At 32.6% G+C, this 60,948-nt stretch overlaps 1 protein-coding gene and 2 long non-coding RNA genes across 3 annotated transcripts; all 3 read left to right on the top strand.

The window, feature by feature from the left end:
• Positions 1–7,272: 7,272 nt before the first annotated feature.
• On the top strand, positions 7,273–8,344 carry LOC120179212. The gene is made up of 3 exons (XR_005521593.1): positions 7,273–7,389; positions 7,627–7,807; positions 8,304–8,344. It is a non-coding gene; the product is annotated as an uncharacterized LOC120179212 (long non-coding RNA).
• A 376-nt stretch (positions 8,345–8,720) lies between these two features.
• LOC120179213 lies at positions 8,721–26,835 on the top strand. The gene is made up of 3 exons (XR_005521594.1): positions 8,721–8,817; positions 13,329–13,335; positions 26,774–26,835. It is a non-coding gene; the product is annotated as an uncharacterized LOC120179213 (long non-coding RNA).
• Positions 26,836–30,548: 3,713 nt separating this feature from the next.
• On the top strand, positions 30,549–34,213 carry LOC120179211 (UDP-xylose transporter 3). Its single transcript, XM_039184866.1, has 7 exons — positions 30,549–30,915; positions 31,793–31,977; positions 32,212–32,279; positions 32,899–33,031; positions 33,189–33,350; positions 33,449–33,724; positions 33,803–34,213. The coding sequence occupies exons 1-7, from the start codon at positions 30,795–30,797 to the stop codon at positions 33,917–33,919; spliced, it is 1,062 nt and encodes a 353-aa protein (XP_039040797.1). The 5' UTR covers positions 30,549–30,794; the 3' UTR covers positions 33,920–34,213.
• The last annotated feature ends 26,735 nt before the right edge of the window (positions 34,214–60,948 follow it).

The raw sequence follows: 60,948 nt of genomic DNA, 5'->3' as shown, positions 1-60,948 counted from the left end.
ACAAGGAAGACAAAAAGATTGCTCTTCCAAATCAGAAATGCCAGCTTGAAATGACATTTTGACCAAGTGAAGGAAGACCAAGTTTTCCACTTTGAAGTAAAAAAATACAATCAACATTCATGCATTATATTTAGGCATTTGCAAAAATAGGGGCATTTTCATTCATTTTATCAATTTGAATATTTGACAGGAATTTCAAAGATTTTAGCAAAGATTTGAATCCATTACTCAATGGATCAACATTTCTGGAAGAGTTCATAATGAGAAGAACTCATCTGAACGAATTCATCACTCGATGGATCAGCATTGCCAGGTAGAGTTCATAATGACAGAACTCCTCTGAAGAAGGAAGAATAAGTTCATAATGAGAAGAACTTGTTCAACCTTTTGCTCGAATTCATTATTCGATAGATCAAAGTTCATAATGAGAAGAACTCATCTGAAGAGGAAGAAGAAGTTCATAATAAGAAGAGCTTGTTCAACCTTTTGCTTGACTCTATCACAGAAGGAGAGAGATCAGCATCAACATTTCCAAAAGTGTTCATAATGAGAAGAACTCATCTGAAGAAGGAGAAGTAGTTCATAATGTGAAGAATTTGTTTAACCTTAATTTGATTCATCACATATTGAAGTTGAATCAATAATACCTCTTTTGAAGGTCAACATTTTAAAAAAAAGTTCATAATGAGAAGAACTCATCTGAAAAAGAAGAAGTTCATAATGAGAAGAATTTGTTCAACTTTTTGCTAGATTATATCACAGAAGGAGATAAATTGTCATCCCCATTGGAAAAGTTCATAATGAGAAGAACTAATTCCAAAAAAGAACTTGTTCAACATTTCCATCCTAATCAATTGAATTCAAATGAAAAAAAAACTTATTGTCTTTTCATCTTTGCCCTATTCTTGTTAACACAAGAATGAGCAAAGAGGAGCAGCTGAAGACACTAGTTTTTTTTTATTTCATTTTATTTATTATTATTATTTTGTTTTAATTTAATTATTTTATTATTATTATTAAATAAATAATTTTAATACATTACATGCCCAAAACCGGACCGGTCCAGTTACAAGAGCCCAACCGGAATCGGCCCATACCAAATAGAAACCCTAAACCCACTTAGTGTTTTTATTAGGGGTTCTAACCCTAGCGCTGTCGTCGCCTCAACTATCTCCAAGCTTGCAGTCGCCACGCCTCTGCCATGTGGTCCAACGCCTACTACCGACACTACATTGCCACGCCACCTGGTCGTCGAAGACTCCAGAATCACCAGCTGCCTAGGGTGAGTCACCACCATGTTTGGTGACTCACCAAAGGTCGCTCCTTTATGATCGGTCCAAGGCGAGCCTCGGTGGTGGCTATAAAGCCACCGAACCTGCAAGAAGAGGGAAAAAAAGGCAAAACAAAACCAATAGAGAGCAAGCCACACAAACAAACCTACAACAACCACCAGAAAAGAAAGAGAGAAGAAATAGAGGAAACTTACCCTTAAAACCTCGCTCATCGTCGGAAATACCAAAAGTCATCGGCCGTTTTTCGAAGGTAAAATCCTAGATCTAGGATTTTGAAGGGATCTTTAGGTAAAAATAGTCTTAGATTCGGGTTGAGGGAAATTTTCGCTTCGATTTGGGTAAATTTGTAAAATCCGGCCACCATCAGCGGTGGCCGACGGCTGTCAGACTTCTCTCCGGTGAGTGAAGCTAGAGAGAAGTCAGAGAGAATTTTTTCTCTCGGTTTTTAGAGAGAGAAGAGGGAAGAAGAAATGAAGGAAATGGCCTTAAGGCCGGTTAGCTTAGGGATTAAATACCCCTCCCCGAACGATGTCGTTTTGGGGAAGGGTCTGTGTTTAATTTTTAAAATATCAAACCCTTTCCGTAGTACTCACAACTTTGTAATTTTATATTTTAATCACCGAAATCAAATCTTGGGACTTTTAATTCGGTTTCTTAATTTTATTTTATTTATTTTAGTCCTTTACATAAAATAATAGATATTTTAGGTAAAATAACAGATTTAGTCCTCTAATTTTAGTAATTAATATTTTAATCTCGAATAGCATGTTTTAATTTAATTTAATTTGATGTCCGAATTTTATATATATTTAATTTAGTCACTAATTTTAATATTTTCATTTATTTTTTAATTACAAGTTTTATTTCTTTTTATATTTTAAATCTATAGTTTTAATTTTATTTATTTTAGTCATTGTTTATTTATATTTATATTTTATATGTTTATATATTTAATTATTATTGTTATTATTATTATGTAGTCATATAAACATATATATAAATAATATTATTTACTTATTTTTTTATATATTAAATAAAATTCTATTTATAAATTTAATTTTATATAAATTACTTAAAAAAAAAATAATCATATTTTAATATTTATTTATTTTTTAATATTAAGAAATGGGCTGTCTAAAAGCACCTAGAAGTTTTTTTCCTGATATTCTTAAATAAATAAATATCCTATTTTTATAAATTATATATTAATTATTTTTAGAGAAATGTTTTATTAATATTTATTTATTTTTTAATATTAAGAAATGGACTATCTTAAAGCACCTAGAAGTCTTTTTTTGATATTTCTAAGTAAATAAATATCTTATTTATATATATATATATATATATATATATATTTCTTAAAATTATACTAATAATTTGAAATAACAGGATTATGAATTAAATATATTTTTTATTATATTTATTTATTTTTTTAATATTAAGAAATGGACTATCTTAAAGCACCTAGAAGTCTTTTTTTGATATTTCTAAGTAAATAAATATCTTATTATATATATATATATATACTATTATATATTTCTTAAATTTAAATTTTTAAATTTCCAATAATAGAGACAATTTATAATTAATGAGTACAAATTTTGGGCGTTAAAGGGGTGATAATCCTTCCCTAAACGTAATCGACCACAAATCCCTTCTTTACTAAAAATATTTTTTGTTATACGCAGATCAGTTTATCTTTTAAATTATGTTTTCTTAAAAACTATTTTAAAAGATTGTAGGTATTTGACCTACCTACCTAAAAAAGCTCAATGGCAACTCCCAAAACATTTTTTTAAATCAAAATAATTTATTCATTTTAGTTTTTCCGCCAAGTAAATATTTCGTGCCCGGGCAAATACCAGTTACGACAGCCACATTACTTTGTCTAATGTTCTATTTGTTCCAAGTTTGACTTGTAATATTCTTTCGATTAGCAAATTATCTACCAATTTGGGTTGTACTTCTCATTTTACTCGTGATTATTGTGAATTTCAAGATTTGACCTCGGGGATAGTGATTGGCAATACTAGGCGTCATGGTGGACTCTACATCCTTGACGCTCCTCCTTATACTTTCGTTCCCAACCACTCACCTGCACCATTTATCTCTTTTTTTTTTGTTTCAGTTTCTCCCACAGATGCAGCTGCCGACATTGTGTTATGGCATTTTAGGTTAGGTTACCCAAGTTTTTATTATGTTACAAAATTGTTTCCCAAATTATTTATTAATAAAAATCCCGCTTCATTTTCTTGGACATTTGCTCTCTTGCAAAAGTTCTTATCCTCATTCTCCCTCTCACGCGCCTAAACTTTTTTCCTTAATTTATAGTGACATTTTGGGGATCTTTCTAGGTTACGGGTTTACATGGAATTCGTTGGTTTATTACTTTTATTGACGACCACTCTTGTACCGCTTGGACCTTTCTTATGAAGGACAAATCTGAGTCTTGTACAATCTTCAAATGATTCCACAAAATGACTGAAACACAATTCCAAAGTTCCATTGGCATCCTTAAATCTGATAATGGTGGGGAATACATCTCTTAGTCATTGGGATCCTTTTTCCAGGAAAATGGAATAGTCTACTTCAATTCATGTGTTGACACTCAACAACTAAATGGGGTCACCGAACGTAAAAACTGTCATCTTCTTGAGGTAACCCGAGCACTCATTTTTCTTATAATGTTCTGAAATACCTTTAGGGTGAGGCTCTCTTAACATCTACTTTTCTAATCAATCATTTACCTAGTAAAATTCTTTCCTTTAAGTGTCCACGGGATATCCTTTCCACTAAATTTCCTCACTTCAAACCTTTTACCTCTTCTAATCCTCTTCGTGTCTTTGGTTGTACTTCTTTTGTCCATGACCACAATTCTCATAAATCTAAACTTGATCTTCGAGCAATTCAGTGTGTCTTTGTTGGTTATTCATCCCATCAGAAAGGTTATCGTTGATACTATCCTTCTAGAAAATGGTTCTTCACATCTATGGATGTCACTTTTCAAGAATATAAATTGTTCATATAAAAAAACGGAAATCCAGGGGGAGAGTGAGTCTGAATTTCATTTTTTACTAATTATTACTGAGTTACCCATCATTCCATCTTTTATTGAAAAAAACTACCACTCTACAACATCCTAACACCACCACATCTGATAACGAAAACTAATCCATTAATCTCATCAACTATCATAAAACTCCTAGACCATCTACGGATATTATCATCTACAAAAGAAGAACCAAACAAACCCTACCTTCCACACCATAACCAATGCATTGTCAAGAGCCCGAATAGGTTTTAAATCCATCGACAGATAAAGGAAATAGTAACCAAAGTAAGTTGGATGTGGTAATTGATACTAGTGAGTTACCAATTGCTCAAAGAAATGGAGTTAGATGATGTACAACTCATCCTATTAGTAAATTTGTTGCTTATGGGAAACTAATGTATGGTTTTAAGACTTTCACAGCTCATGTTGATCATATTCACATTCTAGAGACCAAGGCATTAAAAAGTCCTTCATGGAAGAAGGTAGTTGAAGAAACAACAAAACATGGGTCATTGTTGATCTACCTAAAGACAAGAAACCAGTCGGCTCCAAATGGGTCTTTACTGTGAAATTCAAGGAAGATGGAAAAATTGATAGATATAAGGCTAGACTTGTGGCAAAAGGGCTCACTCAGACTTATGGAGTTGACTATTAGGGGACCTTTGCTCCAGTTGCAAAACTCTAGACTGTTCGAATTCTATTATCCTTGGCAATGAACAAGGATTGGATAATTCACCAACTAAATGTAAAAAATGCCTTTCTCAATGGCAATCTTGAAGAAGAGGTCTATATGCAAGTTCTACCAGGAATTTATTCTGGAAATAACCGAGTATGTAAATTCCTGAAATCCTTATATGGTCTAAAACAATCACCTCGAGCTTGGTTTGATAGATTCGCGAAGGTAATGTTACAAGACAACTACAAAAAGTGTCAATCCGATCAAACTCTGTTTGTAAACACTGCTCATGATAAGAAGAAGTCAATCTTGATTGTCTACATTGATGATATCATTATCACGGGTGATGACTTAGTAAAAATCGAGAAGTTGAAGACATTACTAGCAAAAGAGTTTGAAACCAAAGATTTAGGAACTCTGTGATATTTCCTAGGCATGGAGGTAGCGAGATCACGAGAAGGAATTGTCATAAATTAAAGAAAGTATATTCTAGACCTACTTTCTGAAACTGGAGTAACTAATTGTAAGCCCTCAAAAACTTCTATGGAAGTTAACTTGAAATTGAATAAAGATGGAAACCCGGTAAACAAGGAACATTATCAGAGGCTAGTTGGTAAACTCATTTACCTATCTTTAACTAGACATGACATTGCTTTTCCTGTTAGCATTATTAGTCAATACATGAATGATTCAAGAGAAGAACATCTGGAGGCAGTTAATCGAAAAGTGACACCATGACATGGGTTGATTTTCAAAAAAATATGAAGACATAACAGTTAAAATCTTCTCAGATTCAAGCTGGGCTGGAGAATTAACAGATAGAAGGTCAACCATGGGATACTGCTCATTTTGTGGGGAAACCTAGTGACATGGAGAAGCAAGAAACAATCAGTAGTCCCCATAAGCAGTGCAGAAGCAAAATATAGGGCGATAGCACTTGGAATGTGTGAAGGAATTTGGATACAAAGACTCTTAATTGAACTAGAGATGTGCGAAAATAATTTTGAACTTCAGAGTGACAACAAATCTGAGATAAGCATTGCAAAGAATCCGGTGCACCACGATAGAACAAAACATGTGGAGATCGACAGACACTTTATTGCAGAAAAAGTAAATGGCGGAACTGTGAAACTAAACTACGTCCCTTCACAAAACCAGCTAGCATATGTATTGATCAAGGCACTTCCAAGAATTACCTTTGACGAAATTACATCCAAGTTGGGTCTTCACAATATTTATTCCACAGCTTGAGGGGGAGTGTAAGTAGTGTTTAAGTTAAACTCTGAATCCTAACTTATCTCTAAAACCATCTCCTAATTTGTAGAAAATATGACTCATATCTTATCTAGGTCTCTAATTCATGTATATAAAATCCCATGTATCCTCTTGTGTAATATGCAATTGTTCTTTGAATAAAAATAATTTCAGAATCAAAAACCCTATTTACCAGAACCTGTAAACTCTATTTACTAATATGCAATTGTTCTTTGAATAAAAATAATTTCAGAATCAAAAACCCTATTTACCAGAACCTGTAAACTCTATTTACCATAACCGAAAAACTCTGTTTCTACATATAGTACTTTCAAAGTTCCTCTGGCAAATACATATTTTCGGATTAATCTGAAAGGGGCATATCTTAATTTGAAGAGTTGTTTGTTGACTGAACTTTATATTCACCTCCTCAAGGATGAGCTAAATGAAATTATATATCAGGTTCATGATCAGTCCATTTGATTTCTGAAACAGGAAATTTGATTATATTTTTGTTCAATAGAAAATTGCGATAACAAAAAAATACATGTGTTTTAGGAACTTTGAATTTCAGGCAATAATAAAGCTGAGCCCTTTACATTTATGTTTTAAACAGTCTATGAGTTGCTGGAAAATAATCTCTCCTTAAACATTTCTTTGGCCCCTGTATTTTTCTAGTTTTTGAAACATAGTCATCATTCGTTTAAATCTTTTTTTTTTTTGCCATATGTTTCTTTGGTTTGTTCTTGCATTTTTTGTTGAAATCTAAAGGTGATTAGAATTTTGTTTCCAGGCCAGTATTGGTTCTTGCATTTTTTGTTGAAATCTAAAGGTGATTAGAATTTTGTTTCCAGGCCAGTATTGCCAAGCTAGAAACTTCCGAGGCAATGTACACTGACAAGTTAGAGCTCAAGCTTTATGGATTCAACGATAAACTTCCTGTTCTCCTGGGAAAAATTTTGGCAATCGCAAACTCTTTTTTGCCTACTAATGACCGTATGTACACTGACAAGTTAGAGCTCAAGCTTTATGGATTCAACGATAAACTTCCTGTTCTCCTGGGAAAAATTTTGGCAATCGCAAACTCTTTTTTGCCTACTAATGACCGTTTTAAGGTACACACATTTCCTCAAATTGTGATGTGTTTGATGCATTTAACATAGCTATCGACCTTTGGGGAAAGAACAAGGAAATTGCAGCTGCAGTTTTTATTAAGATTGGTACTTTAAAAATCTAGTATAAAACTTTATCAATTAATTCTAGTATGTGCTTACCTCCAATCAACACAGACCAAGAATGAATTGGTTCTTATGGCTTTCCTTGAGTTTGCAATTTGACACTGCATCTGACAGGTAATTAAGGAGAATATGGAGAGAACTCTAAGAAACTCCAACATGAAGCCTTTGAGCCATTCATCCTTCTTGAGGCTACAGATTTTATGCAAGAGTTTTTATGACGTTGATGAAAAGCTTTGTTTTCTAAATGACATTTCTGTCTGATTTAATGGCCTTTATTCCTGAGCTTCGTTCCCAGGTAACACCAACACATGATGTTTGGGTTGGGCCAAATTCTTCATGTGATTGTTTTCCATCAGTTTAAATTTGCTTTTGATTTGTGTGAACCTTGTAGGGGTTTTTTTCCCCCCTCAAAACCTTGTAGTTGGTCATCACAAGATTGGGGGAAGTATTGTGAACTTCCTTTCAGAATGCATTTTGTGGCTTAGGCTTATAAGTTATATCACTCATGAAACAGGGAAATGGTTGTCCTTGGGAAGAGTTAATTTCCGATTTGAAGCTTGAAATGTTTATTATGAGTGGAACCAAAACATTTCAAAGAAAAATGTACATATAGAATTAGGTCTCCCTCCATCGAAGCATTTATTTTAAAATTAGAATGACAGTTTCCAGAAGCTCGTTTTGGCACTTCTTGATATTTCATTTTACTGTTTATAGGGACGTGAAATGATTAATTGAATTGTTGGTTCATTGCCTGATAGTTTCTCTAAATTCTAACTGCATATGTTGGACAGATGTATATTGAGGGCCTTTTCCATTGCAATTTATTAGAAAAGGAAGTACTTGACTTTTCAAACATCTTCAAAAGCAACTTTTTTGTACAACCGATGCCAGTCACAATGAAGCATAAAGAGCACGTGATATGTTTTCCCTCTGGTGCCAACTTCGTGAGAGATGTCAGTGTAAAGAATAAGTCCGAAACGAACTTAGTTCTTGAGGTACATGATGATCAGATTCTCTACGAATTATTAGTTTATATTTTTTTTCTTATTAATGCTTTATGCTATTATTGATCACATCATTGGCCTTGAATTGAAGCTTTATTTCCAAATTGAGCCAGAAGAAGAGAAGGCAGCAGTAAAATTGAAGGCTTTGATTCATCTTTTTGATGAAATTGTGGAAGAACCACTTTTTAATCAGCTAAGGTAATTTTTTTCAAAGGTTGAAGGTCTAAAAGTGGGTTAATCAATCTTCTCTACTGCTAGCTGTGTAGGGCATTTGAGCACATAAGCACCCAAAAGATGGGAAGTGTCAGAAAACAGATTTTTAAATTATGTAAGATTATGTGAATATTCTTTTAGTAGTTACAATCTCTAATTTTAAGAGATTATATCTTTTCCTAGAATTAGTTACTTTCCTAGTTTAAGATTAGTTACTTTCCTAGTTTAAGAGTTTCCAAAGATTATAGTCTGTGTATAAATATGTAACAAATCCTACGGAATAAAAATAAATTTTACAGTGAATTACTCGACTTTTAACATGATATACGAGTTGTTTTAAGCTTATTTCTGGGTCCTATAAATCTCAGTTTAGCAACCTTTTCTTTTCCCTAAACTCTCCCCTTAAGTGTGGTATTGTTAGCCCAACAAAAACATGGTTGAGGTGGTCGATACTAGCAGTTCTGAGACTGTTCAGGGAGGCACAATGAGTGAAGGAAGTTATTCTAACCCGATGGGTGATTTACAAAATATACAAGCTTCCTATAGGTTGAATGGAAAAAAAAAAAAAAAACTACATTTAAAGGTAGAGGTAAGTTAATCATCTTTTGGAATTGGACTACTAGGGAGAAACAAGATTCATTAGTCATGTGTTGATTATGGAATTCAATGGTGTTGAAAACATTTTGATATTTTGATATACCACTATTTTGTTAATTAGTTTTTATAAATTTTAAGATTATATTCGATTTAATTATTCGAATATATACAATTATTACTCAAAGTTTTAAAACGTCAATTTGTACTCATTACTTAATGAAAAATTGAGATCTATACTGGAAATATTTTTGAAATAATTTTTATTAAGTGTTTCGAACTTTAATCAAGTCAAAGACTCAATTTTAATATGGCAGTATCGATACTACGCCAACAGAATGCCAAAATGGTACTAATACCATGCACGGTATCGATACCAAGCAATATAGTAGTACAGATACTATGGTTGTAGTACTGATACTGCTCATTTGGTTTTGACTCTAATATTTTCCAGAATCTCAAAATGGCATCGATACCATTATCTGGTATCGATACTACTATATAGTAGTATCGATACTTCTTGGACGGTATCGATATCGTTGCTTTTCAACGGTATTGAGTGTGATACCGATACCACGACGCTCCTAGCAGCAATTTGAGTGGAAAACATTACCCCAACGGCTCTATTGACTCCCACAACATCTACAACGTTCAGAATTGATCAAAGGAGTTGCTTTCTAAGAACACTACTTGTGCTTACTTGTATTCATTTCTCAAGTGTTCTTATTTGTTCTTGAATTATGCAAACATTTTTCCTTGTGAGGTTTCTTATAAGTTTGCAAATTTGTAATTTTCTCTTTGAGAGAGTGTCTCAAGAATTTAGGGTATAATTCTTGAGGGAGTTGTACGTTTACGCCTTGTCCTCAAAGGTATATACAAATTAGTGAATTTATAGAAATCCTTAGGTGGATAGCTAAGGTAGTTGACGTAGACTTTGGTTGAGAAAGTCGAACCACTCTAAATCGTTGTGCAATTTATTTTAATTTGTCTTTCAAGCTTCCACAAAATTTTAATTTCCAATTCACCCCCTCTTGGTTATTTAATCATATCAATTGACTCAATAATTGGTATTAGAGCTTGACTCATTAGAAGGTTTAACAACCACGAGATGATCCTAGAAGAATTTTTACCGATTCCCGACACAACCGACAAAGAGATGGCTTCAACCTCCTGTGCCTATTACATTGAAGATTCACAATCCGGTCAACAAGCCACCCTACTTTAATGAAACAAATTATGCCTATTGGAAGAATAGGATGATGCTCGTTATTCAAGCAAATGATCTAAGAGCTTGGAACTCTATCATGAAAGGATACACCATTCCAACCGGTGAGATGGACGATTAGAGTGATGTAGAAAAAAGAAGTTCCAACTCAATGCTAAGGCTATGCACATTCTCTTTTGTGCATTAGGCCCGGATGAATATGGAAGAGTCTCCTCTTGTTCTAATGCCAAGGAAATATGGGATAAGCTCCAAGTCACTCATAAAGAAACCGATGAAGTGAGAGAAACAAAGATAAGTCTTCTCAACCATAGCTACGAGAACTTCAAGATGAAATCCGATAAATACATTAAAGATATGACAGATAGACTTTTCGTGATTGTTCAACGGTCTTAAGGGATTTGGAGAAGTAATCCCTAATGAGAAGCTTGTGAGGAAAATAATCTACTCTCTTCTAAGGTCTTGGAAATCGAAGAAGATGGCGATTATCAAAGATAAAGATCTAAAGTATCTCACTCTAGACGAGCTTATTGGTTCTCTACTCACTCATGAGTTGATGGTGAAGGAAGAGGAAAAAGATGAAGAGAAGCAAAACATGAAAAAAATGGAGGTAGGAGTTACCTTCAAATCCATCAATAAGAGCTATCAAGATTCAAGTGAAGAGGTGGATGAAGATAATGATGAAGAAGAAGAGATGGCCAAGCTCTTCAAAAAGTTCAAGAGATTCATGTATTCCAATGAAGTGAATAATGAATCAACCAAGAAGAAGAGTCCCATGGTATGCTTCAATTGTCAAAGAACAGGGCATGTAGAGTATGAATGTCCCCTCCTAAAGAAGAAGAGATCATCTAAGAAAAAGCCATTTGTGGCAGCTTGGAGTGATGAAGATGACTCTAATGATGAAGTGAAGTATCCAACCTATGCCTCATGGCCATCGAAGAAAATTTCCAAGTATCTTCTAACTCAAGTGAATTAAATTCACATTCTTTTGATGAGTTAGAAGATGCTTATAATGAGATGTATTTAGAATTTGAGACCATGAATTCCAAATATAAGAAATTAATTTCAAAACTTAAAGTTGAAAAAGATTTGATTTTGAAAGCAAAAATTGATTTTAAAAAACAAAATGAAGTTTTGAAAATGATTTAGAGCTTTCAAAAATCAAAATCAATGATTTTGAAAAAGAAAATTTTAATTTAAAAGTTAAACTTGAAAGCTTAACAAAAGAAAAAAAATTAATTTCTAAAAACAACTCATTACGTTTAAAAATAGCAAAAAATGCTCACATTGTCATTTTCACAGTCATTTAGAACAAATTTGTCCAATAAAGAAAAGAAAATCTTTTAAAATTAGACAAGTATGGGTTCCTAAGGGAACAAGGGCATTGAAACTAACATCCAAGGACCCAAAGCAATTTTGATACCAAAATTGAAATGAATGTCTCTTGTAGGTGTGTGGGAGCAATGGTGATGAAAGTGAAGATATTCAAATGCTCTAGCCACACTTGAAAAAGGAATGTGTAACCTCTAAGCTTAATGCTTTTAATTTTCATTATTTGGTTGTTCATTTTAGTTTATGCATGCATGAGTTTTGATTTTGAATGATTATGTATTGTTTTTCATCTCATGTATGTTAAAAAGATGTTATGATGAACATTTTAAAGTTTAAATGATTTTTCACAATTTTTAGTTCATCATAATGAATTTTTGGTCAAAATTGATTTTAAATGCGAAAGATATCTCTCTAACAATTGATATCAAATTTTCAAAATATTTCGATTTTAAAAATTTTTAAGTTTTTGACTAAATTTAAATGCTTATGCATGTGTTTTTAAAAGCAAAATATATCTCTCTAACAATTGATATCAAATTCTTCAAATGCATACCATTTTTCAAAGCTTTATGCACATGTACTTAATTTCAACAATTAGTATTGCATAAAGTATTTTAGACTTGGATATATTGAATTTCATGTGCTACTAATATGTTTGTTAATTTTTGATGAAATTCAATTTTGTTTAAGTGTCAAGATTTTAAAGCTAATTTTTTTTTGGAATGCACTTTTTGAGGGGAAGTTTTGATTTTTCAAATACTTTTAATGTCAAATTTACCACTTACTCTCCAATGTTATTTTTTATCTTTAAAATTGAATTATTTTTTATAATAAAAAGGGGGAGAAGTATGGGTTTGAAAATTTTAATTTCTTAATTAAAAAAGGGGGAGCTGAACATTTTCATATATTTTCCAACTTTTGGTATCTTTTTCATTAAATATTTTATTAAGGGGAAGTTTTGCCAAAAACAATTTTTCAAATGTTTTGTTATATCAAAATGGGGGAGATTGTTTAACTATGTTTTGATATAACAATTTATGGCAAAATTTTTTTCGGACTTGAATTGAATTTATTCAAAGTTTTCAAAAATAATTCAAAGTCCATTTAATTTGGAATCAAAAAGGGTGAGATTGTTGAACTAAGTTTTGATATAACAATTTATGGCAAAATGTTTTTGGACTTGAATTGAATTAATTCAAAGTTTTCAAAAATAATTCAAAGTCCATTTAATTTGGAATTGAGCACAAATATTTTTATGAATAGTAACGTAATGTATAAATAGTACCAATACTGCATGAACAATACCGATGCTAAAAAATTCCAGAATGCAAAATAGGTACCGATACTGCATTAATAGTATAGATACCATGAACAGTAGTATCGATACTATCAAGCCCAACGGTCATAGATTCTAGGTTACCTTGAATTGAGGACTCATATTGAGTTTTGAGATTAATTGTTTGCATACATATGTTGTTTATTTGCAGGAAAAATATTCCGATTTTAGTAACATGTCTAAACGCCCTAGGTCATCTTCTAGTCTTACCAATCAACCTCCAAACCCACCTCCAAATCATCCTCCCAATCCAACCGATATAACTATCCTAAACTCATGTTTCAACAAACCTAGTCGTAAAAACCTCTTATTCTAGGTACGTTAATCACTTTGAGTCTTATTCTAATAGGGATGAGCGTCTTCCTTCGCTTAAAGCGATACAACAAATGAATTTCAAATATCTTCCAATTTTACAAGCTTGGAAAATCGACAACACTTTTAAAGTCAAACCCATTATCTACCAACAACTTGTCCGTATTTTCTACTCTAATGTGGTTTGTGTCCAAAATGAATCTCGTACTCAAACCGAAAGTATAAGTTCCTATCTCTTGGGTGAATACATCACCATTGATTCGGATTCTATAGCCCGTGCTTTTTATTTGGAAAATGTAGGAATAGATAACGAGCGAGATTTTGTGTCTTCACCATATCAAGTAGGAAAAGGTGCTAGTGTGCTAGATTACCATGAGTGATTCCTACACTTAATAATCTCTTGGTGGTTTGAACCATCCGGAGGTAAATACTCCACTTTCTGTAGTATTGATATATGGTGGATACATTGCTTCAAAACAATAAACGAATAAATCTTCCTCAAATTATCTTTGGAGATCTAGTAGAAATCGTCAATAACATACCCTCTAAAAGAATCAAAGCTTTAGTTTATGATTGTCTACTTAGTAATATTTTCATCAAAGCCAGTCTTAAAGTGGACCTAGATGTTATCATCCCTATTAGTACACAAAATAGACTTTACCTCTCATAGAAAATCCTAATGGACTGGGGACAACACAACTTGGACATGATCAACCAAGAAGACTCCTGGTGCAAGTTCTTCACAAGTAGCTCCGACTTCGGCTCCAGCTCCTTAAATTGACAACATTTTACAGGATGTCAATGATCATGTAAATCGTGTTCCGATGACGAACCTACTAGCAGAAGTAGTGCAATGCCTCCTTACTTTCAATCGTTGAATGAGACATTGGATTTAAGGTTCATATCCATGGAATCCTATTTTACTGCTATGTGATCTCAGCTGTTAGAGCTTCAACGAGATACTCGAGCTATATTCAACGCAATAAATGATAGATTCAATTTAGTGGATGATAGGCTTGACACGCTTACTATAGATGTTGCACCATTTAGAGCACATCGATTCGATCCCAATCCACCATCGGATGTTTGAGCTTACTACTCTTTGCTAGTTATTCTTAGGTTTATTTCTTGTAGTGAACTTTAAATGTTATTTGATATTTTGATACTTTGGATTTGGTTGAATATTTATATTTTTGGATTATTGATTTTATTTATAAGACTTTGTATTTCTTATTCATCATTTGCATCTTGAATTTATATTTTGGATTATTGATTTTATTTATAAGACTTTGTATTTCTTATTCATCATTTTGCATCATAGTATATTTATGACCATGCCCAAATACATATTGAATATTATTAATGTTGACTAACCTCTCTTGGCTATATTGATCTTCACAGCAATATTACATATCTTGTTTATACTATATGAGTCTTTTTTATTTAACAAAAAGGGGAGAAAAGGGGGAGTAATTTTTCAAAGTAAATTTTCAAAGAAAACTTAAAATTTCTAAAATGTTTTGTTATATCAAAAAGGGGGAGATTGTTGAAAACATTTTGATATTTTGATTACCAAACAATTTTGTTAATTAATTTTTATAAATTTTAAGATTATATTCGATTCAATTATTCGAATATATACAATTATTACTCAAAGTTTTAAAACGTCAATTTTTACTCATTACTTAATGAAAAATTGAGATTTATACTTGAAATATTTTTGAAATAATTTTTACTAAGTGTTTCGAACTTTAATCGAGTCAAAACTAATTTTAATATGATAGTATCGATATTGCCTCAGCAGTATCGATATTATGCCAACAGAATGCCAAAATGATACCGATACCATGCACGGTAATGATATCAAGCAATATAGTAGTACCGATACTATGGTTGTAGTACCGATACTGCTCCTTTGGTTTTGACTCTAATATTTTCCAGAATCTCAAAATGGTACCGATACCATTTTCTGGTATCGATACTACTATATAGTAATATCGATACTCCTTGGACGGTATTGATACTGTTTCTTTTCAACGATCAAAATATTTGAATTTTATGCAGGTAGTATTGATACCATTAAGTGTGGTACCGATACCATAACACTCCTAGTAGCAATTTGAGTGGAAAACATTACCCCCAGCGGCTCTATTGACTCCCACAACATCTTCAACATTCATAATTGATCAAAGGAGTGTATAAACAAGGTTTCAAGTCATTGGTGATTAAGAAAAAAAAAACAAGAGATACAAAAGAGAAAGCCTTAAACATCAAGTTTGAGCAAAATCAAGCCAACGTTCATCAATATTCATTTTGCTTTCTAAGAACACTACTTGTACTTGTATTCATTTCTTAAGTGTTCTTATTTGTTCTTGAATTGTGCAAACATTTTTCCTTGTGAGGTTTCTTATAAGTTTGCAAATTTAATTTTCACTTTGAGAGAGTGTCTCAAGAATTTGGGGTATAATTCTTGATGGAGTTGTAAGGTTACTCCTTGTCCTCAAAGGTAGATACAAATTAGTGAATTTTTGGAAATCCTTAGTGTGGATAGCTAAGGTAGTGGATGTAGACTTTGGTTGAGAAAGTCGAACCACTCTAAATCGATGTGTAATTTTTTTTAATTTTTCTTTCAAGCTTCCAAAAAAAATTTAATTGCCAATTCACCCCCTCTTGGCTATTTCATCTTATCGATTGACTCATCAAATGGCTCCAGAGATCAGTGATGCTTGCATGTTTCTCAATACTGACCAACATATATGGGAGGTTGTAAAACAAACTTACTTAAAGGTTAAAGATGATGCCCAAATTTATGAAATCAAGAGCAAGATTTCATCTACCAAGCAGGGAAATAGATCAATCATCGATTACTCTTATTGTAAAACCCCCAACTCGTACCTGACCCGGATACGAATCTGAGGTGTCACAATAACTATTCAAAGCCTTTAAATCATATAAAATCATGAAAGTTTTATACTTTCATTAAAATAAGTTAATAAGTTACATAAAACCTTCGACATATTACAAAAACTGATCAGAGCTCATATACTTAACAACTTTGTGTACATATCAATATTTCCATTACACAATTACATACTTTATAAAGTATTTCTGATCTGATCTTCGAGTAAAACTATGTTGCTCTGTAAATCCTAATCTTGATCCTCCTGCTCCTCTGAACCTACGTGTAAAAACGCTTATATGCTAAGTCATAGACTTAGTGAGGCATAAAATTATCATAACACATTTCTTATAAATGTAAACATGCAATGAAACTATTCAACTCAGATCATCCCTATCATGTCATGATTGTCTTACATTACATATGATTAATAATGACCAATATTAAAATGATATCATATAAAAGATATACATACTCTTTATATTGTTAATAAGCCCATGCATATTATGAGAACTTAAGGTATGGGAGTACATTGAGGTTGTGCACTCGTGCTGTCACCACAGCTCGTATAGGGTCCCACTAGGTGCATATGAATTTGTCCCGAATGATCACTTTGAAATGTCCCAAAGGACCTACGTAACCCTTGACTCTTGGCATGCCAACTATACCCTAGCTCTCATATCACATAACATGGGCATTATTGTTATTCTTCACATATTTATATATTCATATCATTTCTCCTGTATTCACATATGTCTTTCCTTTTATCACATAGCACATGTACATATAATTATCGATCACATATCATATAACATGTATATTTGCATCTATTCATATGAATCATGTACCATTATCAAATACTATAAACATATATAACATATACATATATTTATAATAATCATCATGTATGCATGTTCATAAATTACTATGCTATAAGTACTAACATAGGAATAGACTTATCAAAAGTCATAATTCCTTTGAACTATATCTATAGTATGCACTAACCTTGGCCTCACTTAGTTTCCAAAACCACCTCTTTGAATCGAATCCTAATTCGGTGATCGATCCGAAACTTGCTTGTACTCAATATCTACACAGTCACACATTTCCAATTACTATAATTATACCCTTAATTCCTTAAACTAAAAGAAAAGCTACTTCCAGTTCTTATTTAAGGTAGGTATCGGTACACTCTATAGGGTATCGATACATCCCTTAACGTGTGTATCGATACACTACCTATGTATCGGTACACAAATTACATTTGAAGTTTTCATTTTAAGGGGGGTATCGATACACTGGCTATGTACCGGTACCCTTTGAATATCTTTGCTAAACTGTGCCATATTTTAACCCTTTTCATATCCTTAACTTACATACACCTACTTAAACCAATTAATACTCATTCAATACGTCTTTAACTTCAAAATCCAATCCTCCACATATCATTCAAGAATCACACTCAAATTTTAACATGTTCTAAATCTAATTCTAACACTTCATATCCCTTAATTATGTTGATGACAAGTCAAATTTGGTCTGAAAATCTAATTGCTAACTTTCTATCAAAATTTCACTTATTTACTTCCTTTCTTTAATTCTTTCTATACCTTTCATCTTGTGGTTTTAAGACAAATTAAGCTTTCCTTAAGCTTAATTATCATATAATAAACATAAACTGACCTTAAATTCAGCAAGAAATTAACTAACAAGAAATTTCACCTTTGGCTTGGCTCTCACGTATGAAAGGAGATGAAGAAGAGGAGAACTCTGGAACTTTGTGTGTTTTCCTCTTAAATCCACGTGGGTTAATATAAACCCATCCAAAATTTTTTATTATTTCTTATTAAAAGACCATTTTTTTCATTCAATTCCTTCTTCTTTATAATTTGGTCCTACACAACATTCCCATATAAATCCTTACATTATTCAATTATTACACTTTATTCACCAAATTCTAAAATATTTCAATTTAGTCACTAACCCGATATTGAGGATGTTACAAATCTCCCATCCTTTAAGAAAATTTATCCTCAAATTTTCACTGCACTAATAGATTAAGCTATTGTCTACACATTTCCTATTCATATTCACATATACCTCTTCAGTTAATCTCTCGTGTTATCATAACCTGACTTCCATTACCTTTTCTTTTATACATCTATATCGTTTAAACATAACAAACATGTCCTTCACTACCTGAACCGAGAGAAAATATTCCTTCAATTATATTTTAACTACCTTAATACATATAACAAAATCCTTATCAACTCTTCATAATATTTGATGAAAACATAAACTTTTCAAAATCAAACAATCTTTCCACAAAACTATCTACCATGTCTTTACTTCCATATCAAACTTATAATTCATACTTTACACCCTTTTTCATTGAATTTCCTATCTATTTAATCCTTTATAAATCACTATCTCCTTGTCTAATAGATCATATCTTTTTCCTTATGATTCCATAATCCTTTCATATCACTTATATTTATCTTTAAACAACACTCCTCAACGTATTTCCATAACTCTGATTGTTAACACTACTTTGCACAACCTTATTCTTCGTGAAATCTTTATTCAAATCACCACATACTTATCCTTTTTTTATCATATTAATATTTTCTGTTGATCCTTAACTTTCATCAAACATATAAATCCTTTAACTTTAATACATTCACTATCACATTACTTAGTTATTCAACATAATTCTTTCAATCAAAACGTAAACCTTCATTAAACCATCCATATATATTCTTTCCAGTCAAAATAACTCATCATCCATTCCTTTAATACAATTTCCTTGGTTCAAGTTCAAACATTCCATTTATCTTTGTCTTATAAACTGATCACGGATGTACATTTTCTTATACTCTTCCAAAACAATATCCCTCATCACTTAATAATGATAAATATCCTTTAACATAAAAATTTCCAATCCGTCTGAACTAATTAACTTTACCCTTGTCAATCTACAATCAACATTTGTATATTAGCTATATAACTAGTTCATTTCCAATATTACTTCAAATCCCTCAAAGAGTAACTCCATCAAATTAGTAGGGAATTCAATTCCCTGAATCCAAATGGAACTCTCTCAATATATCTTGTTTATATGAGCATTGTGCCTCAATGAATTTGTATCAACAATATTACTACAAATATCTTCTAACTAAAATCTTAAATTTCTCACAAATTTACTACTCATATATGAATATGCAAGCCCAGATCAACCAATATCGTAACACGTTTACTATATAATAGAAAGATACATGCTATAATCTCTGGATCATCACAATCTTCATTAGTTTTGAGATTATATACTCTAGCAGTGGAGCGCATTTCCTGTTGAGTAGAAGATTATGTTTGATTTCTTCCTCTACCTTTACCCCCTCCTTTCTGAAACATCGAAGCAAATCGCTCCGAATATACAAGCTCTCCAACCCTCAACGGACAATCCTTCATGTAATGCCCTATTTCTCCACATCAGAAACAAGCTCCAGTTATCACTCTACACATTCCACTATGGTTTCTTCTACAGATATGACATTGTATAATTTGACTCTACTGTGATCACTTATCACCAGACCCTCCAGATTGAGCTGTCTAACTCTCATTTGATTCAATTCTTTAACGGATGATGCCATCGACTCTGACTGTGCTTGAGATCGAAAACCTAAATCTCTACTTTTTTTGGATAGTGCAGTGCTCGATGAAGCCTCAGTTTCTTTGGAAGATTAAGCTCTTTGTTCCCCAAACCATTCATTCTAAGCTCTTTCAAGAGCTTTCGCACGTTTACTACCTCTTGAAACGAGGACAAATTTAACATCTTTTTTAATATTGGGCGTAGGCCTTCCATAAACCATTCATACGCATCTTTCTCGGTTGGAATCAACTCAGTCGCAAAATGACTTAACTTGTTAAAATCGCACTCGTACTCATACGCAGTGTGATTCATCTGCTTTAGATTTAAAAATTCTTGCTTCATTTTCTTGATGAACCGATCTCCTATATACTGGTGCTTGAATTCTTCTAAAAACAAATACCATTTTACTTGGTCACCGCTCATTCTCATAGTAACATTCGTCCACCAGATTCTCCCTTGCACACGAAGCAAGGAGACTACTCCATCTAACCTTTCCATATCAGAACAATAGAGTCCCTCTAGCATGATCTTCACATCATTGAGCCAAAAGTCTGTAACAACTTGACCTTCTTCGCTTCACCTTTGAATTCAGGAGCTCCTAAACCCTTTAACTCCTTTATTACATTCATCCTCTGCATTAAGGAGGCAAGATGTTGGAAACGCATCAAGATTGCATCCAACGTCATGAAGAAGACATCTTGGTCTTGTACAAGCATTATAGAAGGTGTTTGTCCTTCACCTAAAGAGTTATCTTCCGCTTCACTTTGAGAGTTATCTTCTCTGGACATCTAATAAAGTATAACCAAATAACTCTAATAGAATAACGACATACTTATTACTCATATCAGATCAGAACTTATCTCTACTATGTTGGCATGTACACATCTAAAGATACTCTAGACTTAGCTAAACATTTACTCTGATACCATTAAATGTAACACCCCCAACCCGTCCTGACCCAGATATAAATCTGAGATGTCACAATAACTATTCAAAACCTTTAAATCATATAAAATCATGAAAAGTTTACTTTCATTAAAATAAGTTAATAATTTACAAAAAACCTTCGACATATTACAAAAACTAATTAGAGCTCATATACTTAACAACTTTGTGTACATACCAATATTTCCATTACACAATTACATACTTTATAAAGTATTTCTGATAGGATCTTCGAGTGAAACAATGTTGCTCTGCAAATCCTAATCATGATCCTCTTGCTCCTCTGAACCTACATGTAAAAACGCTTACACGCTAAGTCATAGACTTAGTGAGGCATAAAACTATTATAATACCTTTCTTATAAATGTAAACATGCAATTCAACTATTCAACTTAGATCATCCCTATCATGTCATGATTTTCTTACATAACGTATGATTAATAATGATCAATACGAACATGATATCATATAAAAGATATACATACTCTTTATATTGTTTATAAGCCCATGCATATTCTGAGAACTTAAGGTATACAGGTATATTGAGGTTGTGCACTCGTGCTGTCACCACAGCTCGTATGGGATCCCACTAGGGGCATAAATGACCACTATGAAATGTCCCAAAGGACCTATGTAACCCTCGACTCTTGGCATGCCAACTATACACTAGCTCTCATATCACATAACATGGGCATTGTTGTTATTCTTCACATATTTATATATTCATATCATTTCTCCTGTATTCGCATATGTCTTTCCTTTTATCACATAGCACATATACAATAATTATTAATCATATATCATATAACATGTATATTGTATCTATTCATATGAATCATGTACCATTATCAAATACTATAAACATATATAACTTATGCATATATTTATAATAATCATCATGTATGTTCATAAATTACTATGCTATAAGTACTAACATAGGAATAGACTTACCACAAGTCATAATTCATTTGAACTATATCTATAGTATGCACTCACCTTGGCCTCACTTAGTTTCCAAAACCACCTCTTTGAATCGAATCCAAATTCGGTGATCGATCCGAAACTTACTTGTACTCAATATCTACACAATCACACATTTCCGATTACTATAATTATACCCTTAATTCCTTAAACTAAAAGAAAAGCTATTTTCATTTCTTATTTATGGTAGGTATCGATACAATGTATAGGGTTTCGATACACCCCTTAACTTGTGTATCGATACACTACCTATGTATCGGTATACAAATTACATTCAAAGTTTTCATTTAAAGGGGGTATCGATTCACTACCTATGTATTGATACCCTTTGAATATATTTCTGTATTTTACTCCTGATGTATCGTTACCTATTGAATGTGTACCGATACACCCTAGCCCAGAATTACATTTTTAGCACGAAAATCACTTCATTCTAGCTCAATTGTACCATATTTAAACCCGTTTCATATCCTTAACTTACATACACCTACTTAAACCAATTAATACTCATTCAATACCACTTTAACTTCAAAATCCAATCCTCCACATATCATTCAAGAATCACACTCAAATCTCAACATGTTCGAAATCTAATTCTAACACTTCATATCTCTTAATTATGTTGATGACAAGTCAAATTTGGTCTGAAAATCTAATTACTATCTTTCTATCAAAATTTCACTTATTCCTTAAATTCAACAAGAAATTAACTAATAAGAAATCTCACCTTTGGCTTGGCTCTCACATATGAAGGAATATGAAGAAGAGGAGAACTCTGGAACTTTTGTGTGATTTCCTCTTCAATCCACATGGGTTAATATAAACCCATCCAATTTTTTTTTATTATTTCCTTACTAAAAGACCATTTTGTCCTTCAATTCCTTCTTTTTTATAATTTGATCATACACAACATTCCCATATAAATCCTTATACTATTCAATTATTACACTTTAGTCACCAAATTCTGAAATATTTCAATTTAGTCACTAACCCGATATTGAGGATATTACACTTATCTACTACAAAATCTTTGGCAGGATATGGATTACTACCAATGTATTCAAATGAGGTGTAGTGAAGATACAATAACCCTAAAGAGGTTTGTTGAAAAAGATAGAATTTGCAATTTTCTTGTTGGACTAAATATTGAATTCAATGCAATAAGAGTCCAGATTCTTGAAAAGGAAGAAATTTCCTCACTAAATGAAGTTATTGCAATCATTCATGCTGAGGAAGGAAGAAGAGGAGTAATGATTGAATGCAGTCAAGTGGAGAGTTCAGCCTTAGTCACTAAAGTTGTAACCGAGAGGGAAATTGGTTTGGAACAATATATCACTAAAGAAAATTAATCAGAAGTAGAAAAAACGGTGAATAAGGACTCTCTATGGTGCACCTACTGCAAGAAACCTTGCCACACAAAAGAGAAGTGTTGGAAACTTTATGAAAAACCAAAAATAACAAGTAGAAATTTCCAGAAAAGAGGATCATCAAGGGGACAAGGAAGAGCATATACAACCAAACACTTGGTTGAGGAGAACTATCAAGAACAACCTGTTGAGTTCAACAAAGAAAAAAATAGAGAAACTAAAAAAAAATTCTAGGGTCACTAGAAAACTCCCACTCTACAGGTACATGCAGTCTAGTTTTCTCAGGTATATATTCTTCTCAGAACTCTAAGGCCTCAGATTTACCTACCCAAAGCTCCTGGGTAATTGACTCAGGAGCTACAAACCATATGTGCAATTCTTCACTCAGATTTATCACTTATACACCCTGTCCTAGCAACAAAAAAAATAATTGTTGGCTAAGAAGATATTGTTATAAGCAAAAACCTTGCACTAAAAAATGTCCTTCACATACCAAAATTGTTTAGTAATCTTCTATCTATCCAAAAATTTACCAAGGACACTAACTGCAGTGTTCTTTTTCATTCCTCTCAATACATTTTTTAGGTACAACGAACGAAGAAGATGATTGGACGTGCTAAGTAAATGGCTTATATTATCTTGAAGACCCCAGTGAACAAGTCAGTGCCCTGAACTCCCCAACTTTTCGCTTTTATTATAATCCAAAAACAATACAGACTAAATATGGCTTTATCATCTCTGCCTTGGTCACCACTCCTTTAAAGTTCTAAAACTTATGTTTTCCCCTTTGTTCAAATCCTTAAATATTGAAGAATTCCATTATGACTTATGTGAACTTGCAAAACATAAAAGAACTTTTCCAGTAAGTAATAAAAAAGCCTTCAATCCTTTTATCCTTATTCAAAATGATGTTTGGGGACCATCATTATTCCAAATATAATTAGGGCCTGATGGTTTCTCTCATTCATAGATAATTGTACTCGGGTGTCATGGATATTTATTCAAAAACAGAAATAAGATTTAACCTATACTTTTCAAACCTTTTATACCATGATTAAGACTTAGTTTGGGGCAGACATAAAAAGGTTTCGATCATACAATGCTGAAGACTATTTCAACCAAGTCCTATCACCTTATTTCCAAGAAAAAGGCATCATAAATGAGTCCCCTTGTGTGAATACCCCTCAACAGAATGGTGTGGCAGAAAAAAGAATGGCCATATCCTTGCCATAACAAGAGCCCTTTTATTTTAAAAAAATGTCTCTAAACAGTATTGGGGGGAAGTTGTGTTAACCACCACCTATATGATCAATACACTACCCACTAAAGTCCTTGAATCCCAAAGTCTTATTCAAATCCTAACCGATTTCTTCCCAAATTTCAGCCTCTCACTTAACCTTAAACCTAAAATATTTGGTTGTGTTGCATTTGTCCATATACAATCTCAAAATAGGGGAAAGCTTGATCCAATAGCATTAAAATATATCTTTGTTGGTTACTCTTCCACTCAAAAGGGGTATAAATGTTATCATCCACCTACAAGGAAACACTTTTGTCGGCTAATGTTGTTTTTGTAGAAAAGGAAAGTTATTTTACTCACCCTTATCTTCAGGGGAGATTTCATTCAAGGAATATAAGGACAAAAATTATTTCTTACTTCAGCCTCTCATTGAATTTCCTACACCAACCCATCAATCTAATTCTGTCTATCAACCAATCCAACCTCTCTAACAGTCTGGTTTTAACCAACAACCTGTTTTTGACTAGCCTTCCACCTTACAATATAATTATAATAGCCCTCATCAAAAACCTCAGGACACTACTCGTCCTCTGCTGGTCTACTCGAGGAAGAAGGCACTAGTGCAAGTCCAATCATCCCATTCCTCTCCTACAAAACAAGGTAACTACCGAATCTAACTTTGATCTAAATGCCACTGAAAATTTTGACTTTGTTTCTGATCACAGAGATTTTGATTTCCTATTGCAATTAGAAAATGAAAAAGAACTTGCACCACAAAAAACCCTCATTATCTATTTATGTCCTACAAGAACATATCTAGTAATCACAAGGCACTCTTTACTACCCTAAATACCATTTCATTCCTAAAAATGTGTCTGGTGCAATAAAAAATGAGAATTGGAAGAATTCAATGAAAGCTAAGATGGAAACATTTGAGAAGAACAAAACATGGGACTTCGTGAATCTTCCAGAAGGGAAGAAAACAGGGGGTGTAGATGGGTGTTTAAGTAAAATACAAATCAGACGGTTCTTTAGAAAGGTACAAAGCAAGGTTAGTTGTTAAAGGGTACTCCCAAACTCATTAGATAGACTACCTTGACACATTTGCTCCTGTCTCAAAGATGAACATTGTGAGAATTTTATTGTCATTAGCTGCCAATCAAGGATGGAAATTACAGTAGTATAACATTAAGAATGCTTTTTTTTTCATGGGGATCTTGAGAAGAAAGTCTACATAGATATTCCACCTAGATTTGGTTCAAGTAGTGAGCAAGCATTGTGTAGATTAAAGAAGGCCATGTATGGGCTGAAGCAGTCCCCAAGGGCCTAGTTTTGGGAGATTTACCAAAGTGATGCTGAGACTGGGCTACAAACAAAGTCAAGATGATCATACTTTATTTGTGAAATATTCCTCTTTATGTGGAGTTACTTCTTTACTGGTTTATGTAGATGATATCATAGATACAAGAGATGATTTGAAAGGGATTGATGATTGAAAGAAGCCTTTGGTGAAGGAATTTGAAGTTAAAGATCTTGGAAGACTAAAATACTTCCTTGGGATTGAAGTGGCACATTCACAACAATGAATCTTCATATCCCAAGAGAAATACAACCTAGATTTGTTGACAGAAATTGTCAAACTAGGATGCTAGCCAGCAGAATAGAAGTTAATCACAAACTCGAAGATTTGATAGAAGATTTGATAGAGGATGCAGCAGATGATAGAAGCTCTTATCAGAGACTTGTGGGAAGACTGGTTTATTAATCACACACTAGACCTGACATTGCTTACGTAGTTAGAGTTGTGAGCCAATTTATGCACAATCCTAAAGAATCACACCTAAGAGCAGTAACTCAAATCCTACAGTATTTGAAGAGTACACCAGACAGGAATTATATTTAAAAAGGGAGAAAATTTGACTTTGGAAACCTATATTGATGTTGATTATGTAGGAACTATGATTGATGGAAGATCAACTTCAGGATATTGCACCCTTCTTGAAGGAAATTTAGTGACATGGAGAAGTAAAAAACAGAATGTGGTGGCTGAAGCTGAGTTTAAAGCAATAGCACTTGGTATTATAATCTGTGTATAAATATGTAACAAATCCTACAGAACAAAAATAAGTTTTACAGTGAATTACTCGACTTTTAACAGGAAGAAAAGCAAATTTTCCCCACTTTTCTTTTGGGAAACTATTGGATTGAAATAATCGTTAACTTAATATTGATTCTGTTAAGGCTGCACCCTTGCCTTGTTTGAGATCTTTACTTATCTAGGGTGCTCTAGTTATCTATATGTTTGTATGCATGTTTCTGCTAGCATTGGTGGATCATTTGTTTGTAGGGATGTATGCATGTGTAAACGAATGTGATAGCATGCTATGTTCATTTTTCCTTCTTTTATGTTTTGGTCAAGGCTAAATTGAAAAATTAGAATGATCTCTCTAATTGTTTATTCAATTCGGAATATGGGACAGATGAACAACTTGGTTATGTGGTTGAATGTAGCCCACGAGTGACTTATCGTGTTTGTGGCTTTTGTTTCTGCATTCAATCTTCCAAGTATAGCTCGGTTTATTTGCAGGAGAGAACATACAACTTCATAAATGGCTTGGAAGAGTTGTTGGTGAGTGTTGAGCTGCTATCTATTTTGCTGGCTTGCTTATGTACTTTTCTATTATAGCCTACCAAGGATGCACAGCTCTTTCCTTTCAGTGCTTAACCATATTACTTTGTTATTATTTAATGAAGACGTGTATGTTTTTAATTGCTAATGCATTGTAGGAAGGGCTTGATGATGAATCATTTGAGAGTTAGAGTGGACTAACAGCAAAGCTCCTGGAAAGAGATCCCTCCCTCTTATATGAGACCAATCGCCTTTGGAATCAGATATTCGATAATAGGTACACTTATCCATATAGTATTTTTGTTGGACAAACATAATTTTCCTTTTGCAAGTTAATCGTGTTCATGGAATAATTCTGATTATGGCATTACAAGCACTATACAACAACCTTGTGCAGAGAAGGGCAACTCATGTCCGTAAATGTTGGTTTTTAAGTTGGACTATTCTCCTCTCCATGACTATTTCTTTTGTTTCTGTTATTATTCTGCCTTGGTTCTGTAGGTGTATCTGGTTTAGAAAACTATTTACAGTTTTGCTGCTGCAAGATACATGTATGTGTGCATGCGTGTGTATAAGATAGCATCGTTCCTTCTTCTGTCAGGTATATGTTTGACATGTCAAAGAGGGAAGCAGAGGAACTCAAAAGCATCCAGAAGACGGACATTGTGAAGTGGTATAAAACCTATTTGCGAGAACCTTCACCTAAATGTCGAAAACTCGCAATACGTGTATGGGGATGCAAAACCAACCTAGAAGAAGGTGAAAATAAAACAGACTGTTTGCAGCAACAACAGCACATTAAAGACCTTGAAGCTTTTAAGATGTCATCGGAGTACTATCCCAGCCTTTGTTAAATGTAAACTAATTGATGATTCGGTATATGATATTCTGTGGTGATTTTTATTTGAAGGGATTATTATTAAGATTATAGATCTAATGTGTTATGTCAAAGTTTTTATTTTGTTTCGATATGATTTGATTTTGACCAGCTATTAAGATTTTACATTTCTGTAATTTATAAACTAATAATTATATATCAAATACGAAAATAGATGGATGTATTTGATATTTAGAGTAAACTAAATTACATATTACTATACTTTCATTTTTTTTCTTTTAAATATATCAATGAACTATAATTTAATACTTAGCATTAAATTTTATTTTGGATGTAATTATATCATTAGGCGGTTAACCCATTAATAATTGAATACAAGAAAGTTTAGTGTATCGATGTGAAAGGAAAAAAAAGTTTATTACATTTTATCGCTTGTTTAATAAAAATTAGGATTTATTCACTTATTCAATCATTATTGGAAAGTGTCATTATCCAATGTCTTTTATGGTCAACCTGAATACATATCAACTCGTCTGGTCATATTCAGTCTATATTTTCTTAAAAATCTCTTTAAAACTCATAAAATTATATAGATATAACTTTTCATTTTAAGGTTTTAGAAGTTTTTTTGAATTCAAAAGATTTAGGGGCTTAAAAATCAAATTGTGAGAGGCATAATTTTCAGAAGATGAACAACAAATCTCAAAATTAATCTTATTAGACGATCATCGTAGAAGATGAGAGTATTATCACATCGAACCTTTTATTTGAATTTTCATTTATTTTGAATAAGTTTCATGGAAAACTAATTCAAAAAGAAAAATAATGAAATACGAATATTTTAGTGTTGATCTTTTCGTAAATGGTAATCAATTACAAACAATGATTAGTTGTTAATGATGACTGAAAAAATTAATGTCTAAAATTGAAGCGTTATAAATTTTATTGACAAAACCAACATATAAACTAAAAGGTTTATATAATCTTAAAAAGTGATCTGTTAGTTTTATCTTATATAGTGTTCCTTTTATGTTACTATTTTTATTAATATGTTTGAAAGACTTTTAATCTTTTAACAATATACATTTATATATTTTTATAAATGTCGTACTCGAACTTAATATCTCAAGAAATAATAAAAATTCTTTGATTACCAAGTCTGTTTGGTTCATGTTACAATTTAAATATAAATAATAAATAAAGTGCCAAAAGTCAAATTATTAGTAATTTCAAATTACAATACAGTCCCCCATATTTCTATATAATTCCAAAATAAATCCCAGTTGATAGTGGGCCTGGACCCTGCAATCTCCTATCCCTAGTCTGTATTTTTCTCACTCATTTACCTATTGTCACTGTTACTTTGTAACTTCATTTGGGCTTAATACAAAATTAAATATTTGAAATTTGCGTCGAAATACATTTTAGTATTTAAAGAATTTTTCGTTAGAAATAGATGTTTAAAGTTTTGTCGATTATACTTTTAAGTGTCTATTGTTTATTTTTTTAATGATAAATATATTATTTTTAATTAAAAATAAAAAATTTAATCTATTCATTAAAAAAACTCATTTTTTTTAATGAAATTATTATAAAAATCCAATAAAAACTAAAATATTTCATTTCAACTCCCATTACCAATTATTTTTGGTCATCTCCGGCTACCATAGTCATTGTCGAATGGTCACCCATCCGTCGCCACCCACTCATTGATCAAACGTCGTTCTTTACCGTCACTAAAAATCTCTAAATCTAAGACCCAACATCCAAATATCTAATTCTCACTTTTAATTTCTTAACCCAAACGATTGTCGGTTATTTCCGGCCATCATCGACATCACCGAAGGGTTAGGTTTTGATCGAAATTGTACAGTGGTACGAATGGTGGTGTCGGTGTGGCTTGTAGATGTCGGAATCGACTCGAATCGATGAAAAACGACAACAATATCCGACAAACCTTTGAACGCTTCTCCACAACAAACAATAATAGGTTACGATGAAAGGTGAACGAAAGTTTGATCAGGAATCAACATCAGTGCTAATAAGAGTGGCGTGACAATCACAACCGATCGACCCATGACTATGGAAGGAGAAAGGGGAAGGGGAAAAGGGGAAGGAGAAAAGGGAAAGGGAAGGGAAGGGAAGGGAAGGGGAGGGGGGGAGGGGAGGGGAGGACATGGGCAGTTGCTTTTTTTTTCTATATATAACTTTTTTATTTTTTAAATAAATTTTTAAAATTATCAAAACTTGATGGTCACTTAACAAAAAGATTTTAAGGTGATTAATGTTCATACACCTAAAAAGTATAAAGTTTAAAACATTATAATTTATTTTTAACAAAAAATTATTTAAACACTAAATATATTTATTGACATAATTTGAGTATTTATTTTTGTATTAAGCCTTTCCTCTTATTAGTGTGTTACGTATACAAAATCCGACTAATCTATATGCTATAAGCAAACCCAAACTGTCTCTATTTCTCAGATTTCCCCTTTAATCGGACTCTTCGTCGTCCTCTTCTTCCTCTCCTTCTCAGCTCTTGCTTCAGTCCAAGGCAGGGCTTTCGTTCTCAACCTTCCTTTAATGCTGCAGATCTAGCTCTAGGCTAGGGTTCTTCTTTCCAATCAGTTTCATTTCGTCGACTATCCAACCCAATCGACGGAGATTTTCGTAGATCCGGATCAGAGTTCGAAATACGTAGCTTAGAAAACGACAAGTATGAGTGAGAACCAGAAGTTTCAGCTGGGGACGATAGGTGCTTTGACTTTATCGGTGGTGTCCTCTGTCTCCATTGTCATTTGCAACAAGGCTCTTATCACTACTCTCGCTTTCACCTTTGGTCAGTTTCTACTTCATTCATTTACTCGCACCTTTTTTTCCTTCTATCATTAGTTATGCTGTCACATCGTTATAATCATGCTCTGGAAATATCAATCCCTTAGGCGATGCTAAGTGACTGATCAGAATCTATTATGAATCTGAATTTGGACGCGTGTTAGTATGCGTATGATTCATCATTCAAGTTCCTCACTAAGTGATCAAACAACTCACGGTCGATCAAGAAAGAAATGCTTAGTTTTCCAATCCATCCCTTGCTACTTTTTTTCTTATGGGGCGTGTAATATAATGTATGGTGTTCTTATTCTTTGATATTATATGCCCCATAATGATAGTTTAGTTCAGCAGCTAAAGTTTACATGGTTTTGTCTAGCATTGCTGTGATCTGAAATGCTTAGTTTTCCAATCCATCCCTTGCTACTTTTTTCTTATGGGGCGTGTAATATAATGTATGGTGTTTCTTATTCTTTGATATTATATGCCCCATATTGATAGTTTAGTTCAGCAGCTAAAGTTTACATGGTTTTGTCTAGCATTGCTGTGATCTCATAAGTATTTTTCTTTTAGGTTTTATCTTCAGACTGTCTGATCTTTGTATGTCGCCTCAAGTTCCCGTTATTGCTGCATCATTTTTAGTGTTGAGTGTCATATTTCCTTATTTGTTATAATTGGTGAAACTTTTCTCAACTTCTGTCTTTGAATTAGTTCATGATACCAATTATGATCATGTAGCATATTATTTTTGACATATGATTGGAAAGTTTATTACATCTAATAAACCCTACCAGACATCCAGCAATTTGAAAAAAGCATCATCAGAATAATTTATAATCTTTTATTACTGTTCCTTTCGCTAATATTGGGTTTGGGTTCTGCAGCCACAACTTTGACAAGCTGGCATCTCCTGGTCACATTTTGTTCTCTTCATGTGGCCTTATGGATGAAATTGTTTGAGCATAAACCTTTTGATGCGAGAGCTGTCATGGGTTTCGGTATATTAAATGGGATATCCATCGGGCTTTTGAATCTTAGTTTGGGTTTCAACTCTGTTGGTTTCTACCAGGTAAAATTTTAATTTCATGTTGTTATCCTCTTGATTCATATGTAAGTCATGCCCAAGTTTCGCCTGATTCCAACATAACTTGCACAGAATGATACTTTTGTGCTGACAGCATCTTTGGGTATGGAATCCGTTGGTGCTATGTATATCAAGTTCAAAGTTTAGCCCTTCTTCCTATTTTTACAAGCATAATAGGAGCACCAATTGCTGAATGGGTCCTTTTGTTTTATATTTTAGATGACAAAACTGGCAATTATACCCTGCACTGTTCTGTTGGAGACCCTTTTCTTCAGGAAGAAGTTCAGGTCAGTTATGACATTTTTTTTTTCTTTGTATTACTGATGTTCTTTAACATTCTTATACTTTTAGCTTCTTCTAATTGTGGTTTTTGGGGATAAACCTTAGGAGTAAAATAGTTTTCTTTTTAGAGGGCTAGAGTTAGACATTGCATTTATTGGCTTAGGGCCATTGTTTGGTGCTGACTTGTTGACAAACAAGGGTTGATAGCTTTGATTGTGACTGTTTCATGCTAAATGCTAAAAGGTAGGATAAAACTGTGATTCCAGCTCTAAACATCTGAGGAGATAAAAGACATGATGTTCTTTCACATTCTTATAATTTTGGTCTCTTCAAATTGTGGTTTTTGGAGATAATATACCTTAGTAATAGAACAGTTTCTTTTGGAGGGCTAGAGACTGCATTTACCGATTTTGGGGCCATTTTCTGGCGCTTACATGTTGACAAACAAGGATTTTTATCTTTGATTGTAACTGTCAAAATTTCTTCTATTTCTAAACTCTCAGTTGGAGAAATCTTGTGCTGTAATTTCCTTGGGTGGTTTCTGTTGCAGCTCATACCACTGTTATTTTTAAGTAGAAATTTATTGGTTATTCTGTATTTTGATACATTTCTATGCAATTGCAGTAGGAATATCCAACTTTCATTGGGTATTCTTCTTCTGGGTGTTGGAATTGCAACTGTGACTGATCTTCAGCTCAATTTCTTGGGTTCTATCCTTTCTTTGCTGGCAATTGTTACTACGTGCATAGCTCAAATTGTATCCTTATATGGAATGATATTTGCTATTTCTTTTCATGTTTTATCGGTCATTTATTTCCATGTTTAGGAATAGTAAATGAATTGTTAAATTTGTGTTCTCCATGAATAGGTTCATCTTGAATTAATTGTTTAATTTCTTAACTCATTCCTGTTAGATGACTAATACCATTCAGAAGAAGTTTAAAGTATCTTCAACTCAACTTCTCTACCAGTCTTGCCCTTACCAGGCATTAACTTTGTTCATCGTTGGCCCATTCTTGGATGGGCTTTTGACTAACCAGAATGTTTTTGCTTTCAAGTATACACCACAAGTGCTGGTAAGAATCATTTCTTAAAAGTTCCGTGCTTAATAAAGAGAGAGTATAATACTTTTCTTAGTTGATTCTAATTGTTTAGACATTCAATCTTTTGGCAGTTCTTCATCGTTCTATCATGCATGATATCTGTCTCCGTCAACTTTAGTACATTTATGGTAATTGGAAAGACATCCCCAGTCACTTATCAGGTTCTAGGACATCTGAAAACGTGCCTTGTTTTGGCTTTCGGTTATATTCTACTTCGTGATCCATTTAGCTGGCGCAACATTTTGGGGATCATGATTGCTGTAGTTGGAATGATCCTTTATTCATATTGTTCCATTCTTGAGAACCAGCAGCAGAAGGCTAGTGAAGTATCAGCACAACTGCCACAGGTAGTTCTTTGCATGCAGATATGTGTGTCCTTTTTGTAATCTTTACTGATTTATTCAACTTTTTGATGAAAATTTCAGGTTAAAGAAAGTGAAAGCGATGTTCTGATTAGCATGGATAACGGAAGTGAGAGGTTGAGTGATGGCGGTGTTCCAAAATCTCCTGTATGGAAGTCGGACAAGGACCTACAAGCCTAAAGTCATGGAAATGTTGCTATATTCATTGGTGAAAGATATTAGTAACTGTAAAACTGTTCCAGTGATGAAGATGTTGCTGGTAAGGGTTGCTTTTTATGTGTTGAGTGGAGCAACAATAATCCGTTCGGGGTCGGGGAGAGTTTATTTTTGAGATTGACACCTTGTTCTGTAGAATGAATGAATGAATGCTAGTTTGAAGGGTGGAAAGGAATGCATAATTCATCAATTAAGTTATGTGTTTACAGTTACTCTATATTTTTAAGCAATGAAGGGAAGGCGTACGTACTCTGAATGGATATATGCTTGTTTATTTAGAGATACATGTTTGTTCATCCATGTCTATGGATATTTCTTCATTACAAGGCACACGCCTAGGCCTAGCTATAGGATTTGTTGAAGCTTCAAGTTTATGATCATTATTGATTTTATGCGGGTGGATGGAGGGCTGGCTGCTAGTGGTGTTATTTTATTTAGTATTTGTTTCTTTGTATTTTTCCTACGATAAAATGCGATGTTTAATATTCGATCAGGATGATCCAACTTGAATTTTGAATATCAGATTAGTTATCAAAGTGATTTAGAATAAAATTGACATAAATTTATGTGTTCAAAAAACCTTTTTTTGTTATTACATACAACCCATCATAAAATGGACATAAAGAAGATTATGAAACTAAATTTACTATTAACAAAGGGTCTTGCTTCGATATCTAACTTGTCTGCTACACTAATAGTATCCCGAAAATTGATTTAGATTTTCTTCGTTTTTTGATAATGAAAAAAAATCTTTTCTTATAATTATTTTTTTGAATTTTTGAAAATAAATTAATTTCATTATATAAATAGGATTAAACTATAATTTGCTTTGGAAATGGTTTAAGGATTAAAATATGATAAATGAAGAATATGACAACTTTAGTAAAAATGGAAATCTTAGGTGCTCAAGTGAAAATAAGAGAATATAAATGACAAAGATTTAAATATACTATGCAAGGACTGTTTCAAAAGGTGAAAGGATAAAGGATTGATTCCATGATTTTACCATTTTCTTTTTCCTACAAACCCTAAAAGTTATATACCTAAACGTAACCATTCAAATGACAAATAGAATACCCTTTTTTTTATTAATTTATTAGGAAAATTACCCACATCCATCCCATGTTTATTTAGAAAAATGACCCTCAAATCACCCACATAGAATACCCTGTGCTAGATCCATCTGATGTAGAAACACTTTTCAAATAATCCAATTTAATATTTCGATAAAGGATCTCGCGTTTTTCACGTAGCGAGATCCCTTTTGACATGTTAGAATTGATCCGTATTAAAGCCGCATCTTTTCAACGGATCTCGTGTTCTGCATAGCGCGAGGTCCATTGATTTCTCGCTTCGGAAGATGTGTGAGGACTGATATAAATAAGTCTTATTCCTATTATTTTTCTTCACACATCTCTCTCAATTCTTCTTCTTTCCTACTTGTATTTTTCTTAGTTCAAATATTTGTGATATTATGGTGGGATTACTAAGACTGGATTAGAGACATGTTTTCGACTTTTGACGATAAAATCCCAAGGTAAGATATTATTTTTTTCATTTAGTGAATTAATTTATATTAATTTTAAATTTTAATTTGAAACGATATGAATGATCGTTGAATTGTTACCTCCACCGTATCACTACATCACCTCATGAGAATAATGTTCCATATTTGTATGATGTCGGTTTTGATCACGACAGCACTATAGTTAGTGGTATCAAGTTGCACCCTCAAATGATAAATGCCTTGCTAAAAAGTGGAGGCCGGAGACACACATGTTTCATCTTCTATGTGGGGAGGATACTATTACCCTACAAGATGTTGCATTTCATCTTGGTCTGCCTATTGACGGAGTGGTTATAAATGGTGTTGTTGAAGTAAACAGGTACAACTTGTGTGAGGAATTACTCGAAATTTCTCCAGACTATTTGGATGGTGGTAAAATAAAGATCACTTTTTTAAAACAAAAGTTTATGGAGCTACCCCTTAATGCTCCTGCAAAAGTTAAGTAGTTAATATAATTTTTATTTATGATTATTTGTTTTGACTTTTTTATTTATAATTTTGAAAATTTATTTTATTTTATCTTATATTAAATTTTTATCGGTAATTATTGTTTTTGTAGCGCTTTGCTTGAGCCCATATTTTATGAGTTATTGGGGATCTTGATACCAGACAAATCCCACAACAAAATATATTTGATGTGGTTGCCTCATCTACGTAATTTTCAACAATCCAAAAATACTAGTTGAGGATCGGAGGTCTTGGTATTTCTATTCCATTAGCTATATAAAACCGTCGACCCGAAGAAACATGTCTTTGGAGGGTGTCTATTATTACTATTGTCGTGGGCTTGGTTTCGAATGTCGTTTTTATGCCCGATTTTTAAACAATCGACTCCATTTGAATTTTCACTACTTCAGAAGTCATAAAAATAAAGTAAGTTTCTATTATACATTTTTTATAATATAACAATAATGATATTTTGTTGTATGAATTATAGGTGGAGTGGTCCACTATCTCAAGCTTACCTACAAACAACTCTACGAGATCTCAGACTGTTGATCGATAAGAGGAGAGATAATGTAATATTTTTAATCAATTTTATTTTTAAAATTTAAAAATCATTTATTCTTTAAATTGAGTTTATCTAACTTAGTTTACAAAAATTTTGTGAGGTTCCTATGGATTCCATACGATGATCCTAATATAAATGGAAGTATTCCACCTAAAATATTTCAGAGTTCGAGGTTATCTTTGTCGACGTGTGGTTTTCACATGTTAGATAAAAGGGCTAGATCTAAAGACCTTCGTATGATTGTGTAATGAGATAACATTTAGGGTTTCACAACCCTAGTACCTTTGATCTTGACTGTCCATTCACATCTTGATCCAAGGGTCCTCATCCATGCTACGCTGTTACTAATGATAAAACCCTAGAGTACATTGGACCTATTCTGGGCTTGGTAGATTGGTTTGTTGGGTCAGGTGGGTCTATATGTTGGGTTCCCTAATTTGGACATTTACTTCTTTACCTCTGTTGGACTGGAAATGGATTAGGACCTTTGGATTCTTTTAATCAGACCTTGACTATACTATTTGACTTGGACTTGATTATGGACCCTAAATAAAAATTAAAAACAAAATAAATAATATATATAACTATATTTAAATATACATTTCATATTATATATAATAAATATATTATATAAACATTATAATATATAAATATAATATAATACATACTATATACTATAATATAAGTATTATAATATATAATATGATATATAATATATATGTTATATATTATATATATATTTATATATACCATATAAATATATATAATGTATATACTATATATTATATAAATACTATGTAATATACTATATGTATAGTACTGTATATAAAAAGAAATTTAAAAACAAATCTCCAGATGAAAATAAGTGTCGACAACTACCCCTCTTTATCTATTATCATGTAATAAAAATATAGCAAAGATAAAAAGACACATTTTTGTTCGATGTTTAAGATGGGTGGATTTTAAAAGCAAGCCTACTCTCGTGATGTCGAAGCATTTAGCTATTCCTCAAAAATCTGGTTAGACTTGGCGCAACTCTCTTTGCGAATTAAGTCAAGTGAATACTTGTTCATCATGTTGGGTTGATTTAGAGTTAGATTTTCTTCGAGCCCCATATCATTCGTCATGAAGTTGAAATCTGCTCAACGTTGTAGATAATTATTTTTTAAGTCCAAAAGACTTGTGAATTGTTGAAAACATTTTGATATTTTGATATAACAAATTAAGATAAATGAATTTTAAGATTTTCCAAAAGATTTTCTAAGTATATTCGATATAATTATTCGAATATCAAAATATTACTCCAAATCTTTCAAATGTCATTTTTAATCCTTACTCAAGTGTAAAATTAAGTTTTAAACTTAAAATAATTTCAAAACAATTTTACAAAATATTTTGAACCATTTCAAAGCCAAAAATTCCAAATTGCTTAGAGTGAACCGATTCCCCCCAAGGGGGTACCGATTTCCCCCTGAATGGTTTGGCTCCGAGAAAAAAGAATGCTCGAGGGAACCGATTCCCTAAGGGGTATCCCTGTTCAACGGTCAAAATATTTGAATTTTACACTTAGGGAATCGATTCTCTATGAGGGGGTATCGATTCCCCCCACGCTCCAAGCAGAAATATTAATTGTTTTCACATTTAAACGGCTCCAATAACTTCATTAATGATCCCCAACGTTCAGAAGTGATTCAAGGAGTATTTAAACAAGCTTAGAAGCCTTTGATCAACAACATTTTATCAAGAATCAAGAGAGAATCAAAGAGAAAGTATCAAACCTCAAGTTTGAGCAATTCAATCCATTTTTCATTCAATATTCATCTTTGCTTTCAAGAACACTACTTGTACTCAATTGTATTCATCTTTGAGTGTTCTTTTCTTTGTTCTAGAATTGTGCAAACATTTTTCCTTGTGAGGATTTCCTTGTAAGTTTGCAAATTTGTAATCTTCTCTTTGAGAAAGAGTGTTCTCAAGAATTGGGGTATATTCTTGAGGGAATTGTAAGGTTATCTCTTTGGCCTCAAAAGAAAGAACAAATTAGTGAATTTGTTGGAAAATCCTTAGTGTGGATAGCTATGGTAGTGGACGTAGACTTTGATTGAGAAAGTCGAACCACTCTAAACCGCTGTGCAATTACTTTCAATTTTCTACAAAAGCTTCCACAAAAATTTTAATTGCCAATTCACCCCCTTCTTGGTCGATTCCGTCGATCGATTAACTCAACAATTAGCATCAGAGCTTGACTCATTTGAAGGTTTAACCACCTCTTGAGTAGATCAGGGAAGAGTTACATCGATAATCAAAGTCATCAATGGCCCCCACTTCAAACATCGACTCCGGTCTCGATTCGATGCCCGTCAACAAGTCTCCTTTCTTCAATGGAGCTAACTATGCCTATTGGAAGAATAGGACTATGTATTTCATTCAAGCCAGTGATATAGGAGCATGGAATGTTGTAGAATACGGATATATCAAACCTCTCACTCATCCAAGATTGTGGAGTGAAGGAGAGATAAGAATGTTCCAGCTCAACTCCAAAGCTATCCATATCATATTTTGTGCTCTTGGACCAGATGAATATGGAAGAGTTTCATCTTGTACAACCGCCAAAGAAATATGGGATAAACTACAAGTCACTCATGAAGGCACCAACGAGGTAAAAGAATCTAAAATTAGTCTTCTAGCACATAGCTATGAAAATTTCAGGATGAAACCAAATGAAGATATCAAAGCTATGACGGATATATTCTCAACTATTGTCAATAGTCTCAAATCATATGGAGAGATCATTCCTAACGAAAAACTTGTGAGGAAATTAGTTTACTCACTTCCAAAATCATGGTAATCCAAGAAGACGACAATCATCGAGGCTAAGAACCTAAAGTCCTTAACTCTTGAAGAGCTAATCGGTTCTCTCTTCACTCATGAAATGATGCTTGAAGATGAGGTGGACCTCGATAAGATTGAAGAGACACCAAAGGAGAAGGAGAAGAAGAAAAACATTGGAGTTGTTCTCAAATCCACAAAAAATGAGAGTGATTCGGATGAAGATGACGATGACGATGACAAGGAAATGACATTGTTTGCCAAACGGTTCAAAAATGATGAGACCTTATCGAGGAAGAAAATTCAAACGAAATGAAGGCCTAAAAATGAACCAAAAGAGAAAGACCCAATCATTTGCTATGAATGCAAAAAGTCGGGGCATGTCAAATATGATTGCCCACAATTGAAGAGAAAGGGTCAATCAAAGAATAAGCACAAGGCTCATGTGGGTACATGGAGCGATGAAGAAGGTTCCGATGAAGAGGAACAAGAAGTAGCAAACTTGTGCTTAATGGCATTCGGGGAAGATTCTAAGGTAACCTCTAACTCATCTGAATTTGATGATTTATCTTATGATGAACTATTAGAGGAATATAATGGGTTGGCTTCGGATTATGAAAAATTGTTTTTAAAATATAAAAATGATATTTCAAAATTGAAAAATGAAAATAAACTCATATCCAAAACCAACAACGATCTTGAAAGTAAAATCAAAGATTTGCAAATCAAACTAGAAGAGTTTGAAAAGAAAAATTTGGATTTGCAAAATTTACTTTCAAAGGTCAATGATGATCATCAAAAGAAAATTGATGATCTTAAAACCTCTTTTGATAAAGTTGGAACAAAACATTTTGAAAAATGAGAAAATTCAAAATCCAACTTTGTTAGAAAAAGTTTTAAAAACTACAATCATAGAGGTCCCCGAAGAACCTCTAATGGAAAAACGTTAGAAGTATATGGGTTCCTAAAGGACTCATTACTACTAAAGATAAAGATATCCTACACAAATGGATACCTAAGGGGACTAGGATTTTGGAAACTAATGAATATGGACCCAAAAGAATTTGGGTACCAAAAATTAGAAATTAATCTATGTTTGTAGGAAAATGAGCATTGCTACAAGGCACGGGAAACAAATTCAAATTCATGGTACCTTGATAGTGGATGCTCGAGACACATGATCAGAGACAAAAGCCGGTTGATAGAGCTTAACGCCAAAAATAGAGGAGAAGTGACTTTTGGTGATAATTCAAAAGGTTACATCGAATGTATAGGTACAATAGGTAATACCTCTTCCATCAAATTAGAAATGTTTTATATGTGAATGGATTAAAGAATAATCTTTTGAGCATTAGTCAATTTTGTGATAAGGGATTCAATGTCATGTTTGAAACTAATGGTTGTAAAGTCATTGACATTGCATCTAATCGGATTATGCTTGTTGGTCATAGAATAGGAAACATTTACATGGTGCATTTAGACTCTATAGATATGACTAATTTATGCCTAGTTTCTAAGGATGAGCATGATAGTTGGTTATGGCATAGGAGACTAGGTCATGCTAGTATGAGTAGTAGAGTATTGCAATTGATCCATTTAGATCTTTTTGGGCCATCTAGAACTACTAGCTTGGGTGGAAAACAATATGCATTTGTCTTGGGAGATGACTATTCTAGATATACTTTGGTTCTATTCTTAAGTACTAAAGATGAATCATTAGAAAAATTCATTCATCACGTTTTCAAAATTAATCCAAAACGAAAAAGGTTACTCTATAACAAGTGTTAGGAGTGATCATTGAACTGAATTTGAAAATCTTGGATTTACTGAATTTTGTAATTCTAATGGTATTAGTCATAATTTTTCAGCACCTAGAACCCCTCAACAAAATGGAGTTGTTGAAAGGAAAAATCGAACTTTAGAAGAAATGGCTAGAACCATGCTTTGTGAAAACAATTTGCCAAAATATTTTTGGGCGGAAGCCACAAATACCGCTTATTATGTTATAAATCGAGTAATGATAAGGCCTATTTAAAAAAAAAAACTCCATATGAACTTTTCAAAAATAAAAAACCTAACATTAGTTATTTTCATCCTTTTGGATGTAAGTGTTTTGTTTTAAACAACGGTAAAGACAATCTTGGCAAATTTGATGCTAAAAGTGATGAAGGAATTTTTCTGGGTTATTCCTTAAATTCTAAAGCTTATCGAGTATTTAATAAAAGAACTTTAGTTGTAGAAGAGTTTATACATGTTGTTTTCGATGATAATCTCCTTCCGAGGAAGGATTCTTGTGTGAATGATGATATAGGTGTTTTAAATACAAATGATGTTAGACATGACGTTGGAGAACCATCATCAAAGGAAGAAACAAAAAATGAGGAAACTCATGATCCTCTCGAGAATCCAACCATTGAAGAAAGGGAAGTCTCTTACCCAAGGGAATACAACTATGTCAAGGATGGTGAGATTATAAGTAATCCATCCAAAGGGGTAACAACTCGATCTTCTCTTAGAAATATTTGTTATTATGTTGCATTTATCTCATGCATAGAGCCAAGAATATTAAAGAAGCATTAAATGATGAACATTGGATTATGGCTATGCAAGAAGAGTTAAATCAATTTGAGAGAAGTAATGTTTGGACACTAGTTGAAAGGCCTAGTAATAAATGTATTGTAGGTACTAGATGGGTATTTAGGAATAAGCTTGATGAGAGTGGTAATATAGTGAGAAACAAGGCTAGACTTGTTGCTCAAGGGTATACTAAAAAAGAGGGCATAGACTATGATGAAACATATGCTCCCGTAGCTAGGATAGAAGCAATTAGAATGTTATTAGCATTTGCATGTTTTCATGAATTTAAATTATATCAAATGGATGTTAAAACTACATTTTTAAATGGGGTTTTTAAAGAAGAAGTGTATGTGGAACAACCTCCAGGTTTTGAAGATTCAAAATTTCGAATCATGTTTTAAATTGACAAAAGCACTTTATGGTTTAAAATAAGCTCCTAGAGCTTGGTATGAAAAAATGTCAAACTTTTTAATTGAAAAAGGTTTTTCAAAAGGGAAGGTTGACACTATATTATTTTTAAAGCATAAAGGTAAAGATTTATTAGTAGTTCAAATTTATGTTGATGATATAATATTTGGTTCTACTAATGATGTTCTTTATCAAAAAATTTCTAAGCTAATGCAAAGCGAATTCGAAATGAGCATGATGGGGGAGCTCTCATTTTTCTTGGGACTCCAAATCAAGCAAAGAAAAGATGGCATCTTCATCAATCAAGCTAAATACGTCAAAGATATGCTCAAAAAGTTTGGACTGGAAAATGAGAAACCTCATAACACTCCAATGAGCTCTTCTACAAAGCTTGACTTGGATGAATGAGGTAAATGTGTGGATGTTAAATTATATAGGTCAATGATTGGTTCTTTTCTCTATCTAACTGCAAGTAGACCAGACATTATGTTTAGTGTTTGCTTATGTGCTAGATTTCAATCATGTCCTAAGGAATCACATTTACTAGCTGTTAAGAGAATCTTTAGATACCTTAAGGACACTCCTAGTTTAGAACTTTGGTATCCTAGAGACTCTAGCTTTAGCTTGCATGCCTTTTCTGATGCGGATTATGGAGGATGCAAATTAGATAGGAAAAGCACCTCTGGTACTTGCCAATTCCTTGGAAATATGTTGATTTCTTGATTTTCAAAGAAACAAAATTGTGTTGCATTATCTACCACTGAAGCCGAATACATTTCAGCCGGTAGTTTTTGTGCACAAGTTTTATGGATGAAATAACAACTTTTTGATTATGGAATTGAAATATGTACCATTCCTATCAAGTGTGACAATACTTGTGCTATTTGTCTCACTAAAAATCCCATCCAACACTCTAGAACTAAGCACATTGAAATAAGACATCACTTCATTAGAGACCATGTCACTAAGGAAATGTAGTTCTAGAATTTGTTGATACTTTGCATCAATTAGCGGATATCTTTACAAAACCTTTAGACAAGGAAGGTTTTTGGACATTTAGGAGAGAATTAGGTTTAATTGACCTATCTTCACTTAGTGTTTAAAATAATTTTAGCACTTTTAAGAATAAATGAAAAATGCATATAATAGTATTTTTTATTGCATTCATTGCTTTTAGTTAGGGGAGTTTATGATTCTTGGAGAAAATTAACTTTATGTTCAAATAAATTTTAATGATAAATTTGATTGATTGAACATGATTAATTTTCAATATATGAGTTGCCAATACCACTAGAGAAAATTAATTTAGCATTTTGAGTGTTTAAAATCAGATTTTATCAGTTTTGGTGCAGAGGGAATCGATACCCCCTTGAAGGGGAACCATTCCCCCTTTGAAGGGGAACCGATTCCCCCCTTAGGGGAATCGATACCCCCCACGGTTCTGGTTTTAAAAACCAGAAAACCCTTTTTCTTTACTTTCAAACCCTCTCTTCTCCTCTTCGTCGTTCTCCTCTTCTCTCTCCCCAAATCATCACTTTAATTCAAAAACAACGTTTCTTATCAGAATTACTTCAAATATCATCTACTAAACCTGTTGGAATCATCAAATTAGTGCAAAAATCATCACATTCTCACAAAATCCAAAAATCTTCAAGGTATTTTTCTAAAACTTCTATTTTATCAAATTTTGAACATAGGACTAGTTTTAATTAGTTCTAGATTGAAATAGTGATTGGGCATTGATTGTTTAGTATTTAGAAACTAGATTTTACAACTAATTTCATCAAAATCTCACAATGTTTCATTTATTTTCGAATTTTTTTAAAAAGAAAATTATTCTTTCAAATTGTTTTGTTTTGATTTAATTATGTTGTTATTATAAAAAAAACTATATGTATATTGACTCTCAAAATCTTATTTTTCAATAGTTTTTCAAAACTTTGCCTATTAGGATTGGTTTAGAGAACCTTGAAATATTGAGTACTCAATTGAGTTTTGGGATTGATTACATTGCATACATGTGTTTTATAATTGCATGTATTCATTCTATTCTGATTTTCTTAAACCATGTCAAATCCTAAACGTGCTAGGTCTTTATCTAGTCGTTCAAACCAACAACCAAATCAACCTCCAAATCCTCCTCCTATTCCTAAAATTCCTATTCCTAATCCTGTTGATCCTAATATGACTATCCAAAACTCGTGCTTCAATCAACCTGGTCCTAGAAATCATCGTTTTTGGTATTATCAATATTTTGACTCTTACAAAATTAGAGAAGAACGTATCCCATCTCTTCAAGCTATGATCGATATCAATTTTAGATATCTTCCTCTTTTACAAGAGTGGAAATTTGATAAACTTTGTGACCTTGAACCTATAGTTTACCATCAACTTGTTTGTATCTTCTATTCTAATGCCGTTTGTATTAAAAACTGAGCTCAAACCAAAACCATAGAGTTTGTTCCTATCTCCTAGGACTATTCTTCCATCTTGACTCGGCTTACATAGCCAATAAATTAGGATTAGATAATGATGGTATATCTAATGAAAAATAGATTTTAGGTTCTCGTTATAAAAGAAGGGATAGTGCAAGTGTCTTAGATCTTCATGATTGTTTTCTTCATCTAATGATTTCTTGGTGGTTTCGACCATCCGGAGGTCGTTACTCAACTCTTAGAGCCTTGGATCTTTAGTGGTTACATTGTTTCCAAAACAATATTAAAATAAACCTACCTCAGATTATTGTTGTTGAAATTGTTGAAACCGTAAATTTTGTTCCTAATAAGAAACTCTGTTCATCTCTAGTTTACGGTTGCATTCTGAGTAATCTAATTTCGAAAGCCGGGCTTAGAGTTGGTTTAGATGTCGTCTTTCCTCTCAAAAATAAAATTAATTTCTTTCCTTAACGAGAGCGGGATGGATAAAGAATAAAGAAACCAGTGAATGGGTTCGATCCTCTGAAGATACTCCGGGAGCTAGTTCTTCACAAGCTCCACCATAAGCTGACGACGATCTCGAGCTTGAACAATTAATGCAAGCTATTGATGAAGCCGACGATGAACAGGAGCAGCACGAGGAACAAGCTCAGCAAGAAGATCAAGTGCCTCCATATTTTCAATCATTTATGGAGACATTTGATTTCTGTTATGCATCCTTGGATTCTCACTTCACTTCCATAGAATCTCATTTCTCGACTATGGAAGCTCAACAATTGGAAATTCTCCAGGAGATGCGTGCAAAAAATGAAGCCACCAACGCTCGTATTAATGCACTCACTCATGAAATGGCAGCTATGCGAGCTCATTTCCCTCCTCCTGATCCTCTTACGGATGCTTGAACTTTGATCTTTGCTTTGCTTGTTTGGATTGAACTTATATATTTGCATTATTGTTAAATCATTTTGAATATTTTTGGATTGTTTTTACTTTGGTTGTTTATGAATGTTTGAACCTATTCTTGATTTGAATTTTATGTTTCAGTTTAATGTTTATCAATTTCTGAATCATTATATATATATGACCAATTTCCATTGCATATTTATTTATGAATATTGATTATGGAACTAATGGCTAATGTTTCTCTTGATTATGATCTTAGCAGCTTAAGCTATATATATTTATCATCAATTGGCTAAATGATTTCAAAACCTTGTTTAAAATCTTTTAAAAGTCTTTTTGATTTAACAAAAAGGGGGGAAAATGTTAAAAGTGTTTTAAAGGGGAGAAGTGTTAGAGTAAGGGGGAGTAATTTCAAAACTTGATTTCAAAATCTTAAAATTACTAAAATGTTTTGTTATATCAAAAAGGGGGAGATTGTTGAAAACATTTTGATATTTCGATATAACAAATTAAGATAAATGAATTTTAAGATTTTCCAAAAGATTTTCTAAGTATATTCGATATAATTATTCAAATATCAAAATATTACTCCAAATCTTTCAAATGTCATTTTTAATCCTTACTCAAGTGTAAAATTAAGTTTTAAACTTAAAATAATTTCAAAACAATTTTACAAAATATTTTGAACCATTTCAAAGCCAAAAATTCCAGATTGCTCAGAGAGAACCGATTCCCCCTGAATGGTTTGGCTCCGAGAAAAATGAATGCTCGGAGGGAACCGATTCCCCTAAGGGGTATCGATTCCCCCTGTTCAACGGTCGAAATATTTGAATTTTACCTTAGGGAATCGATTCCCTATGAGGGGGTACTGATTCCCCCACGCTCCAAGCAGAAATATTAATTGTTTTCATACTTAAACGGCTCCAATAACTTCATTAATGATCCCCAACGTTCAGAAGTGATTCAAGGAGTATTTAAACAAGCTTAGAAGCCTTTGATCAATAACATTTTATCAAGAATCAAGAGAGAATCAAAGAGAAAGCATAAAACCTCAAGTTTGAGCAATTCAATCTATTTTTCATTCAATATTCATCTTTGCTTTCAAGAACACTACTTTTACTCAATTGTATTCATCTTTGAGTGTTCTTTTCTTTGTTCTAGAATTGTACAAACTCTTTCCTTGTGAGGATTTCCTTGTAAGTTTGCAAATTTGTAATCTTCTCTTTGAGAAAGAGTGTTCTCAAGAATTGGGGTATATTCTTGAGGGAGTTGTAAGGTTATCTCTTTGGCCTCAAAAGAAAGAACAAATTAGTGAATTTGTTGGAAAATCCTTAGCGTGGATAGCTAAGGTAGTGGACGTAGACTTTGATTGAGAAAGTCGAACCACTCTAAATCGTTGTGCAATTACTTTCAATTTTCTGCAAAAGCTTCCACAAAAATTTTAATTGCCAATTCACCCCCCTCTTGGCTGATTCCATCGATCAATTAACTCAACATGAACCCTTTACGGGTTAATTTAGCTATAAATAGCACTTCAATGTTGAGTTGAGCTATGTTTTAGACGACTCATTCGTTACGAGTTATGTCAAAGTGAAATGTTCTGCAAGCCAGATATCCTCCTTCGTGGAGTTGAAATTTAAATCAGAATTTGTCCACCTTCTATAGGTCAAGTTGGTTGGAATATAGCTCATTATTGTTGAGTTAAGTTATGTTACAGACAACTCCTCCATTAAATGTTAAGTCAATCTTGAGTGACTTGAGCTTGATATCTTTCATCGTGAAGTTGAAATCTAACTTGAAATATAGATTGAAGAGGAGCTCCTCATTGTTGAGTTAAGTTAAATCATAATTGATTTTGGGTATTATTCTAGCCCAATATCATTCGTTGTAAAGTTGAAATTCAACTTGAAGACCTTGGTTGGAATATATCTCCTCATTGTTGAGTTAAGCTATGTTACAAATGACTCCTCAATCGCGATTTAAGTCGATACTAGGCGTCTTTCAAGCTCAATATCCTTCTTCGTGAAGTTGAAATTGGCTAAAAAATTTGTCAACCTTTTGTGGGCCAAATTGATTGGAATATACTCCTCGTTGTTGAGCTAAGTTATGTTACGACTGAGTCCTCCATTGTGAGTTAAGTCTATAACTCCCCAAATCTTGGATTAGGAGTTTTGGGCTAACCCGAAAGTGAATTAGGATAAACCCATTAGTTGCAAAAAATCCTTAGCCCAAGTTAGGTTGGGTTTGGGCTTGGCCATGGCCCAACATGACTTATTAAGGGTGTTTTTAATCTTAGCAAAGGAGTGGGAGGACCAAAAGAACAATTTGACCATAGATTAAATTAAAAGCTTAAAACTTTAATTATTGGTGATATCATGCATACAATTTTTTTTTCTTCGTCTGATTTGACTTCTTTATCTCCCAAAGGCTCTCATTTTCTCCCATAGAAAACTAAGTAAAGCTTGAAGCTTTATCATTTTGCAAGCCCATTCTTGAAATTCCAAGGTTTCAAATTGGGAATCCAAACACAAGGATTGACCATATAAACCAAAAGTGAGTTTTAGTGGGGGTTTAGGGAATCAAACATTCCAATCTATTTCTTGTTGATTTAGGTGTTAGGAAGTGTTTACAACTTCAATCCAAGCTTATAGAATAAGTTAGTTACTAATTTACCACATTTTGTAGTTCAAGAGGAATGAGAATACTCTAAGGCCAAAGGAAAAGAAGTTTCAGTTTGGGTGATTTGAGGGAGTTCCAGTAGCTAGAGCAATAAGGTAACACATTTACAACTCTTATATATCATTAGTGGTCAATGAAAATGCATCTCTAGCTTTTAAGTGGAGTGGTATGGCTTGCATGAATGTTCATGGTAGATTACATATTTTGATGTTTTAGTATGTTCTTCCTGCCTTCTTTATGACCTTTATAACTCACATAAGACTTTAATAACACTTGGGAACCTAAATAGGGATGTTAGAATAGTTAAAGGGCCAAATTTCGTGCCTAAATAAGACATTTCTGGGCTCGAATATCAATAATGGAGGAACAATACCAATATTGTTCTTCAGTTTCAAGAACAAAGGGGTTCTTGGAAAGGGAAATATCGATACCTCTTCATAGGGTATCGATACTGAATATCTGGTATCGGTACTTAAAGGGTGGTACCAATACCATGCAAACTTAGCAAATTTTAGTAGCCAATTTTGATATTGGTACTCGTTGAAGTATCAATCCCAGTATCGATATTGGACCAACAATATCGGTACTTCCTTTTTTTCAATTTTTCCTATTTTAATCTATCAATATTGATACTCAAGGGTGAGTACCAATACCCACGTTCATTTTCGGGTAAGAAGCCTAAGTGAATTAGGAGCCAAAGTGAGGGACCCAAAAATGCTATGATATACTCGGATAAAATGTTAAGTGAGAACTATTAATTATGTTTAAAATACAACTAGAAATAATACCAACTAGAACAACAAAATAATAGCCTTGTTTCACACTTTGGAAAACGACCATGACACCCGAGTTACTTTAGAAATTAACGATAGTTACGAAATATAGATTGTCCGGATATCCGTAGATAGTACACAAGGTGTTGGGATTGTCGGTGAACCCCATGACACAATGGAAACAAACTTGATGGTCTCACCAGTGATCAATGTACGATAAAATCGAAAAAGGGATGAAAGAGTTACGATTACTTACATTGGGTTCCTGGAAAAACAATAAGATTGTAGGAATGGTAATAGTAATCACGAACAATTCGAATCGCAAGCCTGCATGAAAACATCTAGGCCTCTACTTAGTTCACCTGATTGAGAGCAAATATTTTTCACCTTTTCTCCAAAACGGTTTTGAGAAAATTGGCTAAAAAGATCAAGAATTGTTGTTAGACCCTTTCTTATCTTTATATACATGAGTTACCCTAACCTTTAGGGTTTGTAATTCCAAATTAATTCAAAACTTATTTAATTATTCCGAAATAAATCTTATTTAATTATTCTAAATTAAATATTCATTAAAAGAGTTGTAATCAGAATTACATTCTTTTAATGTGCACTTTTTTTATTCAGGACATTAAATCATATGTATATCAAATATATATATATATTAACTATAATTATATTGTACAATAAAATTCATTTGATATTTGCTCATTTCAACTTAGGATGTGACCTTGTATGTTCTTGTAACATCAGTAGTAATTATTAGAACCATTCTAATATTACAAATAATTAGTGACATTTACGAATATATCGTTGTCACCTAAGTTACATGAATCATGATTTGACATATCATCTTCCTGACTGACTCTTTTATGTATTACATCCTTTGACCTATCTATTATTTCTTGATATGTAGAGTAGACTATAATTAACGAACAATTTGTGATATTTCATATCAACTTATTCGAACATGGTCATGCATTTCTAGTCTCACTCAATCAAGTGGCTTGTGATATATTTCTAATTATGTACAAAGGACAAATACTATCTTAATCATTCACATCCTACTGCATATATTGAGATATGTTCAATATCAGTCTTTATAGTGCAACTAGTTACAAAACATGTTTAATTGTATCAAACCATATAACAATATATGTTGAGATAGTGATGATCTCAAGTTTGAGGATCATACATATAGTCATCACCAAGAGCAATGTTGTGACCATCACATAATAATCCAAGACATATGCTCATATTGGGTTTATTCTCTAACAACATATTCATGCATCGATTCCGACATCTCTACGTCAATGACAATTCATTGTCATTAATCAATAACATGTTAGTCTTAAACATATTATTATTTTCCATACCTATAATAATATTTGACTAAGGATATTTAATTATAATCATATTATTATATGGACTTTATTATCTTCCAGTTTATGTTAAACACACATATATATATTTAACTTAAAATAATAATGGCAATGCCTTTATCAATAAAATCGGTAAATAAAATGTGTTCATACAATTATCATATGATTGTACATAGTCTAACAATATCCCACTAGCACTAAGACCAACCACTCACATATCTAATATGAGTGACTCAGTGTGACGATCATGCTTCTATTGTGCCAGAGGCTTTGTCAGAGGATCAACAATGTTGTCATCCATGCATACTCTGCATATCTTCACATCTCCTCATCTATGATCTCTCGAATGAGATGGAAATGCCTAAGAATATGTTTGGATCGTTGATGAGAATGAGTTCCTTTTCTTGTGAAATAGCTCCATTGTTGTCACAACGGAGTTCTATAGCATCCAATATGCTGGGAAAAACCCCTAGTTCAGATATGAACTTCTTGATCCCAACAACCTCTTTTGATGCTTCACTGGTTGCAATGTATTCAACCTCTATTGTAGAATCAACTATTGTGTCTTGCTTTGAACTCTTCCAGTGTAATATCCCAAATTAGGGTCAGTGACTAAATTACAAATTTTAAAAACTATGTGCTCGATTTCAAATAAGTTAAAAGTTCATGGACTTAATTGAAGAAAGTTGATGTTGGATTTAATAGTAAAGTTTGGAAATAACAAGGGTATTATGGTCTTTTCTAAGAGAAGATTTTTATTCTTTTGTTTAAGGGATATAAAAACGTGGGAAAAGAGATAATTTCTCCAGAGTATTCTCAGTCTTCTTCTTCCTCCTCTCCACCATGAAGCCTTGTGTAAGTGGGTCTTCAGTTGGTTAATTCTTTTGTTTTAAAGCTTGTTTTGATTCTTGGGATGTTAAGAAAGATTAAGGAAAGCTTTAGGTGGCTTAAAACTCAAAGATTAGCAAGTTATGAGAAATTAAGAAAAATGAGTTTTTAAGTGAATTTTTGAAATAGAAGGAGTTAATAGATTTTGAAGTTTAATTTGACTTGTCAAGGGTTAAATTAAGAGATATGAAGTGATATAATGGGCTTTAGAACATGTTCGAAATTTAGTGTGATTTTTGAATGCCATGTAAATGGTAGAATTTTGAGTTTAAAGAAGTGATTATGGAGTAGAAATGAGTTTAAGTATGTGTATAAAAGTTAGGAATATTAAAGGGAGTGAAGTATGAAGTGTTGAGCTGAAATGAAGTGATTTTCAAGCTAAAAATATGATTTCTGGGCAAGGGGAATCGGTACCCATTCAAGGGGAACCGATACCCCTTCAAACGAACAAAAATTTCCAAATGACATGAGGGAATCGATACCCCCATAGCAGGGAACCGATTCCCCCTAAAGGAAAATTATAAATATTGGTTTAATAAGTTCGTTTAAGTTGCTAGTATCAAATTACAAGGTGTAGGTATCTAATAATTGTCTTAAAATGTATAATTATGTAGATTCAGAGCCTAAACGAGTTCCGGAATCATTGACAAGTAAGATCGATAAAAAGGGAAGATAAGAGATTGGAATGGACTAGTGAGGCCAGGTGAGTGCATATTAGTATTATATGATGTTAAATGGAAATAAGACTTGCGACAAGTCTATTTTCCATAGTAAAATTCATGAATTCATAAATAGAAGTATATATGTGTATGATTTATATGTGTTGACATGTTATTGTATATATGTATTATATGGTTGATGTGAATATGTGATATGTTATGATGATATAAACCATATGATATGATAATAAATTATATGAATATAAAAGATAAGTTATGTGATACGATCTTTGATATATACATATATATAAATGAAATATTACTACGTGAATACATGTTATGAGATAATTTAAGTAATAATATGAGAATATGGTAAAAGTGAGTTTATGAGAAAGGATATGAACTAAGTAAGCAAAGGCTACATAAATAATATATTAACTAGGAGACTTGAACTTCAGTGATACTATGAGCACATAAGATAAGATAGAGGAGAAAGATTCATATGCTTAAATAAAATTATAATACATTAGTTGTATAATAGAAGCTATTGAGTGATATGAAATGATTATAGGAGTTGTACGGAATTGAATTAAGTAAATAGATTAAATTGTATATAAAAGAAATAATAGAAGTAATATATTCAGGTTTATAAGTATAATGTAGGTTATGTAATGCAAGTGCATACCAAGAAACACAGAATAAGGTAGATGATATGATGTAAATTATATTATGAATTAGTGATGCAGGAATGAGATATAAATATGCAATAAAACTTGTGTGTTATATGATAAATATGAACATATGAGAATAAGAGATTAGATAAGTGACTTGGTGATAGAAGCTATATGACCATGGATTAGGTAAATATGAATAATTTAAGTGATATGTAACTATAGTATTTGAGTGTGTATCCATGTGGGTTGATTCATGAGGTTATATGAAATATTATACTATATGACTATGTGAGTATATGAAAAAGAATTTAGGTACATGCAAGTTATATCGAAAGGAGTTGTGTAACCATGCCTGATATGTATTACATGTATGGGAATATAAGAGAATAAAACATAAACTATATGAAAAGATATGATTCATGTGATGTGAACCATGTGAACATATGAGAAAGTGTATAAGTTATATGTATTACATTATATATGTGATTTTACAAGAAATGACATGATCTATGTGATTACATGATTATAAGAGATCAGACATGTGATAAAAGATAATTAATATGCATGTGTGAATATGAAATTATATAAATGACAATGCCGATGTTGTGTGTCATAAGAGCTAGGGGTATAATTGGCATGCCAAGAGTCGAGGGTCTACGCGGTCCTTCGGGATATATATATATTCTTTGGAACATGTGTGAAGTCTTGTGAGACACATACTTGATCCCTAGTATATGTATATGACTCTTAAGGAATGATATGTGGTCCTTATGGACATTATTATATGGCACTACGGTGCAATTCTACGCGGCACTACGGTGTAATTCTACGTGGCACTTCGGTGCATTTATATGAGCTGTGGTGATAGCATTAGTGCACAACCTCCATAGACTCACACATCTATAGTTCTCACATATGTACATGGGCTAATCAAGAGATATAAACAATTATATGTTAGTGATATGATAAATGTTATAGAAATGATATGATGTTGTGTGTGTATAGTGTTTGATTGAAAAGGTTAAGCATAAAAGTATGTGATTACATGATAAACTGCTAATGATGATTTATGTGTATGTATGTATTTATTGTAATTAACCTGATATGCTTTTACATGATATGAGGAAATCATGTAATTTGGTATAGCATGATAGAACAGAACATGCATGTATTGATATATGTTATAAAGTGCATTATAAGTTTTTATGCCTCACTAAGTCATAGACTTAGCGTGTGATTGTTTCACACGTAGGTTACAGAAGCTAGAAGAAAAACGAAGAAGAGTAAGACAGGTCAGCACCTCCCTTACAAAATTTCAGATCATAAAATAGAGAATTTAAATGTTTTTGGTTATTTTGAGTATAGTTGGCATGTACTAATTGGTTGAATTAGTTATGCTCTGATTGATTTTGGATATTGTGGTCAATTTATGTAACTAAACCGCTTTTACTTTAATGAAAGATTTAAATTTTCTTTGAATTTTGTCAAGAGTCAAAGTTTGAAAAGTCAATGTGACACCTCAGACTCATATCCGGGTCGGGTACGGGTTGGGGGTGTTACATCCAGCTCACAGCACCTCCATTAAGACAAAACACAAAACCTGATTGTGATCGTGATTCATCCTTGTCAGTTTGGATGTTGGCGTCAATATACCTTTTTACACTAAGCTCTTCTTCTCCTCCATAGACAAGAAAGTATCCTTAGTTCTTCTTAAGTACTTAATGATATTTTTAATTGCAACCTAGTGACCTTCACCAAGATTTACCTAATACTAACTTGTCATGATTAGAGAATACGATATATCTGGTCAAGTACATATCATGGCATACATAATAGAACCAATAGTGAAGCATATGGTATTTTATTCATTCGTTCTCTCTCTTGTGAATTTGAGGGACATATTTCCTTCGAGAGATATATACAATGTCTCATAGGTAGAAGCCATTTCTTAATTCTTTCATGATAAACATTTGTAACACTTTATCTATGTATGCACTTCCACTTAGACCTAGGAGTTGTCTTGGTATATCTTTATAAATCTTAAATCCTAAGATATACGTTGCCTCACCCAAATCTTTCATGAAAAAACAACAACTAACTAAGTCTTAACGGATTGTAACATAGGTATATCATTTTCTATGATGAGTATGTCATCTACATACAAGATTAGGAAAAAAAACCAATGCTTCCACTAGTTTTCTTGTAAACACAAGGCTCGTCTTCATTTCTGACAAAACCAAACTCTTTGATTGCATCATTAAAATGAAGATTCCAGCTTCGAGGAGCTTGTTTTAGTTATAAATAGACCTTTATAGCTTACAAACCTTTCCAGCATTTCCTGGAGCGACAAAGCCTTCTGGTTGTATAATATACACACCCTCTTCGAGTTTTCCATTAAGGAAAGCGGTTTTGACATCCATTTTCCAGATTTCATAATCATGAAATGTAGCTATTGTAAGCAAAATCCGGATGGATTTAAACATAACAACAGGGGAGAAGGTTTCGTCATAGTCAATACTATGAACTTTTCGAAAAACTTTAGCGACTAATCTCCCCTTGTATGTTTGTACATTACCATTCATGTTTGTTTTCTTCTTGAAGCCCCATTTACACTCTATAGGTTTGACCCGTTCAAGTGGTTCAACCAAAGTCCATACTTAGGTTTTAGACATGGAATCCATCTTATATCTCATGGCTTCAAGCCATTTCTCAGAGTTGGGCTCGACACTGTCTCTTGATAAGTTCTAGGATCATCTTGATCCATAAGAATAACATCTCCATTCTTGGTAACGAGAGATTCATATCTCTCAGGTATATGGCGTTCTCTTATAATCTATTGATTGTTCCTCAACTACTTGTGGAACTTTTTCAACCTATAGTTCATTGATATTTTTTTCATGAACTTCTCCAAGTTTGATATTCTTCATTTCCCATTCTTTGAGAGAAATTCTCTTTCGAGAAAATCTCTCGTTCAAGAAACAAACACTTTGTTCTCATTAGGGTTGAAGAAATAATATCATTTTTTTCTTTAGGATGTCAACAAATATACACTTATGAAATTTAGGTTCGAGCTTTGTATACATTTAATGTTTGACATAAGCTTCACAACCCCAAATCTTCATAAAAGACATACTAGGTCATTTCCCAGTCTATATCTCATATGGTGTCTTTTGAATCGATTTAGATGGAACACGATATAGTATGAAAGTAGTTGTTTTAAGTGCATGTCCGTAGAAAGAAGTCGGAATATCACTATGACTCATAATCGAACCATGTTTAACAGTGTTTGATTCCTTCTCTTATAAACCCCATTTCACTGTGGTGTACCAGGTGGTGTAAGTTATGAGACAATCTCACACTCTTTTAGGATTTCATCAAATTCTATTCTCAAGTATTCTCCACCTCGATCCGATCGAAGTGCCTTAATACTTTTCCCTAATTGATTATGTACTTCATTTTTGAATTCCTTAAACTTTTCAAGTACTTCGGATTTATGGAGCAAAAGATAAATATATCCATACCGATTGAAGTCATCACTGAATTTAATGAAGTATTGGAATCCAGCTCTGGCTTGCATATTCATTGGCCCATATACATCACTATGTATTAATCCCAATAAATCACTTGCTTGTTCACCTTTACTATTAAAGGAAGCCTTAGTCATTTTTCATAACAAGCATGATTCATATACATCATATTTTTTTAGAACAAATGAATCTAAGAATCCATCTTTATGTAGCTTTGATATGTGTTTCTCACTTATATGGCCAAAACGAAATGCCAAATATAAGTTTGATTTGAGTCATTTGTCTTTAATATTTTCGTATTTATGTTATGAAAAGTGTTTTCTTGATCCAAAATATAAATACCATTAACCAATTGTGCCAAACCATAAAAAAATATCGAGATAAAAAAAACAATAATTATTCTTAATAATAATCTCAAAACCAATCTTGTCCAAACAAGAAATAGAAATAATGTTCTTAGTCAAACTAGGCACAAAATAACAATTCTCTAAACTTAAATCAAGTCCAATAGGCAAAGATAAAACATATATCCCTATCACTAATGCAACAACTCTTGATCCATTTCCCACTCGTAGATCCACGTCCCCTTTAGGCAGATTCCTTCTCTTTTCCAGTCCATGTACAGAAGTACAAATATGAGAACCATAATCATTATCTAATACCAAGAAGTAGATGTTGAAAAATTAACATAAATAACATAAATACCAAAAACAAATGTTTCGTTTGCTTTTGCCTTCTTGACCTCTTTAAGGTAAACAAGGTAGTTTCTTTTCTAGTGTCCAGTTTTTCGCAATGGAAACATTTTCCTTCCTTGCTAACTCCCCATTTGGGTTTTAATTCATCATTTCCTTTGGGTTTGGGCTTGCTATTACTCTTAGGCTTTGCCATTGTTTTTTTTTCCCTTTCCTTTGTCCTTACGAACCATCAGAATTGGCTTAGGTCAAACCCTTTTCATGTTACTTTCAGCAGTTCATAAGATGCCAAGTAACTGTGGAAAAGTCTTATTAATTTTGTTCATTTTGAAATTAAGGACAAATTGATTGAAGTTATCCAACAACGATTGCAGGATGACATCAGTTGTCAATTCAACTTTGAGTGGAAATCCTAGTTTCTCCAACGTTTGGATATAACCCATCATCTTGATGACATGAGCTACTACAGGAGATCCTTCACTCATTTTGCATTGAAATATAGGTTTAGAGGTCTCATACCTCTCTTGACGTGCTTACCCCTCATATAATTCTTTGAGGTTTTTTATCATCTCATATGTAACCATGTCCTCATGTTGTTTCTAAAGCTTAGGAGTCATGGTGGCAAGCATTAGACATCCCACGTCTAACATATCATCCACATGTTTCTTAAATTTGTTTGTCAGCTCTAGAAGCATTAGTTGTCAGTTCATCAGGAATGGGTTCTTCAATGACATATTCTTTCCTTTCCTGTTTGAGAACAATTCTAAAATTACGGAACCAGTCAAGGAAGTTTATGACATTAAGCTTATCCTTCTTAAGGATCGATCACAATGAAAGTGTGTTGTTTGCCATTAAGTCTACAACAATGAAAATACACAATGTAAGTAAATTTACTAATTTTAAAATTTATAAATAGATCTTTATTAATAAATTACTCCCACTATTTTATTCAAAATTAAAAAACCTCATGTTTTAATTTCAGAAAAAACATCTCGAAAGTTTTTTTCTAGTGAGTGAGGATCTATATTTCACCCTCTTCCTAAATCAACTTTGGCCTTTCTTTTAGGAGAATGGTTATTTAGGTAATTAAAACCTTACTAATTATATCCCATGTAACTCCTCCATTTGGTGAACAAATCTTGTCCAAATCATCTCATGATTCATCCAAATTATTAACCTCTAGGTTTATAATCCTATTAGAATAACATAGCTAAGTAATGACCGATATTTCAACTGGTGATTATCAATTGCTTATTCTTCTTGTTTAACTAAGATAAACTCATATGCCATTTCTCTGGCAAAACCCACATAATGTCGATAGAAGCCTTAACAAGGGTAAATATTGGACAGTTAAAATTAACTTAGATTATTTAGAGGGATATGCATAATTATCTCATCATTGTTCGTTTTAATATTAGGCCCCTTATTAATCTCATAAAGGTTCATTCTTATATTAGCATGCTAACATATCATACTTTGCATCACATACAAGATAAATATAAGCAGTAAATAAGACGCAAGGATTATAGCCCAAAATAATGATAACTAAGGTGACCCATCCCAAGCCAATAGGAAACCAAGAATCCTAAAACCTAAGGCTACTTCTCAAGCATCTTCTCACCTTCAGGTCAATTTACTCTTATACTCCTTTGAATCTTCATAGGATTATAATTTCAGAAACTTATTTTACATACAAAGGAGGAAGGTGAGAAGACAAATACAACTGAATTATATAGAGCTACGACACGCATGTCGTATTTATAAAATTACAACCATTGCATATTAAAAGGGCTATAACCATGCATGCCAAACACCTTGCAAATCAAACATATCATATATATGTTATTACACTTTTGTTAGAAGTACAAATATGGGCCTAAAATATGTGTTGCCTACGAAGGGGTCAAGGGGCAGAAATTTTGAGAAACATCATGTACTGTTTCTATAGAAAAACCTTACGATTTGATAATATTTATCAATAGAATCGAAACAACCATTGCTCCACTTTTAGACGCAATATGCTATCACGTATTCACCAATCACCATGCCAACAATTAACATATGAATATCATAAACCCTTGTAGCAACAAATACATGATTAACTCTTAACCACTAATTGTAAAGTTCATTAAACAAATTAACATATTAATCGTGTCTTTGTCGAATCGAACAATTATATCATATATGTAATACCCCAAAAATTTCAACAGGTGACTAAAATGCAATTTTTGAAAGTTAGTGGCTAAAGTATAAAAATTAGAAAAGTTTAGAGACCTAAAAAGTAATTTTGAAAAAGTTATATATTTTTGGTCCCATAAATAGATAGATTACCTTAAAAGAAAGATTTGTGTGTCTTTCAAATTTTCGATCCGAAATTTGTAGAAAAAGCTATTAATCGGTAAAGTTCGATAAAATAATCGGATATCTGGATCGAATAAAAAATTTACAAAATTTTTACGGATGGTAGTATGAGGTTTAAAATGTTTTTTTAGTATTTTTAGTTTGAAGAATTTGAAGTATCAGTCAGATTAAAAGAATTTACATGTCTTAGTGAAATAGTACAATTTAGTAACTAAATTGAAATTTTGGAAAATTGGAAGGCCGAAAAGGGAAATTTATAGATGAGATTTTTATAGTTATTTAGGAATATTGAAATAGAAATAAATGAGTGGCATGTAGGTAAAAATAAGGATTCATTAATGGCAATTTAGACTAAATTAAAAATCATTTTCAATTAGCTTTTAATGGTTTAATTAAGATATATTTTGATAGAATTCTCTTGAAATTCTTATTCTTCTCCAGCAGCTGACTGTAAGCTCCATAGCCAAGGTGAGTGTGATTTTAGTTTTCATTTTTGGTCCATTTTAATGATAATTTGGACTAAAGTGTGAAAAAGGAAAATGTTCCTTAAATTCTCTTTCTTTTGGTATAACTTTTGCATGATTTCATGCATAAAGAGTGAAATGGGCTTTCCTGGTGGTTGAAGGGGAGGTGGGAAATCAATGAAATAAAGATTGTATTTTGATTATAGTAGTGTTATGGAATCAATTACAAGCTTAAAAGCTAATAAAAAATCAATAAGGGACCAAGATGTAAGTATACGATCATATATGGGTTGTGTGAGAAATGTTAATTTTTGCTTATTTTTTATATAGGAATGATTATAAATGAATGTAAAAGAGTTGTAGGTGACTAATCCAAGCTTAAATCAAAGTTGGAGACCATTAAGGAAAGATTCCAAAATTTTCAGCCTTAAAAGAAAAATAAGAAAAATTATGCAAAAAATTATTTAGGGTTTAGATTATATATAAAAATGATTTCATGTGATTAGAATTAAGTTTTGGATCAATTTGGAGTAATTTTAAGTTTATGGGACCTTTTTGCAAGCTTGGTGAAGTTGAAAGATTATTAGGTAATTGTTGGGAAATTGGTGTTAAAATATTGAATTGGACTATTTTGTAGAATGATACAAGATGGAGGACTAAGTTGGAAGTCTAGGGGATGTTGATGATGAAATGGTAAAAATATGGGATTATAGAAATTGCTTGGGAAAAAACAATAAAAAAAAGTATTGTTTGGAGTTGAAAATGGTGATTGACGTGGAATAAAGTGATTGGTATGGACTAAATTGAGGATTTTCTAATTATGGGGATTGATTTAGAAGAAAAGTGTATTGTGGGTTAGTTGTTAAATTATGAAAAGTTAAGTGATTTATGGTTAAGAAGTATTATTTCAAGGACTTAGAAAGGAGTATTAAAAGAAATAAAGTTGATTTAAATTAAGGGAGAGAAATTAGTTTTGAATATATATCGATTGTATATTTTATAAATTTATTTGAATATATAATTATAATATTAGTTTAAATATTAATATTAATATGTGTTCGGAATTGTTTATATATTGGAAATAGATATTGAGTAGTTCGTGAATATAATCGAGATCAAAATGAACCGGATACAAGGGTTATAAAGGTGATTGTAGAGTAGGCTAGTAA

Source organism: Hibiscus syriacus, unplaced genomic scaffold (genome assembly GCF_006381635.1).
Source record: "Hibiscus syriacus cultivar Baekdansim isolate YM2019G1 unplaced genomic scaffold, ASM638163v2 tig00112408_pilon, whole genome shotgun sequence".
Classification (NCBI taxonomy): domain Eukaryota; kingdom Viridiplantae; phylum Streptophyta; class Magnoliopsida; order Malvales; family Malvaceae; genus Hibiscus; species Hibiscus syriacus.
The sequence above is the reverse complement of the archived record's forward strand: the minus strand, read 5'-3'. Positions and strand labels throughout refer to the sequence as shown.

Excerpts from the sequence above, each read along its gene's own strand:
- LOC120179211 (XM_039184866.1), top strand. The coding sequence starts at position 30,795 with ATGAGTGAGAACCAGAAGTTTCAGCTGGGGACGATAGGTGCTTTGACT. Across the intron at positions 30,916-31,792 it reads TACTCTCGCTTTCACCTTTG|CCACAACTTTGACAAGCTGG; the intron begins GTCAGTTTCTAC and ends TGGGTTCTGCAG. Across the intron at positions 31,978-32,211 it reads ACTCTGTTGGTTTCTACCAG|ATGACAAAACTGGCAATTAT; the intron begins GTAAAATTTTAA and ends TTTATATTTTAG.